General features: G+C 37.7%; 3 protein-coding genes across 3 annotated transcripts; 2 read left to right on the forward strand and 1 right to left on the reverse strand.

Moving 5' to 3' along the window:
- Positions 1–10,014: 10,014 nt before the first annotated feature.
- Positions 10,015–12,047, forward strand: LOC121239993 (AAA-ATPase At4g30250-like). Its single transcript, XM_041137417.1, has one exon. It carries the CDS (start codon positions 10,235–10,237, stop codon positions 11,777–11,779), a length of 1,545 nt encoding a protein of 514 aa, XP_040993351.1. The 5' UTR covers positions 10,015–10,234; the 3' UTR covers positions 11,780–12,047.
- Positions 12,048–17,056: 5,009 nt separating this feature from the next.
- On the forward strand, positions 17,057–51,967 carry LOC121240104 (callose synthase 2). Its single transcript, XM_041137582.1, has 43 exons — positions 17,057–17,304; positions 17,900–18,127; positions 18,736–18,836; positions 20,410–20,531; positions 20,620–20,713; positions 21,211–21,321; positions 21,416–21,532; positions 21,615–21,707; positions 21,799–21,890; positions 22,066–22,192; positions 22,673–22,810; positions 22,918–22,994; positions 23,073–23,166; positions 25,327–25,449; positions 25,534–25,651; positions 27,318–27,652; positions 27,860–27,912; positions 28,002–28,062; positions 29,344–29,425; positions 29,500–29,549; positions 40,181–40,267; positions 40,995–41,132; positions 41,244–41,338; positions 41,521–41,605; positions 42,044–42,204; positions 42,305–42,428; positions 42,528–42,625; positions 42,712–42,838; positions 43,229–43,380; positions 45,905–46,017; positions 46,099–46,215; positions 46,326–46,394; positions 46,483–46,672; positions 46,756–46,915; positions 47,511–47,630; positions 48,173–48,291; positions 48,406–48,489; positions 49,410–49,522; positions 49,612–49,841; positions 49,931–50,728; positions 50,830–50,880; positions 51,073–51,258; positions 51,477–51,967. The coding sequence occupies exons 2-43, from the start codon at positions 17,944–17,946 to the stop codon at positions 51,723–51,725; spliced, it is 5,838 nt and encodes a 1,945-aa protein (XP_040993516.1). The 5' UTR covers positions 17,057–17,304; positions 17,900–17,943; the 3' UTR covers positions 51,726–51,967.
- On the reverse strand, positions 44,550–45,214 carry LOC121240106. The gene is made up of 2 exons (XM_041137583.1): positions 44,795–45,214; positions 44,550–44,600 (listed from the first exon to the last, which is right to left on the reverse strand). Exons 1-2 carry the CDS (start codon positions 45,178–45,180, stop codon positions 44,597–44,599), a joined length of 390 nt encoding a protein of 129 aa, XP_040993517.1. The 5' UTR covers positions 45,181–45,214; the 3' UTR covers positions 44,550–44,596.
- Positions 51,968–66,673: the final 14,706 nt, after the last annotated feature.

Consider the following 66,673-nt stretch of genomic DNA (forward strand, 5'->3'; position numbering starts at 1 on the left):
TTATTTGACTAAATCTCTTCTCTCCCCTATTTCATTACATCCATAAACTAGATTTGGGTCTTCCTTACTCATCAATTTGATCATCACCTATAGCCTCACTAAGTTATCTCATTTCATTTCAAGGAGTCTCCCATCCCACAAATTTCTAGAAGATTGCATACACTACCCAGTCTATATATATATATATATATATATATATATATATATATATATAAGGAATGGGTTTGGATTTATTGCTTTTGCCAACATGTGAATGAAAGGTAAGGATTTCTATTGAAATTGGTTTTCTGATCATCATGTTGTTAAAACTCATTGGCTAGTGTATCTTGATGATAACAATATTTGTGGTAGTGTTTTCCTAATTTTGATAGTTTTTGGGCATAAAGGGGATTGTCCCCATAATTGGAGACGTTGGTGTAAAGGAGGCTAATGCTCTAAAAGTGATAATTGCATGGAGATGGTGGTTATACTTTTATCAAAGAGACTAATTGAATGATGAGGTGTTCATAAATCATTAATCAAACTGTATTTGTGTGTTCTCACTGTACTTAAGAAAAGAAGATCATGCCCTATATGAAGGGTTGGAGCACTTGTATTTCAATTGCTCAAGCATTTAGGGTGTCAGGTTCGCAGTACAGTTAAAGTTTTTTTTTTTTTTTTTGCATTTGTTTTGTTTGAGGTCCTGGACTCACCACTTGCTTTAGTATCAGTGAGGTCTTGACCTTGTTTGTGAATTACTGATCAACTTGCAGGGCCATGAAGCATTGCCCGTGCTTAATGGTTGTATGTTTGAAATTATATATGGTTGTTTGTGGGGGCAAATGTCATTTTTCCAACTCATTGGCCGGATGGTCTCATTTTGTTTTAGAATTCTATAATATCTAACCATTTATAAGTTAGTGAGATATTATAACTTAATGGTTATAACATCTAACTAATAAGTTAGATGAGATGTGTCAACAGGCCAGTTCACTCTAAAATGAATCCTTTGGCACCCAGAAGTTATAATTTATGCTATAGAAGATCTTTTTTAAAGCATGAGATAAAAGATATGCTTAATGATTGACTCCTTCGGAGGAAGCAATCCTAGTCTTTTTTTTATATATATACACCAGTAAATTGGGGCAAACTTAAAAAAACATAGCTAATTAATTAAAGGGATTGTAGGCTGACAAGGATGTGGCAACCATCAATGTACGTCCACATTTATTGCCTAATGAGCATTTTTGAATGAGAACTCTAAAAATTACTACCATTTGTGTGATTTGAGGATTACTGGAATTGAAATTTTTGGGTAAGAGTTTCTCATGGTGCAATGGGCATGCCGGTCATTCTCGCAGTTGGGCTCAATTGGATCGTTCCTTGGCATATTAGAATTTTTTTGATACTTTTCCAGACTCAGTTATGAGATATTTGCCTCATACATCATCCAACCATGCCCCTATGGTCATTTCTCTGGTGACGAATGTTCAAGGAAGTGGGTCGTCACCTTTCCAGTTTCAACAAATGTGGGTGGATCATGTTGATTTTAATAGATGCGTATGAGAGGCTTGGGAACAATCAAGTTGGATGTGGTCTCATGAAGCTTGCTACAAAATTAAAAAGGGTGAAAGTGGCTTTAAAAGGATGGAATAAGGAAGTGTTTGGATGGACTAGTGGGCACATTCAGGAGTTGGAAAAGAGTATTGAGCTGCTGGAAGAGAAGCTGCAGATGCAGTATGAAGAAGATGTGGAGCTCGACCTGATTGCTTCTAAAATGGAATTGGATACCTGGTTGCACCGTGAGGATGTTCGGTTAGCTCAGTGTGCTAAGGTTAGATGGTGGGGTCATGGTGCTAAAAATTCTCGGTATTTTCATGTTATTCTAAACAAACGGAAGCAAGAAAGGATTATGGAAATGAGTCTTTCGAATGGGACTATGTTAAAATCACCGCTGGAAATTCATGAAGGTGCCATGCAATATTTCATGGATTTCTTGGGGCAATCTTCACGTGTGTTGTTACCAGACTTGAGTGATTTAGCAACTAAGGTGATCTCAGAGGAAGATAATTTGAGACTTTGTTCGTTGCCCACAGAAGAGGAGGTGAAACAAGCTGTCTTCAGTATTCCCATTGAGAGTAGTCCGAGGCCTGATAGTTTCGGGTCAGGATTTTACCGTCCTTGTTAGGATGTTGTACGTTTGGAGGTGGTGGAGGCGGTAAGGGAGTTTTTTCGGGGGGTTCTTTTTCCCAGATTTTATGCGGCTTCTTTTGTAGTGCTTATTCCGAAAGTGGCTCAGCCGACGGGCTTTGACAAGTTCAGGCCTATTAGTTTATGTTCAGTGTTTTACAAAATTTGTTCAAAGATCTTGGTGGCGAGGCTTGCGCCGTTATTGCCCTCTTTGATGTCCTCCGAGCAGTGTGCATTTATTCTAGGTAGGAATGTTTTTTATAATATTAGTCTTACGCAGGAGATGGGCCATTCTCTCAATAAGAAGGCTATGGGTGGGAATATTATTTTAAAACTTGATATGGCTAAAGCATATGATAGGGTAGAGTAGGAGTTTCTTTTGCATGTGTTGGCAGCTTTTGGTTTTTCTTCTTCGTTCAATGCATTGATCAGGAATTGTATTGTTTCGCCTTGGTATTCAATAATGATGAATGGCACGTCTCAGGGTTTTTTTCAAGGAGGTCAGGGTTTGCGGCAGGGTGATCCGTTATCGCCATAGCTTTTTATCATTATGGAAGAAGTGTTTTCTCGCTTACTTAAGAAGATTTTTTATGTGGCAATATAAAAAAAAATTCTCATCCAAGAGGTGCGCCTCTTGTTTCTCACCTTCTTTATGCGGATGATATAGTTATCTTCTCTAATGGCGGGAAGAAGTCGATGAGAGAATTGATGAAAGTTATTAGGACTTATGAGTCTTGGTCTGGGCAGCAAGTGAGTAAGGAGAAAATGGCCATATATTTTGCGAAGCAGTTTTCTACAGGGCAGAAGAGGGAGCTTATCAATCTCATGGGTTTTATCGAAGGTACCTTTCCTTTCACTTATCTTGGTGCGCCTATTGTCAATGGGAGGCTTACTAATTTACATTTAGACCCTATTTTTAATTGGGTGAGAAAGAAACTTGGGGGGTGGAAGTCAAAGTGTCTCTCCGCTAGTGGCAAGTTGATTTTGTTGAAGCATGTGTTAGCTTGTATGCATATACATATTATGTCGAAGTGGAGAGTACGGGGTGGGAATTTTTCATTTTGGTGGGATCATTGGCTAAATGAAGGTCCTCTTGTTAATTTGGTTCCTGTGGTGGGGGAACCGAAGTTGAAGTTGGCTGACTTGAGAATTGAAAATGGTTGGGACATTGAAGTATTATAGAGGCTAGTGGGAAGACAAAAAAATGAGGAGATTTGTAGTTTTTTGGGTGCTAAAAAATCTGGTCAAGATTTGCTTGTTTGGCTGCATCTAAAGATGGCGGCTTTCTCTACCAAAAGTGCATAGCAATGTATTCGGGTTACTACACCAACTGTGCCTTGGGCTAAGTGGGTGTGGCCCGAACCTTTATCAAAAAAATTTTCAGTATTAATGTGGAAGGCTTTTCATAACAGTTTAAGTGTTGGTGATAAATTGCGGAGAGTTGGTATTCCAATTACTTCCAAGTGTAATTGTTGTGAGCTAGGAAGCTATGAGGATTTAAATCACGTTTTGGCTACAGGTGATTTGGCTTCCGGGATGTGGAAGCGGTTTTCTGTTATCTTGGGCATTCCTTATGACCCAAATAAAAGCTAGTTTGAGCTGGTGTTTCTCTGGTTTCGACGTGCGTCTACCAAATCCTAGGTGAGTTCTATTATGGGTCTTCTTCCTTCTATTATTATTTGAAAGCTGTGGCAATGCAGGTGTAAAGCAAGGGTGGAAGGCAAATGTATCTTGATGGAGGAGCTTTGGAGATCTATGTGTGCATGGCTACGGAAAGTGCAAACGAAGTTGCCTAAATTTACGAAGTCTGCCTTTGTTGATGAGGAGCGGTTGAGAGAGTTGAATATTCCTGCTATTTCAATTCAATCTATGCAGGTTAAAATGGTTTGTTGGGTTAAGCCTAGGCATGGAAAATTTAAAATGAATATTGATGGGTGTAGTCTCTGCAATCCAGGGAGGCTAGGCGCAAGGGGAGTAATTCGGGATTTTCATGGTGATATGGTGTTGTCTTTTTCATGTTATCTTGGGGTGGGTTCTAATAACCTTGCGGAGTTGAAGGCGCTGTTAATAGGTTTAAAATATTGTCGTGCTTTGGGTCTCCATCAGGTGAACATTGAGTTTGATTCTTTGGTTTGTGTATCTTGGATCCAGAAGAAGCATTGTGGAGTGTGGTATTTAGAAAATTTTTGGGAGGAGGCTATGAGATTGTTTGAAGGTCGGGAATTTGTTATTGCTCATGTCTATCGAGAAGGAAATGCACCGGCTGATTATTTAGCTAAAATAGGAGCTCAAGGCTCGACTCGTGTTTGGAGATCTCTTTTGCATGTGCCTAGACTTCTTAAAGGTTTGATTCGCACGGATAAATTATATTTACCTTATCGGAGAGGGCATTAAGATGTCCTTTGTCTTGTTTGAAGTGAGTTTTGGTGAGTTTTGGTGAGGATGCTCTTTTTTCGGCATGTTAAGTGTTGATTATTCTTTTTATGCTTGTTATGTATTGAAGGTATTCTTCCGCCGCAAGTGAGGATTTTTTATTAATAAATTTGGAAAGGGATCACTCATGGACATGTGATATCTATCTCTTTAAAAATAAAAAAATAAAAAGAGTCAATGCCAATTAACCTGTTGGTATGGTGATTAGGTGCGGTTTCAGATGGAGGTTTCTTTTTTGGTTTTTGTGGCCTTCTCTCTCTCTATCTATGGCTGGGTGAAGGGAGAGGGGTGGGCTGATTTTGTTTTACAGTTGGTTGTCCAATATATTATGTTATAAGCTATTTAGTGGCAGTTCAAATTGCATGAAAAATTGATGGTTGGACCGTGTTATTTTCAAACTATATGTTCGAGGAGAGATTTTTCTGAGATTTTTCAAGGAAAACTAATTCCACTATGAGTACAGGTTGTAGATTTACGGTTGATACCTACTTTAGTTTATCTAATTTGTTATCCAAAGTAGGTGTCAGCCGTAGAGAATGGCAAAATCTACAACTTGTATTTATGGTGGAATTAGTTTTCCTATGTGGATGGTCAATTGACAATCCTACCTTGTACTTTTGTTAGATATGGTGATTATTGTATATTGTCGGTATTTCTTGATTGATTTGGCATTGTTGTATTAGAAACCTAATTGATTATGATTTGGCCAATTTGAGCCAATAATTGATCTTTGATATTTTGGCTTAGCCTCTTTATGGTTTTATTCTCAATGGAAAATGCTAGGGAATTGCGAGAATGGTGTTCCTATATTGTATTTAAATATATTTTTAAATATCTTTAAATATTTTTAAAATAAAAAATATCAATTCACTAATATCCATTTCTTAACTATTAAGTAAAAAAAGAAAAAAAAAAGAATATAGGTCAAAATGAGGCACCATTTTCGATCGCCTATAATTTTCCATTCTCGATTCTCCCTAAATTGAGCTCGCAAACTTTAAGGGTAAAAAAAAAAACTAGTGAACCAGTAAACCGGATCGGATCGGACCGAACTGGTGGGTTTGGTCCGGTATCGGGTTCCATCCGGTCTGGTACCGATTCTATTTTTCTCAAAACTGGTAGAAGTCGGTCCGGTTCTATTTTTTCTTTTTTTAACACCAAATCAAACCGAACCAGACTGATTCATATATATATATATATATATATATATTTGTTTTTTATATTGTATAAAATATTTTTTATATCATATTTTATATCATATATAATTTTTATATATAATATATATAATTATATATAAAATAATTTTGTATTATATGATAAATTACTAATTAATATAATATTAACTTTTAAAATCCTATATAAATAAATATATATTATCACTATAGTCTTTTGTATTAGTAGTTATCCTAATACTAAATCACTATATACTATAATATATTAAAATATATCATTATATTATATATTATAATATACTACAATATATTATCACTATTTTATTATATATATTATATGTATTTATTATATAAAAAAAAAGGGACTGAAACTGATAAAATCGAAAGTACATACGGGTTTAAGAGTGTAACCAGTACGGTATCAATTTTTCAAATCTTAAAATTGGTATATATTAATTCGATTCTAAAATATATATAAAATCGAATCGAACCGAACTGATTACATCCCTATCAAAGCTAGTTGGTCTGCACCAATTTTTCACATGCACCACATCCTCAACTTTTCAAATCTAAAACCTTCTTTCTATTTTGCCTTTTACTTTTATTCTTCTTATAAGGCAAATTTAACCATTTTAAAATGCAAAGGAAAAAACGAATTGCGCCTGGCGATCCCACTAATTGTTACATCCCAATTTTTATAAACTAAGGGCATTGGCCGCCATTGTCAAATCTAAAATTTAATTAAAATATTAGATTTTGACTATAATATAGATTTATAGTTAGATTAGTTCAGATTAAACTAGTTATTTTAAAGTCTAAATAATAATAAAATATTATATATTTTAATAATATATAATTTTTTTAATATTTTACAAATACAGTTGATATATTAATTAATAACTTTATTAATAAATAAAATTATTATTTTTCAACTATTTTTTCTCTCAATCTAATTATTTAATAAATATATTTTGTCAACCATTCACCCAACAGTCACATATACAAACATACCAACATTTCTTCTACCCAACATTTACATTTAGAATTGTGGTTGAAGCTAACAAACATGCCAACAACTTATTATACCAACCAATAACCATCTACAATTTTTGAATGAACTAATTACTCCAAAACAGTCTATTAATTATCCCAAAACAGTCCACAAATTGTCAAAACAGTCCACAAATTATCCCAAAACAGTTTACAAATTGTCAAAACAGTCCATTAATTACTCCAAAATAGTCCAAAAATTTCCAAAACAGTCCACAAATTAACCCAAAATAGTTTACAAATAACCCCAAAACAGTCTATTAATTATCCCAAAACAGTTCATAAATGAGCCAAAACAGTCCACAAATTATCCCAAAACATATCACAAATACCCCATATCAGTCCACAAATTATTCCAAAACAGTTCAGAAATTCCCAAAGCAGTCCACTAATTATCCTAAAACAGTTCAGAAATTACTAAAACAGTCCATAAAATACACTCTTTAGTCACATCTAGCTAACTTCATATCTCAGTTTTTTAGTTTAAACAAAACTTCATGAAATTAAAAGAAGTGTGACAAGAGGATTGTAAAATTAGATGATGACCATTGTAAAACTATATTGTGATAAGCATCAAATAAACTCAGAAACATCAAATAAACTCAAAAACAGGATAATATAACACTCCTATTTCTTAAATAAAGACAAATATAACATTCTGACACCACCTATCTAGCAAAATGCAACAAAGGATTCAATCACATGCATAAAGGATAATGCGTGGTACTGAGTCTCCAACATACATAAAGGGGTTGCGGGACTTGCAAGAAAATATGCTCTAGATCTACTAATACAAGCTTGAAATATTTGAAATGTTCTAATACCAGATTCAAACCAAAAATACCTAAAAATACCCAACTTGATCTACTGATACAAGCTTTTTTCTACTAAACTTTAGTCTTTAAAGTTGTTTATGAGTGTTAAACATGTTTGCCTCGTACAAGATACATCTTAGGCAATCTCGTAGGCAAGGAGAATATATATGCCGTATTCTGCTAAATGCTCTAAAAAAGATTGAGAAAACAATTATAATAAAGAAATGGAATCCCATGGATGAAGTTGAACGTCTGGCCTCCGAGGCCAGATTCCAGCCCAAAAATCTCAAATCTCAAATCTCAAATCTCAAATCAGATTCCAGCAAAAAAAATACCCAAATTACAAACCAAAATACCGAAATCTCAAAGCAAAATACCGAAATCATTAAACACTATACATGATCACAGACCACAGACAAATACCCAAATCACAAACCAAAATACCAAAATCTCAAATTAGTTACACGGAAATACCCCAATCGTGATTTTCAAGTTCAGTTTGTAGAGAAAATGTGCAACCTTTTGGACGAGGATTCACGGGCACGGCAACCTTGCAACAGAGTTCAGGAAGCGCAAACCCTGAACACAGATTCAATCACTTGATGAAATGGGAGAAAATACAAAGAGAAGGGGGAGAAGAAATCTAAGCAGAGAAGAGGGAGGGAGGAGCGAGGAAGAGAAATTACCTTTTGGGTTGGAAGACGACGACAGGACGACGGAGAGAAGGAGTCTTGTGGTTGAAGAAGACGCATGCCTGTTTGCTGCGCGCGGGTGAAGAAGACAAAAGGCTACGGAGATGTGTGTTTCAGGATGAAGAAATGAAAACGAGGGAAATAGATGAAGAAAGAGAAAATAACGTGGGAATATAGATGAAATAATAAAATACTAGTTTAAACCATGAACAGTAACTCGCTATGTTTGGAGAGGAGTTTAATTTTACTGTAGCTGAAGTCTTTAACTTTGAACTTTTAGCTAATTCAATTTAGATTTTTTTTTTTTTTACATATAGCTAAATTATACACTTACATTGGCATTTGATTAGGTCATTGTCAATGCTCTAAGCGTACGTAAATGTCTTTCTTTAAAATTTAAAAAAAATAAAATAAAATAAAATAAAAATAAAAAAACATCAATTCTGTACTAAAAGATGATAAATTTGCAAGTGGAAAAAAGAAAAGTTATATTATCTGTTATCCGTCCTTTTATCCGCGGTCACCCTGAGATCATCCGAGCTCCCGGCCCTTGCCAATAACCCTCAATACAAAAGAAAAATTATTTTTGTTAGGATGCACCACATGAATTCATGTTGTCAATCAATTCTCAAAGGCCCAGATATTTTTCCTTAGGTACTTTTCCGACTAACCACCTTTCAGGCAAAAATAATTTTTTGAGGGATGATAAAGAATCTATCTCGTTTTTCTTCGAATATAGTTTCGTATCGCTCACGCCTTATGGAATCCTACTCTTTTTCTGAACAAGCGCGACATCAAAATGCAGTTGACCATCATAAAATCAATTTTAACAAATGAAGCATCTTACATAATTTGCTAGCCATGAGGAGACTATATGTTAATTAATGCTTGTGATTAGCTTACCGAACACCGAAATTAACCGTCGTTGGGCATACTTATGTATGGGCAGTAAGAAGTGTAATATCATCATCATCAGATCATATCTCGATATCATCACGAGTTAGATGATGGGCATGATTATTTCAAATAACATTTTGTGTCCTGATCAGATCAAAAGAAACCGAATTAAAAGAACAGAAAAGATAAAGGTAATTTATAAAGGAGACAAAAGCAGTTCGTCAAAGTTAAAGCAAAAGCAGCATGTCTCGTGTGCTTGCATGCATGCTCCTGCGCTGTTTGATCGATGCCCGTCATAGCACTGTAACCGGCCGGTTGTCACTAGTACTCTTTCTCGTAACTTTGCAACTAAAGTGCAAAGAACATATGCTCTAGATGTTAGAGTTTTATTAAAACCCAATATCTCACAGACTCACACACAAATATCCCTATGAATTTATACCAGTTCAAATATATATTTTTTAATTAATGAGTTATAATGGGACACAATTATCTGAAAACAATGATGACGAAAAAGAGTTGGATATAAACTAGCTAGATGTATTATAATTAATTAGCATGCATGCATGACCTTGCTTTAACATATGTTTACATGATGGTACTTCACAGTTCACACAGTATTGAAAGTGCGAGAGGTCATAGAATTACCAGGCTGGGAAGAAAAGCAAAAGAGCAGAGCTAGTCGGCTTCATCTTTAGCAAGCTTTATTCATCTTTATCTCTGTTGCTTTTTCAGCCCGCAAACAGCGTCTTTTGCCTCTCTCTCTTTTTAGTTTTACATAGCATGGCCGCGAGTCATGTGGGCACTACGGGAAAAGGTTACCTACCCAAAACACCCACCCCTAATCCTGATCGCCACCATCTATAATCTTCATTTGCATTATAAAAACCATAGGTAGAAACCTAGCTCATGATAGGCAGATCAGACAAAAAACAATCAACCGAGCCGATACGGCAGTACGATTTATACCAGACAAATTAAACAGAGTAATTCGGAAGAAGTTAAGATGGAGATATTGTCGCAGATGTGGTCGTTCTTGGGCCTCCTCACCGTCCTACAAAACGTCTTGCCATCCCAGCTCCTCTCCCTCCTTCACTCATTCTACGAGTCCCTCCAGGACATGTTCACTCCCTACTCCTACTTCGAGATCCCTGAGTTCAACGGCTACTGCGGCGTCGACGTCAACGACCTCTACCGCCACGTCAATCTCTACCTGAACTCCGTCAACCACTCCTCCACCTGTCGCCGTCTCACCCTCTCCCGCTCCAGATCCTCCAATCGCATTTCCTTCACCGTCGCACCCAACCACACCGTCCATGACACCTTCCGTGGCCACAGCGTCTCCTGGACCCACCACGTGGAGACTGTCCAAGACTCTTTGGAAGAGAAACGCAGCTTCACTCTCAAGCTCCCCAAGCGACACCGTCAGGTCCTTCTCTCACCCTACCTCGATCAAGTCACCTCACGTGCCGAGGAGTTCGAGCGTGTCTCCCGCGAACGCAGGCTATTCACCAACAACGGCCACGGCTCCTACGAGTCCGGCTGGGTTTCTGTCCCGTTCCGTCATCCTTCCACTTTCGAAACCCTGGCGCTGGAGCCCGAGCTGAAGAAGCAGATCACGGAGGACCTAACCGCATTCGCTAACGGGAAAGAGTTTTACCACAGAGTTGGTCGTGCATGGAAGCGCGGATACTTGCTCCACGGCCCTCCTGGATCAGGGAAGTCGAGCCTGATAGCAGCCATGGCCAACTATCTGTGCTACGACGTATACGACCTCGAACTTACCAAAGTGTCCGACAACTCCGAGCTCAGAGCTTTGCTCATACAGACCACGAATCGGTCGATCATCGTCATCGAAGATATCGACTGCACCGTTGATCTGACGGCAGATAGGATGCTGAAAACGACGTCGAAGAGGATGAGAAGGGGGAGGGAGACGTGCCGACGGCCTGAGGGAGATGAGGCCGAGAGGGGGAGGGTGACATTATCGGGGCTTTTGAACTTCACGGACGGGCTTTGGTCGTGCTGCGGGGAGGAGAGGATCATAGTGTTCACGACCAACCACAGGGAAAACGTCGACCCAGCGCTGGTGAGATGTGGGAGGATGGACGTGCACGTGAGCCTGGGAACGTGCGGCATGCACGCGTTCAAGGCCCTGGTGAAGAACTACCTCGGCCTGCAGTCCCACCCGGTGTTCGACGCTGTGGAGAGCTGTGCGGGGTCCGGCGGGGCGCTGACTCCAGCTCAGGTGGGGGAGATCCTGCTAAGAAATAGGGGGGACGCCGACATGGCCTTGAAGGAGGTGGTCTCCGCCATGCAAGCCAGGATGATAATGCGTGGGAGTGGAGGAGGTGGGGCTCACGGATTGTTTGATGACGTGGCAGAGAGCTCTCCGGAGAAAGCGTTAAAAGTGCAGAACTGGGACTCGTTGTCGCCAAGTGGAAAGGGTGTGGGCATGGGCAGTAATAAGATGAGGAAAGAGGGGAAGGTGAAGTTCTTAGTGAGGCTTAGATCTCTGACCAAGTCTGATTCCGGAAGAAGAGGTGTTTGAGTGCAAGTCCGTGGGGGGGGTTTTTGTGTGTTCATCGGAGATTCGGGAACAATGGTGTAGATGTGATTTTTTCTTCCACGTGCGAGTTTTTACTCTTTAATGTAATTGTCGTAGCTAAGAACAAATTTTCCGTTTGAGATGTGCATACGTCAAAACAGATGAAAATTCCCTGAAGCTATCATGATTCATATCTCCGATCGAGTTTGAAGACTTGAAGTCGATCCCACGGAAAAGAGATAATCAAATGAAACGAAATTCATAATATTTATATTTCTCTTCATATTTAGCTTCCGTTTGTTTAGTTAGAAAACATTTTTTTTTTTTTACGAAAAACTATTTCAACAAATTAATTAAAATAAATGCTTATTTAGCGTTTCGTTATCACATGAGAATATTTTCCTAAAAACGTTTTTTGTTGTTCAGTGAGGATAATCTTTTAGGTAAATATAAATTTTTTATACTATAATGCCCCCATTTGGATGTTGAGATTGTCTAGTCTCATCTCATCTTATCTTATCTCAACATTTAAACATCACTCAAATACAAACACTTTACAATTTCAAATATTAGCTTTTTCATTTAATCATTAATTAATCATTACAATTTTTTCGAAATTTTAAATAAAACATAAAAAATAATTCAACCTTTTCAAATCTCAAGCAAAACTAATATTAAAAAATTATATGCTAACAATAATTTGACTTTATAATATTTTTATTTAACTTTTTCTCTCTTCTTTCACAAATCATTTCACTATTATTCATAATTTTCTTATCTTATCTCATCTTAACATCCAAGTGAGGCCATAATATTTATGACTCAACATCTATTTCTATAATAAATTTTTTGTCTATAAATTTTCTAAATAGTGTATGTGGTTTGTCTTAAAGTTAAATGGACATACAACCCGCGCAATGCACAGTCTGTTATTTATGCTGGAGTTTAGGTCTTGTTTAGATAATGAGATGACATGAAATGAGATTTATGAATAGTAGTGAAATGACTTGCGAATAGTAGTAAAATGGTTTGAGTTAATATGTTTTATGAGATTTTGGGAAATGTGTGAAAAAAAGTTGAATAAAAATATTATAAAGTTATAATTATTAGAATATAATTTTTTGATATTATTTGGGATTTAAAAATTTTGAATTACTTTTTATATTTTTTTTAAATTTAGAAAAGTTGTAATGATTAGATAATGATATAATGAAAAATCTGAAAAGTTGAAATTGAAAAAATGTTTGTGTTTGTGGTGTTTGGATAATTAGATTAGATAGAATGAGATGAGATGAGATGTAATGACTTGGAAGAACTTTGCTACCCAAACCAGTAGGGGTGAAATTTGTTTGGTCTGGACTGAAAAAATCAACCGGACCAAACCGAATTCACCCGTACTCAGTCTCAGTCCATGATATCTCCAAAATAGAATTTTTGGTGTAGTCTCGGGATGTGGTTTTTTGGATTGAACCAGACCAAAACCGATCTAATCACTTACATATAAAGTTTTTGAATATTATATATATATATATATATATATTATTTTCTATAGTAGTTGTATAAGTTAATTATATATTATTTATCTATTCTATCACAATTGACTATATAAAATATAAAATAATATGTTATCAATTAACTATTATATCATACGATATAAATCATATTAGAGGAGATATTCCCATCCCTACCCTTGGGTTGGGCCTGGGCAGCACACTGAAGCCCATCTCGGCCCGAATTGCTTCCCTCTAAAGGTGGGCAAAAATTCTGACCTCCTACCAAGTTCCGACTAGGGTCCGACTCCAACGTTTGCGGAATGAAGAGCCAACTCTAATATTCAGAGTTCGAAGTCAGAGCTCGCATGGACTCCGAATGCCGACTTTTTTTCAAAAAAATATACATGATCAAAATGACGTCGTTCCACTTTAAGAGGAATGACGTCGTTTCACTTGGCTTGCGTCACTTTGTCTTGATGAGGTAGGTAAACGACGTTGTTCCGCTTGAAGTGGAACAATGCCTTTTCGTGAAGGAAGGGGATCCAAAATGCAGGATCTCCTTCTTCCCCCCTTCACTTTTAGTTTTGCACACAACACAACAGAGTCCTCACTTTCGCATGAGGAAGTTGAGCTCCGAATGTCGTCTGCCGTCGTCTGAGGCCGCCGTTTGTGACTGTTGTCACTGGAGTAATTGTAAAAATAATTTCTAACTTCCTCCTCCATAGATTTATTGTTCTTCCATGTAATTGTAAAATGTGAAATGTGATTTGTGACTCCCTTTGTGAAATATGTATGACTTGTTATTCATTTCAACTTCTTTGTTGTTTTCATTTCAATGATTTCGATTTTTAGTTTGCTAAATTTGAGAATTTAAGTTTTGTAAAAATCAGATTTTTTGTTTCAGGTGACGTTCACTTGAGTGACGCTCAAGTATGGCCAGAGTGAACATCACACAGATTGTTCACTTGAGTCTTCACTCTAGTGTGGCTCGAGCGACATTACATTGATTGTTCGATTGAACCTTCGCTCGAGTATGACTCTAGCGAATATCATACTAATTATTTGATCAAGCCTTCGCTCGAGTGTGGCTCGAGCGAACTTCACACAGATTGTTCACTCGAGTGTGGCTCGAGTCCTAACTGTGGGTTATGAGTCCTAACTGTTGTGCCGTTTTTGTCTCATCAAGTAAGGTGTATTGATCTCCAGCTGGTTGGAGAGTTAAGTTTGGCTTGACTAATGGGTTAGGATTAACAATGAAATAATTTATTTCAAGATTGATCTGAGTTAGTGCGGTAGGTGCTGTAGAGTTTAATACGGCTGGGAACTATATCAGAACAATGAGCTTGGGTCTCGAAGCGCCGAGAAGTTTGTCTGAATAGGGAGACTTGAGAGATTTCCAGCTGTCTTGCTTGGGAGAAATTCTTGATGATCATTTAGGTGCAATTCATATTATTCCCTCTGGTGAGTTCATTTGTATTAAGCACTGAGAAATTGATTGTCTGCTTCTCTTGTCTTTGGGCTACCATAATTTCATTCCTTTTTGAGTTTTGTGTTTGAGTCTCTGTTGGCTGGAATTGAGAGATTATACTAATAGCTTGGTTGTGATGGCTGCCTACTGTTTGAGAGAGTGTAGGATTTATATTAACCGCACATAACCAAGGTCCAAATGGGAGGTGAGTGGGGGGAGATTTGATGTAGGTGCAGAAAATTTGTGAATTCCAAAGTCTTCCACGTGCATAACAAAAATCAATTAGTCTCTCATATTTGAAAGAGATCCATGTGTCGATGTTAAAAGCTCTTGGGCATGTGAAACCTTGCTTCAGTGGGTTTGTGATATTAATTTATACTTTGATTCTAATAAACTTCCTACATGCTATGCCATATTGTGGATCTTCTCTTACCTTCATTAGGTTTCCCAAAGCTTTTCCTATGCTTGTTGCGTAATCGAAAGTACTGGTTTAGGAGAGTAGGCAGTGCGGTATCGATTCTTGAAAATGCAAAACCAGTATATACTAATTCGGTCTCAAAATTTGTCCAAAACCAAATCAAACCGGACCCGTTACACCCCTAGTGACTGTGGCTTCGATATTACCTCCAGTAAACTCTCAGGGGTCATTACAATCGGAACCGATAGTAGTTTTAAGCAGAAAGGTGTGATCTCTCAATAATAGGCCAGTTATAGAGCTGCTAGTGCAGTGGCAAGGGTAAGGAAAATACGACGCAACTTGGACGGGCTACTATAAGCTCAAAAATGCCTTCTCACACCTTATGGCCAAGGTGTTTTAAGAGGGGGCACTATTACACTCCCCATCATCGATGGAGGCTACTAGGGCGCCGTCAAAGAAGGAGGAACCTAGGGTTGGGAGGAAGGAGATTGAACTGATGACCTAACCAAAACTGAAGTGTTGGTCGGGAGTTAAGTGGTCATAGGCTCGTGGGCTTTCATATGGTTTATTTGGTCTTAATAGAATAAAGAGTTCTTTTATTTTGTAGTTATTGTAAAGGCCCAGACCCATATTAAGTAAGTTCGGCTAGTAGGCCTTTATGGATATCTGTCTTTTGTCCGGGTGCCTAGCACAATAATCTTTCCTTTACTTCATAGTGTTTGTTACAGCATTTAGTTCAGTGTAGTGGGAATCATTCCCTTATGCAAAACCAATACAAGTTACAACAGATTTCTCTTCACAATTTCTCACCCTTTTTCTTTTCTCTTGGAGGTGCTCAGCTCCCTCTCGAAGTGAGACTGTTAAACTTATTCCCATCAATCCACAGTCGTGTAACAAATTTTAATATTATTATTATTTTAAAATTTAAACAAATTAAATTTAAAAAAATCGATTGGATGAAATGAATTAAAATAAACTGAGATGAGTAAAAAATTACTCTTTTATCTATACCGGATCTAAGAACATTTTAGAACATCTGAGAGTAATTAGCTGAATGCTGAAAAGCTTCCCTCTTTTCACACCGAGTCTAAGCGTTCTGATCTATAGTTGGTTGTGGTGGCCTTGTTCCTTTTGCGAAATCGACTCTTTCTCGTGCAACCAGTAGTAATCTTCGACCCGTCCCAAAAAAAAGAATGTTGGAACAAAAAATGCTATTCGAAAATGCAAAAAGAAATCAAAAGACCGATTCCCAGAAAATGCAAAGCCCGATTGCTCATCAACAAAGTACAAAAATGATGGGTCTGTTGAGTCGGTTCTTCCCTCTCAGCCGAAGCACAAATGACGGGTCTGTCTGCGATTGGTTTGGCCGAGGAAGAACGGTTCTTTGCCGATAAGGGGTATGGAGGCTACTTCGATGGGTTCTAAGCTTTGTGAGAGAAGGTATTCAAGTTCACAATTTTATTCCACGTTATCTGGCGTGCGGGGCTTTAAAAGAATATTATTAAATTATTATTATTGTTTTAAAATTTAAAAAAATTGAATTATTTTTTATATTTTATATAAAAATTTAATTTTTTTTAATAATTAATTAAAATGAAATGAAAAAAGATTTTATATCCAAATCCCATGACTTGGCTCTCCTGATTGGGTTCAAAACCAGGAAACAGAGCAGTTGACTTCATACAAGTCTCGCTTCCGAGTCTTATTTGGCAACTGTTACCGTTGCTCTCGTACTTCCCTTGTAGACGCCACTCATAAAGCATTCACCAACTGCTCTTGCTCTGTGTTTCTGTATCTCTGTCAGTGTCAATGTATTTGTTTATACGTAAGTTTCAACCACCCCCCCCCCCCCCCCCCCCCCCCCCCTCTTTCCTTATTTATACCAGTATTTTATTATTGACGAGTGATTGCATGTTTGAAACTATTAACACGGAAGTATCAGCCTGGACAATCGTTAAACTTTTCTGGTCCTCTTTCTTGTTGACTACCCAGAAGCACAGTTCGTAAGAGCTTTTTTTTTTTTTCCCTTGTTTTTATGGTTGTTGATGGAAGGTGGAGGTGCTTTGTGTACTCGTGGGCACTGGGAAAACAAAATCCTCAACCCTTTTTGAGACGAGACTGACAGAAGAACATATATGGCTTTGTCGAGGTATGACAAATAAGGCGTCATAATTTCTTTGTTTCCTGTTGTTTTGCTTCCTGTGTCAGCTCAGCAACTACATGGGGGTCTGGTTTGGGGCAGAAAGATTTTTTTTTTTCTAATCTTCACTCAGTTTTAGGGTCTTCAGTTTCTAATTCTAACTTTTGTTCATGTACAAAAGTGTTTTTTTGTATATAAAAAAGTCAAGATTTTTATTTCACAAGATTTTTTTTATATCTAAGTTAATTATCAATTACATCTTAGAGACAGAGTGATGCATCTCTCCAAGATACTGGGTCCTAAACCATGTGTGTATGTCTCATAGACACATGTCTCTATAAGGTTATGCATGGCATTCATCAAGAATAATTTGCTTCTTCTGTCTGCTGATCAGCATCTACATGCGGTTCTTTTCTCTATTACACTATTTTTTTTCTCGTCCATTTTAAAATTTCTTTTTGTTGTTTTAACATCTTAAACTTTGGGAAAAAAAGTCAACTATTGAGTTATGCTTAGTTGGGTGAGGTTTTTGAAAATTTTCAGAAGCTAAATTTGGATTTATTTTCCATATTTTTTCTTGAGAATGTTTCGTTGGGTTTGACAGGTGGACAGGGTAGCTTGAGTTGATAATTCTTTTGTGGTTTAGAGATGGCGTATAGAAGGGGGTCCAATCAGCAACCGCCAAGGCGAATTTTACGGACTCAGACTGCCGGGAATTTAGGAGAGCCGACTTTGGATAGTGAGGTGGTGCCTTCTTCATTGGTTGAGATTGCTCCAATTCTCCGTGTGGCTAATGAAGTCGAGGCTAGCAACGCAAGAGTTGCTTATCTCTGTAAGTTGTAGTGTTTTTTTTTTTCAAATTAGTTTGCATCGATATGTGCATGTATGCTTGGAGTATTTATTTAACATATATTACAAAGTATCCTCTTCGATACGCTAGAATTTTAAAAGCCACTTGGATTTAATGTATCTTCGACTATGTTGATTTTAACTCGATTTGATTTGCTTGGCCAGCTGTATATAATGTTCCTGCAATGATTGAGTGGCACCAGCATAATATTTAAATTTCCCTAGAAAAATCCTTCAATGAATGCACCTTTTTGTTTCCTGAAAATGTTTCTAAAGATGGGATGCGATAGGTATTTCATATGCTGGAGGCTCTGGTTAATGTCTTCTAGTCAATATAATAATTGGTTAGTTCATAGTGTTACAATGTTAGTGAATTATAAGTAAAAAAATGGTTCTGTTTCTTAAACTATTCACATTATTTGGTTTTGTCTATTCTAATATGATATCTCTGTCTTACTTTAAAAAAAATGATATATATGTCCTGACAGAATTTATCATGGCACATATCTCTGAATGAATGCCATGCAATGTTTTCTGAACACTGATACGTTTTTGTACTCAAATGCATATTAATTTCAATGCTGGACTTAGGCCGGTTTTATGCCTTTGAAAAAGCTCACAAACTAGATCCCACATCCAGTGGACGAGGTGTTCGCCAATTTAAAACTGCACTTCTTCAACGGCTAGAAAGGGTAAGCTTATATATTGCTTGCTTATGTGATTTCTTCCTAGTATGCGATGTTTTTTAAGGATCCCTGTGAAAGGACCGGAGGTCTGATAAAGAAGATTCAAATACCAATTATTATTTGCTACTCTCATTTTTCTTTCTTGCTTCCCTGGATTAATTAGTTATTCCATTCTAGCAAATACAGAAATACAAGAACTGCCAGCATGAAAACTCCAACTCTAGTAGATGGTAACTAGTGGGGAAACCCTACAAAGGGTAAATCTGGAATCCTTTCCTTTCAAGGAGTTCATGGCCCAATAAGTCCTTATCCCAATCTTGTATCTGTCTTTTCACGAAACGGGCTAGTCCATATAGTCTGCCAAGCACACCTAGTGAAAGAGCACCCATAAATAAGTGAATTATGTGTTACCGCTGATTCCATGCAAAAAATGCAGAGTCTCCCTTATAACCCCAGTTAACTTGCTGATCCCTGGTTAATAGTCCATTCCTGTTCGCAATGCAGTTTATAAAGGGTTTTTTGGAATAGAGTTTATATACCCACCAACTTCCACAAAGAAACAAAACACCAAGTGTTCCAAGTGCTTTGCAGTTGCTCTATATCAATATTTAAGATCACCAGAGGGCAGACAACTAACTGAGCCTCCAGTACTCAAAACAACTTTATGTAGTCTGGACTGAATAGACTCCAAGTCCTTAGTCTAAGCTGGGTGCTAATAAGGGTTTCCATTCTGAAGTACAACAAAAACTGTTGCTGTCATGCTACTTCCAGAATTATACATAACTCTGTGGCCATTTCTCAAATGCAGTGAGAGTTTCAGAAACTAATCGTAGACTGGGGCAAGGAATGGAAGTTAAAAAATGCTTGAAAAACACATAAAATGTTTTAAGGAGATTACAGGAATTGTGATTTTCCTGGAAAGAACAGTTACTTTAAAGTCCATTAGTTTGATTTTTTTTATAAAAAGGCGGTAGCCTGTAATTTTATTAATAATCCCTCTCTTGTGACGGAGGAAAACTGTGATTACTTTCTATCACCTTGGGCGGTTACATCATAAGTCAATGAATAAATGTCCATGAGTGAATTCTTGCAGCTATCTTGTGAACAAGTGGTTGAGAATGGTTGAGAGTCTTGAAGATTCAACCTCCATAATTATCTCCTTGGAAGCTTCCCTTCTTTAAACTGTAAAGTAGACAACAATGGGACTTAATCATCTGATCTCCCTGTGAAATGGACCTAACCTTTACTAGCGTTTGCTGTCAGACCATACAACATTTATCATTGCTTAGTGGTCTCAGTGCATGATTTGCTATTATCAAATCATTTATTTCTTTTTTTATGATTTGGATTTAGATATTTTGAATTTCTGATGTCCTTTAATTGGTTTCTAATAATATTTTGTGTTATTTTCTATTCCTTCTTTTTGAAAGAAAATAGTTTGCGTGACCTTGAAAATATTTTTATGACTGTTTCAATCTGTCAATATTTTTCTTGGCTTTAATGCCCTAGCAAATTTTTATCAATGGCCTCCCATTTGGAATTTGGCAGAAATATTAGTTCATATTTTTTACTATTTCAGGAAAATGAAACGACATTTGCAGGAAAAGCAAAGAGTGATGCTAGTGTAATGCAGAACTTTTACCAACATTACTACAAAAAGTATATTCAAGCGTTGCAGAATGCTGCTGATAAACATGATCGGTTGGTTCTCTAAGAGAATTGATGTTAATTGAGCTTTCTCTTTTCCATTATATTTTATCTTATATTAAGCTTTATGTCCCTAACTCAGCGCCCAACTTACAAAAGCATATCAAACTGCTGCTGTCCTATTTGAGGTTTTGAGGGCTGTGAACCAGACAGAGGAAGTTGAAATGGCCGATGAGGTGAAACTGAAACCATTTGACATCTTTCTGAAGCATACGATCTCTTAACCAAATTGTTATTATGCTTGCTGATAATATATTTAAAACTCTCTGCTGCAGTAGCTGTCTTATATATGACGATGTAATAATTATTATGGAAAAATACACTTTGCACCATCAAACTACCAAGGGTTTTGCACTTTTCAACCCAAAATACCAAAATTTGACACACTCAAACTAACAAAAAAGTGATGCTTTCCATCCTTCATTAATATCTGATGATCAAAATTGTGTCATATCACCTATTTTTCTTTCATATCAACGGTCATAATTCAATTGGGGGTGCAGAGTATCAGTTTTTGGTACTTTGAGGGTGCAATGTGTCAATTATGATAGTTTGGGGTGCGAAGTATAGGACTCCTGATAGTTTGAGGGTGCAAAGTGTACTTTCCCCCTATTATTTCTTTCTTCTATTTTTTTGGTGATTGGATAATATTTCTTTCAAATTTTCATTGTAGATTTTGGAAGCTCACACCAAAGTTGAGGAGAAAAAACAGTTATATGTGCCTTATAATATTCTTCCTCTTGATCCAGATAGTCAAAATCAGGCTATTATGAGATATCCGGAGGTTTGTTGCAGTGTTCTTGTGTGGAATTCTTGATAGTCCTTAATTTTTGCATTTGATTGTTTGTGAATTCTCTTTTTCTTTTTTCTTTTTTCAGATTCAAGTTAGTGTTTCTGCACTTCGCAACACCAGGGGTTTGCCATGGCCAAAGGACCACCAGAAGAAAGTAAATGAAGACATGCTAGACTGGCTTCAGGCCATGTTTGGTTTTCAGGTGACTTACCAGATTGTTTGATGTCCATTACTAGGTTTTTCGAGCTTAATCAGCAGACTAGGTTCCAATTATTTACATACAGAAGGATAGTGTTGCAAATCAAAGGGAGCATTTGATTCTGTTGCTTGCAAATGTGCACGTTCGAGAATCCACAAAGACTGATCAGCAACCCAAGGTCTTATCTTCTTAGATATATCTGGCTTAAGTTTCATCTTTTTGAGTGTTGTTTTTTCTACTATAACATATGGTAATTGTTTCCCCTTTAGCTGGATGATCGTGCTCTGACAGAAGTAATGAAGAAACTTTTCAAGAATTACAAGAAGTGGTGCAAGTTTTTGGATCGCAAAAGTAGCCTTTGGTGAGTTAAGTGGTTCAGGTTTTGCCGTGTTCTTTTGCTGTAGTTGGTACTTGGGAGAAAGTGTTTTTTTTTTTTTTTTCAACTTGTGCATTTCATAGTTTCCTTGTTGCTAGTTGATGCTAACTGTCAGGCACTTTTAATTACTATCATACCCTGTGACTACTTTAATTGGCAGGTTACCAACAATTCAACAGGAAGTGCAGCAACGAAAATTACTATACATGTGTTTATATCTGCTTATATGGGGAGAAGCTGCGAACTTGAGATTCATGCCTGAATGCCTTTGCTACATTTATCATCATGTATGTGTAGTTCAAACCCACCATGAGATTACAACGTTAGTTGGAAAGAAATAAATTTTTCTTTTTCTATTTTGGGGGTGCTGATCATAAGGGAGAGGGAGGAAAAGGATTTTTAAGAAACATTTATATTCAAAGGGAATTATATTGATTTTTATAAATTCTTGCCACTATAAACTGAATAATACAAATAACATCTTTCTAAATTTACTTATTGATGTGATTTAGTGGATTATTGAAAATGTAAAACTTATGATGTCAGGCGCTGCTTGTTTTGTTCCTATTTTCCATTTAATGATGTTTATTGTAGGAGAGTTTGAAAAGAGGTTAGTCAGGGAGGATATTTCTTACTTACTATTATTCACTATTGTGTTTTGAATCCAATTCAAAATAGCTGAGTTTAAGCTATATAGACACTTACAGTTATTCACTTTGTGTAGTGCAATCCTTAGTTATTCACTTTCTGTGCTGCTATCCTTATAGATGGCATTTGAGTTGTATGGGATGCTGGCACGAAGTATTAGTCCAATGACTGGTGAACCTGTAAGGCCAGCCTATGGTGGTGATGATGAGGCCTTTCTAAATAAAGTAGTAACCCCAATATACCAGACAATAGCAAAGGTGTTTTTTTGTTTGTTTTTTTTTTTCCTGCATGTCTCGCTGGGTCCATAAAATTTCTTGTTATTGATAATTGTTGTTTGAATCCCCATTTCTTTTTTGTCTTCAAGGAAGCTAAAAGGGGCAAAGGAGGAAAATCTATGCATTCTCAGTGGAGAAATTATGATGATTTAAATGAATACTTCTGGTACTATGCATTGTTGTATATATGCATTTCCATACGTACTGAATGTAGGTAATAAAAATTCAGTTGGTTTGACTGCAGGTCAGCTGATTGTTTTCGATTAGGTTGGCCTATGCGTGCTGATGCTGATTTCTTTTGCCTGCATCGAGAACAACCTCGGGTTAACAAAAATGACGTATGCTTTAATTTTTAATTTTATGTTGCTTGGTTTGCTAGTCTTGTTTATGTTTCCAAGTGTGGAACATAAAATTTGACTCATGCTTCAAATTTTGTTTGCAATATTTGCCCCTGAACTATGGCTTACAGTGATCCATTACTTGAACATATCGATATACTGCCTAGTTCAAATAAGCTTTAGCATGCTCTGACCAGGGCAATAGTTAGATTCATAGTAAACACCTAGAAATTTCCTCACCTTCTCAGTTCTCTGCTCCTCTCTTTCTCAGCAAAGCTTATTGATGAGAGGCTCTTATCGAGATGTGCTGTAGCTTGGGTGCTGCAGCATGTAATTCTTAATATTAAGGGCTGTCTTCAAGGGAAGGTGGTAGGAGTTAGGTAAAGGAAGATCCGGTGAAGAAAAACATTAATGTTGGTGTAAATAGGAAGGGGGTGGTGAAACACCAAAAAATAAAGGCTAGGCCACTTGAATGAAAGGTATAAAGGAGATATTGAATCTGAGGTGAGAGAGAGAGAGAAGCCACTTGCATCCCTAGGTTTTTAAATAGGGCTTAAGAGTAATTGGGAAACCAAAGTGCTGAACCTTAAGAGTGAATGGAGTTCAGTAAAGCACGCGACATTATTTAATTAGTCTTATCAGTAGCACACCACCAAAGACTAATAATAAAACCCCAGCGAACAGACAATAATTAGATTAGCTTGGACGACGAAATAAAAAAGAAAGGGCTTTAAGAATTAAGAGCAATAAAAAAAAAAGAGAGAAAAGAGGGATTCACATGGCTTATTAGGCTCTTTTTAATACAAGTATGGTGTAAGTAACGGTCGAAGAATTTTCTGGACTCCCAAAATGAATTACAGGACAATAAGAAGAAAGAGGAAGGTAAGACAGAACTACCATAGAAGGAAGGAAGGAAGAAAGATAAGGATTAGAAGTTTAACAGAAGGAAAGAAGAGTATGAGATTGAGAGAAGGAAACCAAAGGAAGAGAATGAGATTGAGAAAAGTTATTTGGGCCTTTTGCAAAGCCTCTGTTAATCAAATCTACTTGACTCTCAATCCATTGCTAACTGCGTACTCTTTGCACCAGGATATGTTGAATTGGAACCTATGAGCCAAATTATCATGCCCATCAGTAGACACCCAAAGTAATCTAGACGTTATCTATTATAAATAATACTTGAAATTTAATTGCAACCATACTTTGTGATAAACATGTTTTGTTTTGACAGTCTAACAGTCACGTAAATTTATAACTGAAATTTCTGTGATACTCCTGACATTTCTCATATCCTTATACAATCTTTTGTTTGAGCCCCATCCATTTTATTTTGAATTTTCACCAGACATCTACAAGTGAAACAAAAATGGACAGAACAGGAAATAGAGCACCATTACCTTCCACATGATTTGAAAAAGGCAGAGTAGATTTACAAATTCTAGTTGTACCCTACAATAAACTTGCTCGTAAAGGAGAGGGAATTATTTTCGTTAGATAGCTATGGAGGATGTGAATGTAGCAAGTATCCTGTATGAATGTACCGATAGACTATTTCTGTAGAGAAGTATGAACATTATGTCCTTGATCCTTTTGACAAGAGCAGTCATGCTTTACAACTAGTGCTTTCTGGTAGTAGTGCTAGTATAGATATTATTAACAGCTATTACTTTTGTGGCTATAACCTTTGTTGTGACCGATAGATTTATATGTAGCTATTTATGTATTTGTATTTTTACATGATCTTTTCTGTTTTCCTAAATGCCTGGACTACTGTAATTGTTGTACTTGATCAATGATACAAATCTTTCAAACACAATTTTCTGGTCGTCCACTTCTTTCTTGATCTAACTGACTCCATTTTAGTGTCGACATGCATTTAAGACCATAAACTGCTGGGCTATGTAACTTCACTCAATGACTGACATCACATAGCTAATATGTAGCACTCCGGAATTGTCATTTTTTTTCATAACAACACTTTAACCATCTCTGTTGTAAAATCTGTTCCCTTTCTGTAGATGAACTAATACCCTATCCTTGAAGTTGGAAAAGCAGAGTTTTGTACAACTACATTTCGTTTGTAAAACAAACTTCTGATTTATTACAATATAAACTTAACACTCCTAATCTTGTCAAACTGTGGAAATTCTTAATATTCAGGATGATAAACCTTATACTGGGGATCGATGGATTGGGAAAACCAACTTTGTCGAAATACGCTCATTTTGGCATATCTTTAAAAGTTTTGATAGAATGTGGAGCTTTTATATTTTGTGTTTACAGGTAATCTCCCTACTTTTGCTATCATTGTGTTCCTCTATCTTAAGCCCATATATGAACAATCTTCTAATATTCTGTCCAATTTAGTCAATGATCATCATTGCTTCAAATGGGTCGGGAAAATTAAGTTCCATGTTTGAGGGTGATGTTTTCAAGAAGGTGTTGAGTGTCTTCATAACTGCTGCAATATTGAAGCTTGCACAAGGTAGATAAAACCTGCTGAACTGATTATGTTGGTTCACTCTTTCTAGTCTATTGGCTGTTGAGAAAGTTGCTGTTTTTTTTTTTTTTTTTTTTTTTTTTTTTTTTTTTTTTTTTTTTCTTCTTCTTTCTCATTCGTACTTATAATCATTCTCTGTTTTTCAACTTTATAGATGATGGCTAAATGATTTTATTTGAAAAATTCCAACTTTATTTCACATTTTTGCTGGAAATTAGGTGCTTTTGGATAACAAGCCCCAACTGCTCTACTTAATTTTAACTTAACATGTTCACTGGAATTGCATTAGGATCATGACAGGCTAGGGTTGTGAACCAATTTGATTTACAATGCTTGAATGATGATCTGTGATTTTTGGATTCTTTGGTCTGAAAATTGGTATGCCAGACACTCAAGGACACAACACCCATGTCCAACAATACTATCAAAGCTATAAAGAAATGTCACCTGCATTTTATGCTGAAAAATATGATTTTTTTTTTTAATTTAATGATGAGGAATCCCAGATCCTTCAAACACAACATGACAGGTTAAACCCTGGACTCGTGTAACGTGCCCGCATCTCATCGGTGGAACCCGCATCTCATCGGCTTTCCACCGATGAGATGTGGCCCTTAGAAATTGTTTGCACCCAAGGATTTGAGATAACCCTGAGGAGCATACCCTAAAGACCAAGGTCCTTATCACTTGAGCGAACCCTTTAGGGTTGAGAAGTATGAGGGTGTTAAACATTGTCATTTTATAACTTGTTTCACAATCTGTAGCTTTTTAGCATGAAAACAAACGCTTAAATTAATACCTTACATACTCATGCACATATAGAGCCATCTCCACATGGTCAGGCTTTTGGGATTTTCTACTTATCAAAAAAGAATTTTGGGAATGACAAAGTCCGACACCCCTTCCTAATTTTGAATGAGATGATCCTTGCCTGTGTCCAAGCCAATAAGCTAATCCAATTCATCTCGAAAGAACAGAAGATGTATAGTAATTATTAGATTTTCATATGTATACTGTAGAAAAATATTTTGGAGTTACTTATATATGAAAAAAACTACTTGGTTGTTTTAATGAAGCATGTACAAAAAAATAATTTGTTTTAGTATCAGTATCTCTCCACCTATTCCATGACTGAGGTATAATGATGTAAAAAATATTCTGCTGAAATGCAGCATTGGTGGATCTACCAAAGGATGTAACATGTGGCAAAAGCTAGTAATGGAACCAATGATGAAGAAGTCAAAATTGTATAAAAAGATATAAAAATATATAAGCTTATTAGGACCAAAAGGGAGTAGTGAATTGATAAACCTAAATCTTGAGGTAGTAACATTCATTAGGGGAATGAGCTGAAGCCTGAAGAAAAATTAAATGTAGTCGATTGTTGCACAGCATTGGCTTTATTTTATTTAAAATCTTCCAGATCATTTTCCAGATACATGTCTTGGTTTTTCTGTTCTCATTGGCCTAGTTTGTTTCAGTTTTGCAAAAGCTCATTTAGGCATTTCATTATGATTTAGTGATGTGGAGAGCCTTACAGTATCGTCCACATACAGCTTCAATTATTACTATCACAGTTTTCATTAAAACTTATTTTCGCACTTAATTCTTACTATTATTTTGTTTCAATTTTTTTTCGAGAATATCGCAGCTGTCCTTGATATAATCCTGAGCTGGCAAGCAAGGCAGAGCATGTCGATATATGTCCGGTTAAGATATATTTTGAAGGCTGTTTCTGCTGCAACATGGGTCGTAGTTTTACCTGTAACTTATGCCTATAGTTGGAAGAACCCTCCTGGGTTTGCACAGACCATCAAGAGTTGGTTTGGAAATAGCCCAAGTTCACCTTCTTTGTTCATTTTGGCCATCCTCATTTACTTATCTCCAAACATGCTTGCAATAGTGTTGTTTCTGTTCCCTTTCATTCGCCGGTTTCTTGAAAGATCAAACCATAAGATTGTGATGCTTTTGATGTGGTGGTCGCAGGTATGCAGATGCATGTTTTTGGACTTTTCCATTGATACTTGTGATTGTTTCTGACAATGTGTTACTTTTTTACATGCCCAAGGATATCGTACTTGAAACTGATTTTTAGCTAATTACTTGATTATTATTATTATTCTGTAAAGTATCTCTCAAAAATTATATTTTTCTTTCTTTCTCTTTTCTTTAAAGTCTTTTGCTATATTGTAGCCTCGGCTCTATGTTGGAAGGGCAATGCAAGAGAGCTCAATTTCTCTTATCAAGTAAGACAACAAACTTGGATTATCAGGTCAGCATGGATTCGATGAGATTAACCAATGCCTCTATTATCTTCTAATTGCTCTAATCTTAGGTACACTATATTTTGGGTTCTCCTGATTATATCAAAATTGGCATTCAGTTACTACATAGAGGTATTTCACTTATCCTTGGTATTACTGTACCGTTATCCAATGATATGAGGAATGGGAGAAAAGCTACTACCATGACTTTATATTCATCTAGATACTTGCATAACACTATTTGAAACTTTAAGAAGTACAGGGGAATTCTTAGTAACATGAAACAATAACTTTTACGTTGGATAAGCTAAATAGCTGACAATTGGAGTGTGATGGAGAACTATTGAGCGCTCTTATCAGATGATATACTTGTGGAGTGGGAGAAGAGTTATACCATTGACAAGTATTGTGTGTAACATACCACTTATTGTGTGGTTCATTAAATTCATTAGAAATGTTAAATACCAATACTTTTTTATGTAAACTGATGTGGTGGGCTTTCACACCAACGGTATGTTTAGTGTATTCATGGGAGAAATAGAGTTACTGAGTTATCCTATTTACAAGCCTGGTGTGTATAACATCACTTATTGTGGTACCCATTATATTCATAAAATTTTTCAAAATACCAATAATTTTTTATGTAAGCTTATGCATTAGGCTTCTACATCAGTGGTGTGTTTAGTATGCACATAAATAGATTTGCAAATAGATTTATTCATGAAGAAATAATGTTGCCATATATAATGACATGTCAAAGTATTTCAGTAACATATGTTTTCAAAACTATGTAACAGCCTAGAGTGAACAAAAGGTAGTCAAACTATTTCAGCAACATCTGTTTCAAAACTATATAACGTCTTTAGAGTGAACAAAAGCTATTGAGTATTTTAAGATAACAAGTTGCTAATGAACATGCTTGTCATACAAATGGATTTTTCCAGTGTCCATAGGTGATTGAACACGTATAATACCGAACTCTGAACATTTGACAGTATTGATATGATTTACTGCAAGACTTCCAGTGGTCAAATAATTCAAATATAGTGATTCAATGTTGGATCTATGATGCAGAATATGTTTTGATTAATATTGCTTTTACTCCCTCTGTGAAGTCAGAAAATAACCAACTCTAACAAGATAAGTCATACAATAATCTAACTTCTACCTAAGAGATAAAAGTTTAGTTTATCTAGTAAAATAACATTACTATCTAACAGATATAAAATTAGTGCATTCACATACCTCTGATCTCAAGAACACTTTTTACTCAATTCAATGACTTATGTAATGAAAATTGTCAATATATTCATTCTGTACATTGTGGTCTAGTTATGGAACGTTGAAAATCCGTATCTAAGACTTCTGGTGTCAAGTAATGGGTAAATCCAGCCAAAATATTCATCTTTGCAGATTAAGCCTCTTGTTGATCCAACCAAACTTATCATGCAAGTTTCTGTAAGAAAATTTCAGTGGCATGAATTCTTCCCTCAAGGTACTAATAGCTGGATGCATGTTTAATATTACATTGTGGAAATAGATTGTGATGTCATCAGTTGTTGTTTGCAGCCAAGAACAACATCGGCGTTGTGATGGCACTTTGGGCTCCTATAATTATTGTATGTTTTTGTTTTTTCCAGTGTCATATCCGTCCCATTAATTGTTTCACTCTGTTCATTGTATGCTAAATTTCTATTTTTTTTTTTTATAGATAATCAATAAATTTTATTCATAGAAGTAGGCAAAAGTCAAAACCCAACTACACATGGAATATACATGAGAATAACCTAATTAGAGTTTACAATCGAAAGTAGAACATCATGGACATTTAGCCCATTATAGACAATAGACCCCGCCCATAACAATCCAATTCTAGTGGGAAAATCATCCCATGTGGTCTTGGCCACCCCGCAGTGTAAGAACAAATGATTTTCCATTTCACCATTCTTCTTACACATACAACACCGGTCCAAAACCATTGCCCGACGTTTTCTTAAATTATCTATGGTGATGATCTTTTCCAGAGATGTTGTCCATACGAAAAAAGCTGTTTTTGAAGGAGCTTTCATATACCATATACTCTTCCATGGGAATGTGGTCATTCCAGGACTCTTTAGAACTTGGTAAAACGATCTGACCGTGAATTTTCCTTTCTTGGAGGGGCTCCAACTCATCTTATCTATGTTACCCTTTGTTATGCTTATAAAATACAATGCCTCATAGAACTTTGTGATAGTCTCCATCTACCAATCTTGGGCGTTGCCCTAAGGAATTCTACATTTCATTGAGGGGAGCCACTAGAAAGGACCAAGAGATCGGATACCGCTGCATCATTTTCTCATGTGATCTCAAAAATGGCAGGGAAGGTGTCTTGGAGCCTATGTTCACCCCACCATTTGTCATACCAAAATCTGACACGAGAACCGTCATCCACCACAATATATTCTTGTATTCAGAAGATCTCCCAATGTCTCCTAAAATATTTTCACAAACACACCCCATATGTGCCAGTGCTACATACCTCATTCGAGCACCATCCTCTCCAAGCCTTCCCAAATTGTGAATCTATAACGAACTTCCTTAGAGCCCCCCCTTTCGTTTTGGTACCTCCACAACAATTTACCCAACAGGGCTTGGGTGAATTTCATCAAGTATCTCCAAACCACCCTCAGAAATTGGGGTACATACAAGTGAAATTTGAACTCTTCCCTCCACAAATAGTCCCGTTGTAGCTTCTCTATATGGTTGGCAACCTTTGTGGGGAGTGGGAGCAAGGATAGAAAATAGGTGAGTAAGTTAGAAAGAGTGCTTTTAATCAGAGCGAGCCTACCACATCTAGACAAATACAACCTCTTCCAAGAAGCCAATCTGCACTCCACCTTTTCAACCACGCCATTTCAAAGCCTCTCTAATTTAAAAGGAGCACTCAATGGTAAGCCAAGATACTTCAAAAGTAAAGAGGATACCTTACATCCCAATAGAGAGGCTAAATTCTCCTCGTCGGGGATAGCTCCCACCGGCACCAATTCAGACTTTGAGAGATTAAGGGGAGGTTTTGACAGTGAATTGAGATGAGATGAGATGAGATGAGATGAAATGTTAAAGTTGAATAAAATATTATTAGAATATTATTTTTTAATATATATATATTTTTTTGGATTTGAAAAAGTTAAATTATTTATTGTATTTTGTGTGAGAATTTGAGAAAATTGTAATGATTAGATGAGATGAGTTTAGATGTTCTCTCAATCCAAATAAGGCCCAACTCTCAAGCCTAAGACAACTTCAAAGCTAAGAAGTAGAGCCCTCAAAGATTGGATATGCCTGACATTTGCTCCACAGAAGATAAAAGAATTGTCAGCAAAAAGTAGGTGAGAAATATCCATGGAACCATAAACTCCATTCCCTATCGGAAAACCATAGAGAAAGCCGCATTCCACAAGACTCAAAATCATCTTACTAAGAGTTTCCATGACGAATAAAAAAGTAAAGGAGAGAGAGGATCTCCTTGTCTCAAACCACGGGAGGAGTCAAAGAAACCCATCGGAGAGTCATTCACCAAAGTAGAGAATCGAACTGTAGAGATGCAAAACTCTACCCATTTCTGTCATTTCTCCCCAAAGCCACATCTTGCAAGTAAATAAAGTAGGAACTTTTAATGACGTGATCATAGGTTTTCTCCATGTCTAATTTGCAAAGTAACCCGGGTTCTCTAGGTTTGAGTCATCCATCCAAAACTTCATTTGCAATTAAGACTGAATCTAGGATTTGTCTCCCTTTGACATAGGCGCTTTGTGGCTTCGAAATTACCTTTTTCCATCACCGTACTCAATCTATTAGCTAACACTTTAGAAAGGATCTTGTAAACCCTATTAACAAGGCTAATGGGGTGATAGTCTCTAATGTCCATAGACCCGATCTTTTTAGGAAAGTAGCATTAAGGCTTTTTTCAAAGCTGGCATTAGGATGAAAACCTTGAAAGACCCGCATAAGTAGAGCTGAACAAATGAGTCGTGCAGCCGACCCGACCCGATTTATCTACCCAACCCGATTCTATTTAACTGTTCCGAAATGCAAAAAGGATGAAGAATTCCGCTTCCGCTTTTTCCATATGAAAAGGGTACGGTATCGATCATTACTCGTTATCTGAACTTTCAACCATCCAAAAACGCTTTGAAGGCCATTTGCCTTCTCTCTTAATCTCTGACATACAAGTTTAAAACCTCTGAGGTGCATGTGGGCCCCGCATGTCCAAAAAGCATGTGTCATTATAATTTAATACCCTTTATCCCGACTGGCCCAAAAACAAGAGTTTATAATTTATTGTAAAATTAAATACGTGCTCCCTTATGTTACCTTATACCTGTCTAGGGGTATGTATCTCCCCAAGGTTTCAATTGTTCTCACAAATAAAATAAGATGAGATGAATTTAGTTGAGATTAAAATTAAAAGTTAAATAAAATATTGTTACAATATATTTTTTTAATATTATTTTTGTTTTAAAATTTGAAAAAATTGAATTATTTATTTTATTATATGTGAATTTGAGAAAATTGTAATGATTAGATGAGATGAGAATAGATGAGTTGAAAGGAATTGAGAAAATAAACGAGAACTTAGTATGTCTTCAGCCACTCTTCTTATTTTTCTTATTATTATTACTTTTTTTTTAATCTGATATCTAACTTTTAAGTGATTTCTTAATCTTTATATTGATTTTGTTTCTTGTATTCAAATTTTTTGTATAGAATGCTGATCAAATTTTTTTAGATTATAACCACACCACATACACACACAAAAAAAAAAAAAAAAAAATGGGGTCAGAGTACCTGTTTTCCGGCAACGTTTTCGGGTCAGCTTACCGGTTAATCGGTCAAGTGACCAAACGGAATTCTACAATGTCTGGTCGGGTCGGAAATGTGTGTTTTTGGGGCAGGTCATGTGAACAATCCTACGCATAAGGTCGCCTTTGATCACTTCCCAACAAGCTTGGAAGAAACTCATGGTAAAACCGTTAGGGCCTGGAGCCTTGGCACTAGCCATGCCACAGACTACTTTATCCACTTCATCCTCCTCAAAAGGCCTCTCTAGCCACCCTGTGTGCTGATGATCTAATGCTGAAAAAGTCAAACCATCCACTTTCGATCGCCAAGTGTGTTGTTCAGATAGGAGATGTTGATAATACTGCGCGATGTGATTCTTGATGACTAATTGATCCAAGGGCACTGCACCGTCTACCATCAACATATCAATAGTTTTATTTCTCCTATGAGAATTAGCCCCCCTATGGAAGAACTCCATGCACTTATCTCCCTCCTTGAGCCATAGCGCTCTTGATTTTTGTCGTCAAGAGATCTCCTCCAGCAATGTTACCTTTGCAAGTTCAGTGGCTACCTAGCTCTTGCGGGTTCTCTCATATTCAGAAAGAGTTCTTGCCTCCTCTCCCTCCAGCCCCTGTAGCTTCTCCAGAAGAGTGCCTCTGTTGCATCACGTTGCCAAAATCTTGTTCATTCTATTGCTTCAGATCCTGTTTTAGCACTTTCAGCTTTCTTGCCATTATGGAGCTCGGAGAGCCTTGGAAATTGTAAGAAGACCACTATTGTCTAACCCTGTCTACAAAATTGTCAGATTTAAGTCACATATTCTCAAATTTAAAATACATTTTATTCCCTTGAATGCCTCAACTATCTAGGATGATGGGGAAGTGATCAGAGCATAACCTGGATAATCTCTTTTGAGTTATGTCTGTATAATGTAACTTCTAATTAGAAGTTAACAAAAACCTACCAATCCTTGACCAAGATGAGAATTCTCGATTGTTGGACCAAGTAAACGTACCTCTAGTTAATGGAATATCCATAAGCTCTTGGTTTGAAATGAAATCAAAAAACACCCTCATGGCGGGAGTGATGTGGGACGCACCCGACTTTCACTTGGGCAACGAGTTACATTGAAGTCACCCCCTATGCAGCTTGGTAACTCCCACCAACTAAGAAGTCCCACTATTTCTTCCCACAATGACCCTCTCTCCAAATCAACATTAGGGCCATGAATTCCAGTGAATGTCCACTGGAAACCGTCTTCTACATTCATAAAAGAGCAAGCCATAGTGAACTCACCCACACATTCCTCCACCCGTTCCACCACCCTTTTATCAAACATAATTAGAACACCATCGGATGTGCCTTTTGATGGCAAGTTTGACCACCATATATGTTAACCTCTTCATAAACTCCGAACTAATTCCCTTCAGATGAATTCCAATTTGGTCTCCTGTAAACAAAATATATCACCCTTCCATTGATGAAGTAAGTTTATGACTTGGAGCGTTTATTATACTCATTCAGCCCCCTTATATTCCATGATATTATTTTTGGCTTCATAAAGCAACTATCTTGACCCTCCCCTTGAGACGCCCTTGGTTAGAGCTCTTCTCCCCACCTTCCTTTCATGGACCACGTTCGCTTGAGTTATCTTTCTCTTTTTTTAGCCGAGTTAAGGGATCATATTTGGATTGTGCATATCCAACCTCAATAGCTGTGAGTAATGCCATAAATTCATCTTCAAAACCCTCACATAACATGTAATCCCTGCATAATGCTTAATCTACATAGCTTTTTAAATGACCCAATCTGATACACTGGGGTGAAATGAGTTTAAAGGAATAGGTTCTTCCCTTCCTTTATTAGGCTAAAATAAAACCAGAGTTCCATCTGTTTCATCCTCCCCCACTAAATCCGCCCTCCCAGATTCGTTAGACAGCTCTTTTTCTGCTACTGTGACTTTTTCCGACGTCGGAACAGTGACCTGCATGACGTGGTCGTCGGTTGTCGACACTGAAGTCACCGGTGCAACTTTCTGTGGCATCCCACAGTGTTCAAGACCTCCCAGCAACAGATCCATCCCCTCATCTACAGGCATCTCAGAATGGAGTAGGGTTTCCGACGTCGGGATGTCACTATCGTTGTAGTGATGGCGGGGGACGACCAAGAAACCTCCGGCTCACAAGTCTATGCCACCCTAGAGCACGGTGGCCCTCCCGATGGTTCGTAGTGTCGCGTCGACAGCCCTATTGGTGTAAACTCCTTAGTCACAGTTGTTGCCAGCACAGGTTCTCCATCGTAGATGTTGCTGGAAACTTGCCTACACGTTGCTGGAGCAACAAACCGTGGTCTGTAACTCCCTGGTCCTGGATGGGTCAGAGAGTTCATTCTTGTCACTTAAAATCATATCTCACCATATAAATATAAGCCCCAAATTCTCAATTACACATAGATCTCAATGTTTTAAACCAACTATTCCAAAATAATTAACTAAAAACACTATAAAGTCTTAATATAAATGTCAACCTCTCAACGTACCACGTCATTAGAACATGAAAAATTTACTGAATAACATTCTCCAATAACCATGGCCTCCTTTTGTGCTTAATCCACTATACTTAAATAATCTCGCCCATACTCCATAATTTTGATCATCAACTGTAATATTCAAATCATCTGAAAAATATTATGGAGATAAGGGGTGAGTTATCAACAACTCAGTAAGCAGTGAACATATACTAGTACATAAACATGAGCATTTACAGAGTTCAGAATGCAGAAAAAAATATTTTTACTTTCAGAATGCAGAAATCAAAACATATTATAAAAAATATCAGAGTGAGAGTTCAGAAATATTCTTATTCAAAAGTATCATTTGGCATAACATAACTGAGTATCATCATTATCATCATATCAGAGTATCATATCAGAACAGAGATCATGTTTAACCCCCATGGTAGGGTTTTGCATCTGCGGATAGTCAAACAGATCATAAATCACTTTGTCACCAAATGATGTGCATTCAAACAGAAGCCACTACTATAACTCGTGGCAAGGCCGTATACCACTATTATCACCCATGACGGGGTTGTATACCACTATTATCACCAGTGGCAGGACTGTATACCACTACTATTACCAGTGGCAGGGCCTTATACCACTACTATTACTTGTGGCAGTACCTTATACCACTACTATTACTCGTGGTTGGGTCATATACCACTATTATCACCTGTGGCGGGGCCTTAATGGAACAGAACAAAAACAGAACCATATACAGAATTAGAAAGTCATGTCAAAAGTTTTTTAGATGCCACATCATATCAAAACAGAGTATTCGATAGATTCATATCATTTTCACATAATCAAAAACAAATTCAGAGCATCTTCATTTAATCTTGCAAAAGTTTTCAGATTTATTATTCACTCATTTTGCACAGTTTAGAAAAAAAATGCCAAAATAAGCTCATAATTTTCCCACAACAGTCAATTTGTTTTATGCAAAGTCTAGCACCCCGCTTATCTAAACTTTTTTAACTTCTCTTAATTTTCTCACAACAGTATCATGGAGTATCAAACATCACCTATAAAATAGTCACGCAACTTCTGTAAATTTCCAATTGAACATGTACTTCGTAATTAAAATCTGAGATATTAAAAATATATATTTTCCTAATGTCTAAAATCCTTGAAACCCTTAAATATCGTCACTCTATAAATAATTGATTCCCATGTAATTTCTCCAAACAATTACCGATTAAATCCTAATATCATATTAACCCCATAATTTGACCTTCTAATATTTTCCATTCAAACCCGTGTCCTTTGACCCCAGAAAAATATCCATATTAAATTCATATATTCACCCGTGGCCTATAAACATGCGAAGCTTCATAGAAACCAAAAGGCGCAGTTATGGTGCAACCAATGGATGAATGTCCGACTCCTACCCTCTGTGTGTGTCCAGCACATGATCTTCTAATATTGTGTCAGCACTAAAATCAAAATAGAGAGAGGACAACATGAGAGGAAGGTGAGGTGTTGTGAGAGAGAGAGAGAGAGAGAGAGAGAGAGAGGGCCATACCGACATGGGTAACCGAGGGGGTGGAGATTGTTCGCGGTGGTGCAACCTTGGGTAGAGGAGCTGAGCATGGCATTGGTGGTGGTCGAGTGGTCGCAGGTGGTTTCCTCCCGATTTGGCTTTCTAGCCTGCAACGTGGGGCGGCATTCAGAGAGGTTGAGCGTGGGAGGGAGGATCACAGTGGCTGAGTGGGGCGTTGATCTTCACCTGTGGTACACAACAGCTTCAACGTCTATCAATTTAGGGTGCAGCCGTGCATGGTGGAGGGCTAAGCAAGAAAACTTTGCTCTGTTTTTCTTTCTTAAAAACAGAGGCTTCCGTGTTGTGGGTGTAGGAATGCTATGGGTGTGGAAGACATGTGGCGGTGAAGGTTTTCTTTCAGTGGTTTTCTGCTTGGCTTGGTCGTGGTCCTCACTCTGTGCACCGGTGGTCTGGTGCAGTGGACTAGCTACGGTGCTCGTTGGTTTCCAATCGTGTGGTTTTGGGCGGCACGTGGTTGTAGTGTAGAGATGTCTCTGTGAAGCAACCATGCGTGGCTGTGCAAGGAGGTGTTGGGAGGCTGTGAAACTCACAAAAAATAGAGACGTCTGCGTTGGGGGAAAAGAGAAATAAAAACGTGGGAGAGAGCGACAAGGAGGAGCAACTGTCAGGTGGGTGTGGGGTGATGGGCAGTTGAACAAAATATGTTGTGCAAGGAAAATCAAGGGAGGAAGAACGTGAGAAGGTGAGTTGCGGCTTGCTGTGTGATCACTATATTAGGTAGGGAAAATCTTCTGTGGGGTTATGCGTGAAAACGTGCCTTTACGTGTATATTTATAGGTAGTTGAAAACCCTGATGAAAGAGGAAATTCTGTGTGCATGCTTTTTACGTGGAATTGAAAATCACAATTGGGCTTAAGCCTTGGGCCACTTGCATGGGTTTTTGGTCCTTTGGGCTTCCTATAAATTTAGCCCATTAATACCATCTCAACGATAATTTACTAAACCTTAATGGGTCTTAAAATAATTTTTTTTAATCTCGGGCCGAATTAAAATCCCAGCTAACTCAAAAATTATAGCTCGCGGGCTTATACAAATTCGTCCAATAAATCTCAAATAAGGTTTCTGAAATATTAGCCAATTAAACGTAATTTATGCTCAAAAATTCCATTTACCACCAAAATAAATTTTGGGCTTGTGATTTGGTGCTAGGCCTAGGTGTTACATTGTCGGTGTTGTACCAGCATTGTTGCTGGGCTGGGATTGGACATAGAGCCCTTTTAAAAAATAGGCTCAGTTTTAGCCTCCATTTCATTATGGTTGGGCTAGTTAAATGCGTCCGGCCCAGACCCACCTTCTTTTTACCGTTAAGGCCCTCGTTTGGTTGCACAAATAAGCTGAAATGAGAAATATATGAATAGTAGTGAAATGGTTTGAGTTAAGATTTTTATGGAGCTTTGAGAAATGGAAGAAAAAAAAATTGAATAAAAAATTATAAAGTTAAAAGATGGTTAAAATATAATTTTTGTTCTGGGGTTTGAAAAAGTTGAATTGTTTTGGGTCATGCTAGCAAGCCGCCTAGCGTTTACCGCTGGGCGTACCGCTAGTTTTAAATTTTTTATTCTTTTTGTTTTGATTTTATTTTAAGTATTTTTTTTAACATTCTTAATTATTAAAAATAAAATAAAAAAGAACACAATTTCATTAATACTCACTTCTTTAATCATTAAGTAAAAAATAAAAATTAAAAAATTAAAATGCATGAGCGGTAAGATTGAGCGGTAAGTTTGAGAGGCTCCACTAGCATTTTTCAATTGTTTTTTGTGTTTTGTTTGAAAGTTTGAGAAAATTGTAATGATTAGGTAATGACTAGATGAAAAAGTTCAAAATTTGAAAATTTGAAATTGAAAAATGTTTGTGTTTGAATAGTGTTCGGATGTTGAGATGAGATCGTTTGAAAGTAGTGTGAAACCAAACTGGATCTAATTCTTTTTCCTTTATAGGGTCTAAAGGATTTAGGCCCATTCCAGACCAACCCATTGCTGACCACCTTTAGAGATACCCGAATGTTGTAGGCCTTGGCCAAGACCCAAGCTCATATCCAATTTACTTATGAGTTCTTCTACTACATTTTTCAGTAGAAGAATAAAGTTTGTGAATAGTAGTAAGATAGTTTGTAAATAGTAGTGAGATAGTTTGAATTGAGTATTTTTTGGGTTTTGGGAAGGAGAGAAAAAGTTGAATAAAAAATATTATAAAGTTAAAATATTGTAATAATATAGTTTTATAATATTATTTTTGTTTGGGGATTTGAAAAAGTTGGAATTGTTTTTTATTTTTTATTTGAAAGTTTGAAAAAAGTTGTAATGATTAGTTTGAAAATTTTGTATTTGACTTATGTTTGGGAATAAAATGAGATGAAATGAAATGAGATCATATGAGAATTTTGCGTCTCATCTAAGGCCCCCAAACCTGCCAGCTAATTCATCTTTCAAACAAAAAAGGGACCTCAACTCTACACTTTCTGCTGCGCCACCATAGTACAGATCTCCACCTCCTGTTTCTGGTATAGTGCCTCAACCAACCTTTTCTGCAGCAGTGGTGCTCTCTGCATGTCCCTTTTTGTCCTTTTCTTTTAGCTATAGCACCGAGAGATGACCCATACCACCCACCCGTTTCCCTGTGCCACCCATTGCAGCCTCTGCATAAGACTGAACCTGCTTCCCCATCTCCTTCCCCTTATCTGTCGTTCTGTCCAGTTTTGGAGCCAACACTAGTGTCTTGTTTGCCGGGATAGGCATGGACAGAACGTGTTTCATCTCCATGGAAAGGCTCTTCCACCCTGTTCCTTCCATGCCTGCCAGGATCGCTAGAAGACCACGCCGCCCACTACCACCATAGTCTGTAGCTTCTAAAAATCGTCCAAAATCGTTAGAACGCCTGTGAGCAAAGAGTGCCTTGGCACCATCGCGATACGTCTTGCAAAACTCTTTTTTTCCCTCCGAGAATGAGCATTCTTCCACTGTATTTGCAAGCCAATCAGTGCTGGCAAAGCTGAGGACCAACTCCATAATAAACTTTCTATTTTTCTCAGCGAGACGAAGATAATGTCCCCCCTCCAATGAAAGAACAAAAACTTTTGTCTCTATTAGTAAATGTTTAATCAAGCCCATTGTCACTGCTGAATAACTCAAAAAATAGCTACAGAAAATTATTTCCAGCAATGGTCACTGGAACAGATCACCCATGGTGACAGTGAAGGAGAAAAAGTATACGGAGAGAAAACATGAAAAGGAAGGAAAAAGTGTAACTTCAACAAATATATTCAGATTTGGTAAATTTCTAATTGAAGCAGCTTTTTCTCAGGTCTACTTTATGGATACTCAGATTTGGTATGCTATCTTCTCCACAATTTTTGGCGGTATCAATGGTGCATTTCTTCGTCTTGGAGAGGTTGGTGGGGCTCCTTTCTTTAGTTCCCATTTATCTTGGTAGACTACACCCTCAAATGGCTTGATGAGAATATGGTTTCAAGGATAATATGAGCATTACACAGTTCACACAGCAGCTATCACCACTGATGGGATTTAATCTGTATATTTTGTTCAGCAGTTAAAACTGAATTTATGTTGGCAGCGACATAAATTGATAGAAAGATATGTACCAACAAGCTATCATATGGAGAACAGCTTAGATGTAGCTGTATCACTAATAGTTGGTGCTTAAAGTGAGGGTGCATCACAGAGGGTGTAAAATTAAACTTATTGTGGTGTCTTGTGAGGGTATGCAATCCTAATATGATCCAAGGCATGTAGAAAACTACATTTTTCTATGTATATTTGTCAAACCTTCTACTCTTGTATTTCTCATGATCTTCTGCCTTTAGAGTAGATTGGAATGGTCTATTGCTTGAATAATGTCACTGTTCCATTGTTGGCATGAATGCATGGGTAAGATACTCCTTTTTCTGCGAGGCAATACAATTCCATGATAAGCACATATATTGTTGCATGAATTCCGTACATATGCATATAAGTTGCTGGTTGATTCCAATCTTCTGTAGGACCCTGACAAGACCAGATAAGCTCTTATACATGACTACTCCTTTCCCATATGATAATAGCACATAGAAACTCTTTATCCTTAGCATTGAATACCAAACCTAATGTTTTACTTTCAGATTCGAACGTTAGAATTGCTGAGGTCTCGATTCCAATCACTGCCGGGTGCTTTCAATGCCCGCTTAGTTCCAGTGGAAAGGAATGGGGAAACCAAGAAGAAGGGACTGAAGGACACTTCCTCTCACAAATTCGATGAGGTTTTTCTGTTTTACACTATTGACAGCAACAATCGATAAGACTGATTAAATTAATTCAGCAACAGTCTCTTTTGATTCCTAGAAGGATAGTTCTTGTGTTTGTTATTTCAGATCCCAACTAATAACGAGAAGGAGGAAGCCAAGTTTGCTCAGTTGTGGAACAAAATAATCAGTAGTTTTAGAGAGGAGGATCTGATTACTAACTGGTAAAATGAAACTCCGCATTAGGATATGTTCTTGATTCTGGGATGAACCTTACGTATTGCCTTTTCTTTTTAATTTCTTTTCTGACTTGGGAGTTACAATTTAACGTTTATAAATTTTGAATGTTCTTTCCTTTTTTCTTAAACCATCTGTCTTATGATGCTTAAATTTGTAAAATTTGCAGGGAAATGGACCTGTTGCTTGTTCCTTATTGGGCAGACCGTGATCTGGATCTTATCCAATGGCCTCCATTTTTACTTGCTAGCAAGGTTTATCTACTCCTGAGTTAAATTACATCCATTATTGATCAGGTGTAAGTGGGGAGTAAGTGGGAGAATTATAAAATCCAAATGCACAACAGGATAAGGACATGGATAAAAGGGAGCATTGCTCAACCACTCTGATAAAAATTCAAAGTTAGATACAAAATGACTTGACTGGAAGAACTACATCTCCACATCCCATATAAATACTAGGAATATCAATAGGCATGTACATTCGACAAAAACAAACACATTTAGGAAAGACTCACTCAAAATAATTACAAACCTAATTTAAGATGAGATGCATCGATAAAGAACAAATTTAGACTTCCAAGGTTCAAGTGAATGATCTTCTTAAAAATCACCTCCCCAAGTAAATATGGCACTGCATTAATTAGCGTTAATAAAACCTGTAAATGAATTAAACCGGTGCTTCTGCTGTAGATTCCAGTAGCTTTGCATATGGCTGAAGACAGCAATGGAAAAGACCGTGAGTTGAAAAAGAGGTTGAAAGATGATAATTACATGCACTGTGCTGTTCGTGAGTGCTATGCGTCCTTTAAAATTATGATCAACTTTTTGGTTCTAGGAGAACAGGAAAAAATGTGAGTTTCTGCAATCTGATATATATCTAATTAAAAAAGCAAAAAGACTAATTATCTATCCTGATGCATTTATTTATTGCTTTTTGGTTTGTTGCGTCAGGGTTATAAATGAAATTTTCTCCAAAGTTGACTCTTATATACAAAAGGACACTGCGATAACAGAACTGAATATGAGCGCTCTACCTAGCCTTTATGAACAATTTGTTAAGCTTATCGAGTATTTGGTAATTGCTTTTTCAGATCAGCTTCAATTTTTTATTTTATTTTTTTCTGTTGAATCAAGGTTGGTAACAAATCGTAACAGAATTTAGAATCCTTAACAGTTATTGAATAAAGAGGAGGACAAGGATGAGGTCGTAATTGTCTTGCTCAACATGCTTGAGATTGTGACCAGAGATATAATGGAGGATGAGGTTCCTAGGTATATTACTTGGGTGCAACTGTCTCCTTAAGTATTATACTATTGTGCTAATACCATTAATATTCATTTGTTATTGTCTCATGTAGTTTGGTAGAGTCAATTCATGGTGGCCTCTATGGAAAAGAAGGGGGAATGAAACCCTTTACTGAACGATATAAGTTTTTTGGTAAACTTAAATTTCCTGTACCAGAAACGGAAGCTTGGAAGGAAAAAGTAAGTTTCAGTTTTAGTGGTACATGCGCAACGCAGCATGTAAAAGTTACTATGAATAGTCTACCAAGAATATCAATTACATTTGTAAAAGAAAGGACCCAGTCCCTTACATTATACCACTGGTCGGACTATTGGATTGGTAAGAGAGGGAGGGTGGGGAGGCTATACTTAAATATTCTTTTCTCACAATAACTAGGTAGAAAGTTTTATATGTTTAATTATATATAATAAACAGCGCAAAAAGTAATCCTACTCTGTTTCTCTTGTTTGAGAATTCAGTGCTTATGAAACTAAATAATTTTATACATTAGGAATTTCCTTCTATCAGCCTTGGCACCCCTTATGAGTTCCTGGTTCTGTTTCTGCATAACTGCATTATTTTCTATACAGATTAAAAGGCTTCATCTACTGCTTACCGTTAAGGAGTCTGCTATGGATGTGCCATCCAACTTGGAAGCTAGAAGGCGTATTTCTTTCTTCTCCAATTCATTGTTTATGGACATGCCTACTGCACCCAAAGTCCGAAATATGCTTTCCTTCTCGTAAGCTCTCCAAGCATTTGCCATATCTTCACTGAAGATTTTCATTTTTCCTTGCATGTATGAGTTGCTGCATATGTTGAAGCCCTACAACATTATCTAGATTCTATACCCTCTTGTGTTGGTGGATACGGATTGGTATTTTACTTTATGTCAAGACCAGAGTTCTGGTTTCACATTTTCTCAGTGTGTAAAATACATGATGCCAAAGTTGTCTATCTTTGTAGGTAGATAATCCTTTTAAAATAAATCTTTTTTTTTATAAGTAAAAATATTATATATATCAATAGGAGTAATCAAGTACACTGGACGTATACAAGAAAACATCAAGCCCATACTAGAGAGCTCCTAAAGACCCAAAAAGCCTGTGAAAAACTACCCAAAATACACCAAGCCCGAATTGGAATTAAACACACCTCCCCAACCCCAACCCCTTGTTTCCCATAAGACTAATACTTCACCCGAAACTCCCTCTACGAGTACGTCTTCATGATGCCCTCCCTATAGTCTTCCCTCGACTTGAGCTACCACCGTTAGCGTCATAGTTGATTACCCAAGAAAGACGCTTTAACTCCTTGCTTTTCTGAAAACTTGATTTGGTTTCAAGCGAGTGGCTCGCCTCAATCGCAACAAATAGTGCTTTAAATTGGTCTTCACATCCTCCATGTGAGAGCCCTACGATATGGTGAATCTCGTTAACCTTATGCAGAACCCAATCCGAGGGTGAACCCGCTATATTGTTTATCGGAGGGAGAGAAACCAAGGGAACAACATTATCTCCAGAAACCCATAATTTCCTCCCTACCATATCCTGCATTCAAATCCCGAACCTCCTCAATAGCTATATGGTTGCTGTCTATTGTTATTGTCACCGTTAAAAGTTCCTCCTCTCCATCGATGAGGACATTGCTTGTATGTACTCCACCCCTTGACGATCTTTTCTATGCCACTTTGTTAGACCCTACTAGTACCTCAGGAAGCATAGAACAGGTAGGGGAAGCACTACCTTCTGTTACCCCATTTTCATCTTCTATAAAAGGCTCGTCAGTTTCTTCCAAAGTACTCAACACCCTGGAAAGACCCTCATCTTCAACTGAAAGTGAACCCTGAAAAAAAATGCCAACCCCATTAGCAACTGGGGACTAAGGGCAATCAGACGACAAGCTACCAATGTCCTGAATGACATCGGCGTGAACAGTGATGCCAGGGTCTAACGACCCTATCTGTGACGGCAATGAAATGCCTTTGCCGACACACTTGAGGCCTTCAAACCCGTAGGATCTACCCCTCGCCCCCTCCCCTGTCCGTTTTCAACCCACCACCCAAACTCACGACTAGGTCCTGCCCCTTATACACTTTAATCATGAGATCACTCACATATTCCATAACTCCTGTCAATTGAGCTTTAACAGCCCACAAGACCCCCTCCACTTCTCCCAATGTCACCTGATTGCCTTTGTCTCTTACAAGTGTCTTACCCTTTCCTTCCGCCGCGGAGCTATTCTCGGCTAGACCACCCTCCAATGACCTCAACACCGAAGTGTACAAGGCACCTTTGACCGAGGAAGGCCTTCCCACTGTCTTTCCGTCAACAAACTTCCCTCTGTTTGCATGCTTCAGAATAGTGGCTTTGGACCCAGTAACGCTTCGAATGGACTGCAGAAAACCTTTCCATCCAATGCCATTTGCGCCTTCCGGAATCACCAACAAACCTTTCCTCCTTCCATTCTGGAATTCTAAGAGTTGCAGAAATCTACCCCTTGCGTTAGTATGATGTTGAATGATCAGAACTCCATTACCCATCCTTAGCTCCCTGAAGAATCCTTCATGACAATTGAGTTCTAAACATAGCCACCCACGAAGCTGCCGTCCCACCTAAACACATGAACTTAGCCATCTTTTACTACATTCGGAGATGCGAAAGCTATTTCCTCCCTCTTTCGTAAAAACGAAAGTTTTTTATTCCACTTCTCACCTTCCATCTGAGACGAATCCACGTCGCGCGTTGTCATCGTCTGATCCCAAGTCACAAGATCATCTCCCGGGATAATCTTGCTTCGTCATCTCAAGGATTATACGAAAAATATAAAGCATATCAGAAACACCAAATCTGCACCGACGAAAATGCAGATCAAAATCCCGATCTCCAAAGGGGGACCAACGTTGAAGGGCCCTCAAAGGAGTCGCCGAAGCACGTCGGTCTTGTCTATGGCGGTGGCACTGGTGGAGGCACAGGTTGTCGCCTTTGAGAAAGACACAGAGAATCTTGCAAAAATCCAGGTTGCCGAAGCCAGAACCTACGCCGGACGGCCCTCGGCGAAGTCGTCGGGGCCCGTCGGCCTTGTCTGTGCCGGTGGTGAGGTGTCACTTGCCGGTTTAGGATGGGTGAAGGGTGGCCGCAGGTCTTCTCTCTTCGTAGGGTTTTCTCTCTTCTCTCTCCACCTAAAATAGATCTTAATTGCAGCATATCTTATCTGACATATTTGCTGCTGTTTTCTTTTTCTTTTTTTTTTCTGGTGGGGGATAGCGTCCTCACTCCCTACAATACAGAGGATGTCCTTTTCTCCATAGATGACCTAGAGAAGCTCAATGAAGAAGATGGAGTTTCCATACTTTTTTATTTGCAAAAGATCTTTCCAGGTTCCTCTTCTTCCTCTCTTCCTTTTGAATAACTTATTGATTGTCTGACATGCTCTTTCATAACATGGCGACTTACTACAGATGAATGGAAAAACTTTCAAGAACGAGTGAAGTGTATTGATGAAGAAGAACTGAGAGAAAAACATGAAGAACTCCGTTTGTGGGCATCATATAGAGGCCAGACATTGACCAGGACTGGTATTATCTCTCTTTCTTTCTCTCGGGATTGAATAAGCACTATTTTCCCTTTATCTAATGATAAGTTATGAGTATTCTTTGCATATAATTGCGCTACTCTCGAAAATAAGTACGAGGCATGATGTATTACCGTAAAGCTTTGGAACTTCAGGCTTTTCTGGATATGGCTAAGGATGAAGGTGATTAGCTTGGGTGTAAAATTCTCATTTGATCATCTGTTGCTTAGTGTAACACTTATTTTTGTAATTGCTGGTTGCTTTTGTTCAGATCTAATGAAAGGCTACAGGGCGGCTGAATTAGATAGTGAGGAACACTCAAAGAGTGAAAGGTCATTATGGGCACAATGTCAAGCGATAGCTGATATGAAGTTCACATATGTGGTATCATGCCAACAGTATGGCATTGACAAACGGTCTGGTCATTCTCATGCTAAAGACATTCTGAAGCTTATGACGAAGTATGTTTCCCACATTCTATTCATGTCACGTTATTGCTTCTCTAAGTACCTATTAGTTATGTTTCCTAGTTTGCTTGTCTCAGGTATCCTTCTCTTCGGGTAGCTTACATTGATGAAGTAGAAGAAACTGGCAAAGATAACTCCAAAAAAACAGTTCAAAAGGTCTATTATTCAGCTCTCGTAAAGGCTGCTTTACCAACCAAGTCAATTGATTCTTCTGAGCCTATTCAAAATTTGGACCAGGTATGAGTCTTAGATTATTCTTGAAAGCGGATTACACAGCGATGTGAGAAAGTAAATATAGCTTTCCTATCATGAGAAGTAATACATAAAGATGGCCTTTATGATCTGGTGCCAAGAGAAAATAATAATGGGGGCTGATTACCCCCAAAGGGTTGGCCCAAGTGGTGAAGGCCTTGATCTTGGAGTATCACTCCCTTCAAGGTCCAAGGTTTAACACCTCATGGGTGCAAACAATCCTTTAGGGCCACACCCCCTGATGAAAAGTTAGTGATTTAACCAGTTCTGTGTAGGGAAACTTCCGAGGGTGCGGTGTACGGGACCGGGGTTTACTCTGCAAGAGTGGGTCCTAAGGGCCCTGCCTTGGAGAGGTTCCCCGACATAATAATAATAATAATAATAGTAATAATGGGGGCTGATTGAAATGACAGATACTCTTTTCCATCTTCAACTTTGCACTTCTGACTTCCGAGAGTCAAAATGATTTTAGGATTGTTTATTGGAATCCAATCATAAGAATTGTATGCCCAGTGATATCATGCAGATTTTTTAACTCGGACTAGAGCTTTACAAGTGATTGTTTGGATGTCTATCACAGATTATATATCGGATAAAGCTTCCTGGGCCAGCAATATTGGGTGAGGGGAAGCCAGAAAATCAAAATCATGCCATTATTTTCACACGAGGGGAAGGCTTGCAAACTATAGATATGAATCAGGTATCATGGCAAACATATGGTGTTTGTATGTGTGTGCACACGCATACAAACCTACAAATTATTGAAACTTGGTCTCTTATACAACATTTAATATAGGTCATGCTTGGGAACCAAACATTTCTCAAAAGTTTCTCCAGATTTTCCTACTTTCAACCCAAACATCTTCACACCAAAACAATCTCAATAATCGAAACATCTTACCCTGATTTTTGTAACATGCAAAATTTTCACAAAACTAAAAATATCGATTTCTTCTCTTCATAAATGAAGAGAGAGAACTTTCAAGAGAAAGAAGAAAAGAAGTACGAGCCCAGGGGTGTCAATCTTACTCCTAAGAGTAGTATTCTTAACGGGCCCCACCACCTTTTCCAATCCCTATAAAAACATCTCTGAAAATTTTTCTCAAACCAAGCATGTTTTTAATGGGTCCCTCCACTTTTATCAAACACCATAAAACCCATCTTTAAATGTTTTCTAAAAAAATTCAGAAATTTTCAAGACAATCTTACATTCAAACATCCCCTAAGTAAAGTGTTCAACAGGAGAACTATTTGGAAGAAGCCTTCAAGATGAGGAACTTGCTGGAAGAATTTCTTAAAAAACATGGTGGCGTGAGATTTCCAACAATCCTTGGACTTCGAGAGCATATATTCACTGGCAGGTACTTTTGTTGCCTTGCTAATCTTTAAACTGGATTTTGGTTGTAGTGCTCTTTGTAACTAAGACTGCATGTGTGTTGACTGGCTCCTCATAATTTTTTTGTCAATTTGTGCAGTGTTTCATCGCTGGCATGGTTTATGTCTAATCAGGAGAATGGCTTTGTAACTCTTGGGCAGCGGCTATTAGCTGACCCTCTGAAGTAAGGTTTCTCTCTCTAGATGTGTGTGCACACATGCATGCATGTATGCCTCTGCTTTGTTTGACAATATTTTTACTATAGTTCCAAGAAAATTAAGTTTATTTCAACTGGCTTAGCTAGTAAAGTCTCTTGTCATTGTACTGAATGCCTAGCTCACAATCTGCCTATTAAGTTCCATTTTTTTTGCAGTGGAATAAGGTTCCAGAAATCCTGGTTTTATATGTGGGTTGAGCTGATTTTTCTCATCCATTATCTTTACTGTCAAGTTATTATTGGTAGGTCTGAACTGCAAACTGGGTCACCAAGTGCAGTCAAGAAATTTTCTAATAACATATTTTGTGATGGAATCAAACAATGAGAATGCTACAATATTTTCATCAAATAAATATTCAGTTCACCACAAAAATCGAATCTTCTGAATTTGGCATTTCCTTTTTTCCTTTTATTTAGATTGTGGAAATTATGCAAGAGTCAGGACAACCAAAATTTTCTTGTTTATTTATTATCTGGTCAAATTTCAAAAGTTTGAGTTCATCAGTCTCTGTTCAGATGTCCCAATAAAGTATTGATACTACCAGATTTTCGGAGTTTAAACTGTTTTCCGATAATCATAGTTAAAACTCTCAGTAGTGTTGGTTTTGCATGTTTCTGACCAAGTTTTACCCTCATTTATATATTCTTTTGATCAATAAACAAATGTTTATTGATCAAAAGAGTAGGCAAGAGCCCAAGTATACGGAACGTATACAAGAGCAACACCTAAGCGTGCTAGTTTAGTGATACAAGGAATTCATAAGTGTACATGTTTTTTATTCACAATCTTTTTCCAACTTCACATGTCTTGTGATTATTTATATATCTTGTGATTATTAATGCTCATGTTTGATGCGTGAATCCATAATTTTCTTCTGCTCATTCAGAGTTCGGTTCCACTATGGTCACCCAGATGTGTTTGATAGACTGTTCCACCTTACTAGAGGGGGTGTCAGCAAAGCTTCCAAAGTCATCAATTTAAGCGAGGACATATTTGCAGGCATTTTCTATCTGGAAAACTGTTTCATTCTAAATGAGTATGTGATTCTGGCTCAACTATTTATCTTTCCATCTATCCATGTTCTGTAGGTTTTAATTCTACACTACGCGAAGGAAATGTTACTCATCATGAATATATACAAGTTGGCAAAGGTAGGGATGTTGGCCTTCAACAGATCTCAACGTTCGAGGCAAAGATAGCTAATGGGAATGGTGAGCAGACATTAAGTCGTGACATATATAGGCTTGGGCACCGATTTGATTTCTTCCGAATGTTGTCATGCTATTTCACCACTATTGGTTTCTATTTCAGCACGTTGGTATGTATAAGAAATAAGATGTTTGCCTACATTTGTGCTAGATGATACCATAGAATTATGTAAAACTCACTCTGTTTCTGGTTTGACAGCTGACAGTGTTCACAGTCTATGTCTTTCTCTACGGCCGCCTTTATCTTGCTCTCAGTGGACTCGAAGAGGAGCTGAGCACTGCAACAGCTGTTCAAGACATTAAGCCTCTTCAAGTAGCTCTTGCTTCTCAGTCTTTTGTGCAAATTGGATTTCTGTTGGCCTTGCCTATGATGATTGAAATCGGTTTGGAGAGGGGCTTCCGGCGTGCATTAACTGATTTCATAATAATGCAATTACAGTTAGCTTCTGTATTCTTCACATTTTCTCTGGGAACAAAAACCCACTATTATGGAAGGACATTGCTTCACGGGGGTGCACAATACAGAGGTACAGGTCGTGGTTTTGTTGTGGTCCATGCTAAGTTTGCCGAGAACTATAGGCTCTACTCTCGCAGCCATTTTGTCAAGGGGATTGAACTGATGATTCTACTTCTTGTGTACCAAATGTTTGGTCTTTCATATAGAGGTTCAGTTGCATATGTCTTGATCATTATATCGATATGGTTCATGGTGGGAACATGGCTTTTTGCCCCTTTCCTCTTCAATCCATCAGGATTTGAGTGGCAAAAGATTGTTGATGACTGGGCAGATTGGAATAAATGGATAAGCAACCATGGAGGGATAGGTGTACCTCAAGATAAAAGTTGGGAATCTTGGTGGGAAATGGAACAAGAGCATCTCCGTTATTCTGGGAAGCGGGGTATCATTGCTGAGATATTGTTATCCTTGCGCTTTTTCATCTATCAATATGGGCTCGTATATCATTTGAAAATCATTAAGAATACCAGAAGTTTCCTGGTATATGCTGCATTTTTCATTAACATGAAATGCATGTGAATCTTATAATTTTAACAACAGGGTAGCTACAGTAATTTTAATTACTTCTAGCTGGTTTACAGGTTTATGGAGTTTCATGGGTTGTGATCATTGTACTATTGTTGCTGATGAAGGTAAGTAGTGAGAGCCTCCGGGCTCCTACCTGTCTTAAAATAGCAGTAGACTCGTCTTTTTCTTTTTGTTTCAGGACAATCTGATAGGAAATTCTTTCCCTTGATACTATTTCACATAAATAATGAGTTTCTAAGTAAATTCATGCTTCACGTTGAATTTTTTTTTTTTTTTTTTTTTTTGAACTTTTGCAGGTTGTGTCCCTTGGAAGAAGACGATTGAGTGCAAAATTCCAGCTTCTATTTCGATTTATCAAGGCTCTAGTTTTTCTAACATTCTGTTCTCTTTTCATCACTTTAATAGCACTCCCTCATATGACGCTCAAGGACATCGTAGTCTGCATTCTTGCATTCATGCCAACTGGATGGGGATTGCTTCTTGTAAGTAAAACAGATTAAACATATACTTTTTTAGTCCTTCCATTTGTCCTATTCACTTTCTGCCTTCAACGTCTTCTTTTACCAAGGCCTTTCCGAGCTTCAACTATTGTTATTTATATATAACAAAGCAAATATTAGCTCCATTTCTCCCTGATTCGACTTAAGTATTCTTGTTTTTCATCCTTTGTTTGCATTACTTGATGTTTTGGTTGAAATAGATTGCGCAAGCTTGTAAGCCGCTGATTGAACGAGCTGGATTCTGGGAATCAGTCAAGGCACTTGCTCGTGCCTATGAAATGATCATTGGCTGGCTTCTATTTATCCCAGTTGCTTTCTTGGCTTGGTTCCCGTTTGTTTCAGAATTCCAAACACGAATGCTCTTCAACCAAGCATTCAGCAGAGGTTTACAGATTTCCCGTATTCTGGGTGGACAGAGGAAGGATCGTTCCTCCAGCAATAAAGAGTAAATTCAGGCCCAACAACTGTTTCTCATAATGCAAATACCACATCGTTTACCTTACAATCTAGAAAATTATATCATTGTAATTTGTTGTGCTTCTATGTCGTTTTGACAACGTAAAAAATGTTGCATATTTCCCACAGGATTGTTAATTTGGTAGATGTAAATGTCTATTCTATGGGATTTTTGAAGGAGATGGGAAGGATGCAAGTTTTCGCAATCAATGAAGACCTTTCAGGCTTTCTGCTATAAATGGGGGAAACGGGTAGAAAAGTTGGATGATATAAAAGGGGTGTAGTATCATTTCTGTGTTTAGACTAATTTTCTTCCTAGATTGTCTGACAGATTTTGTTCCTAGAATGAGTAATCAAAACCTAAAAAGTGACATTAATTAAATTTTGTCTAAAACTCTATCTAAATCAATGTTAATGTTCTAATAAGGGTACATAAGTAAATTAGTCAAAATAGTAGCTTCTTTAACTAAAATTAAATCAAATTAATTGTAATACTAATACTCGAATAATGATTTGAAATATTTGATTGAAATAATGCCACATATCATATTATTATTTTAATTTTATTAGTGGCCAATAAGATAAAGAGTAGAATTTAGCACGAATTTGAAGAATTGTTTTTCGCACCACGGGCACGGGTTATAAAACAAGAAACTTTTTATTATAAAACAATATGACAACATGTCGATTTAGGTCTTGATTAGATGATGAGATTAGGACTATTCGTCCAGGTTGAATTTTTTTCGGCTTGGTCTGGAATCCAGATTCCGGTTTCGAGTTCTGGTCCATAACAAATTCGAGCCAGAACTCAGGTTTACAACCCGGACACCCCCCCCTTTTTTAAATTTGTCTTTATTCTAAACCAGTATATGAACTGCCATTGACAATTGCATGCGTGGTTGGTGGGTGCCTGCATGTGTGTGTGCGTAATTTGAACGAACTACCTTAAACTCTGGATTTAGTCTTGGGTTGGACCAAATGATTCTCTTCACCACTTGGTTGAGTGATGCTAGAGATGTTATCCCTTTTCCCAGAAGCTATGCCCGAGCCAACAACTAATCGAGATCGGGTGGAAACTTCACTTCAGAAGTGAAGATGCTCTACGTCAAACTGCCCTAGCATTTAATTCAGTGAAAAAAACATCTAAACTATAGTTAATCTTTGTGCCAGTGAGTTCTCATATCATCTCATCAAATTAATGCATAAATGTGTACAAGATTTATAATAAAAAGGGAATAATTTACTTTCAGTCTTGCATGGCTCGGCACGTTTGGTCTCAAAACATTAGTTTCAATCTTGCAGATTTGGACATGATATATGATCTAGGCGTTTATGAAATAAAGACATCAAAATATTCAAACTAAAGAGTGAAAAAAGAAAAAGAAAAAAAGGTACTGAATTGTAAACCTGGAACCTACAACTCGGATTCATCCTGGTTCCGACTCGAGTCTGACCCGAGCTAACCTGGCCTAGGTTTAAATCTGGGTTCCGGTCTAGGTATACCAGATTCCTGGGCTGAAATTCAGATGAACAATCCTAGATAAGATGAGATAATTTTAAATAAAAATTAAATAAAATATTATTAAAATATTATTTTTTAAACATCATTCCAATATATAGCAACGGAAGTGATTACAGTCCCCGAAGTCAGAGTCAAGAGATGGGATTGAAGGTTCCTCCTCGACCGCATTCACATAGGATTGTGAGTACGAGGCAGCAGCTCAGGAGTCAAGGATTATCTTCACCTAGCGAGGAAAGAATTCGTAGTAGTACTGGGTTGATGGGAGAGCGAATGCAGGCAAAAGATCTTGATGGCTCCACCCGGTGCCGAGCATTCATTTGGATCTTGAAAGTTTCCAAATAGGGGTTCCCCCGAGAACCATGACCGGGGGTCTTGAAAGTTTCCAAATATTCATTGAGGGAAACATGAACATGTGGGTCTTAAAAGTTTCCAAATGTCCTGTCAATAACTGGTATCGAGTGTCTAACCCCCTCCCGTCGTCGACCTTCTCCCTTTTATGGTCACTCCCATGTGGGGTTTCTTGGTGGTTGGTTACCTCATCCTTGGCTATCGTGACATTGCATTTAATGCGATTGTTCTTATCGGCTGCAAGGGCTTGACATCGGGGCCGACCACTTCTAGTCGCATTTAATGTGGTCGATCTTACAAGGGAAAAGATCTCGACCTGTCTACCTCCCCATTAATGCTTGACAACTAGCAGACTTGTTGGTTCCTTCCCTCTTCTTAGGATCTCTAAGCTCGTCTGGGCCTTTCCCCGCTGGGGATGGTGGGCCCTAGACGTAACGGGCTTGGGCCTGGCCTAACTAAGTGCAAAGCCCCTTTCCAGCATATGATTTATTTTTAACAAAAATTAATCTATACACTCTAGTTTTGGACCTTTTTACTCCTTGTGCTCCAATCTTGATCAAAAAACTAAAAAATAATAATCGGAACCCCTCCATTACTAGATTTGCATGGGGAGGGGTGAGCCGTTCACCCTCCCGATTTTTATTTTTATTTTTTTTAATTTAATCTAATTTGTTTTCAATTTTATGTTACTTTGTTTTAGTCTTTAAGGCTTTTTTTAGATTATTTGGTTTCATATATCTTTACTTTTCATGATGCATAGCATGTCATGCTAACAGTTAATTAGAGCATATTCGTTGGATTAACAATTTGAAAAGTCATATTTTGTCTAATATCACAAATTTTATCTATTATATTCAAAACCTATTTTCATATAGAGGAATTCTACATATAATAATAAAGTGCATAAAAATTATATAATTGTTTTGCAAAAGAGTAAAAACTATTATTAAAAATTAATTTTTTTATATAAATTTTATATTTTATTATTTTTTTAAATAATTACGAGCAGTTGCATAATTCAAAATTAAAAATATATTTTCTGTCCCATATATTACAATAGTGCAGGGCTCCCGCATGTCAAGACAATCGCGCATGAGGAGTCCTAGCAAAAATTCTACTTACAACCGGTTTGGGGAACCGGTTGCGGAACCGTGTCCTACTGGCGGTAACGGCGTCGTTTGCAACTTGAGGATGGGAATTCGTTTTCCTGCCTAATTAGAATTTTCACATTTCACATTCCCATCCTTCCGCTCGATTTCTTCCCTCCTCCCCATTCCCATCCTCCCCAATCCCATCGCATCGTCTTCCTCCGCACTGGTTCGGTCAGCGTCGAAACCAGTAAGCCGGCTCCCTCTTCTCCCCATTCCCAACCACCAGTTCCACGAACCGACTTCGTCTTCTCCACCAAAGCCACGAAGCCGGTTCGTCTTCTCCACCATATCGGCAATCCGAAGCCCTACAGAGCAGGTAGGCACTTCTACTCCTCTTCTCCTCAAACCCAAGACCCACAAACCCTGCTATCTCAGGCTCTTACCACATATTTGAACCCACGAAGCCCTGTCGTCTTCGAACACCAGATCTGAAATGTGAAGCTCACAGAGCATCGAATCCCTAACCCCTAACCCTAACCCATAACCCTAGACCGTAACACTAACCCTAACCCGCAACCCTAACCCTAACCCTAACCCCAAATAATTTGGCATAATCATCAATCAGGCCGATTTTCAAAATCAGGTTAGTTCTCTAATTGTTATATTTTCTTTTCTATTTTTGAGGTTCGATTAAGAACTTCACTTTGAATCCCTGTGAAGAATCATAAGAAAAATTAGAAGTAGTGGATTGACTTTATTGGACTTTTTATTTGTATATCAGTTTTTGCGTTACTTTAGTGTTCACTCTGTTGCAAGTATTAATCTCATAGTGCTCGAGAGCCAAGTAATCTTATTCAAAAAGAGGTAGTACTCATATATATACTTTTTTAAAAAAAAAATATTTGCAAGTCTGTTTATTCACAAACGTTTTAGTAACTTTATATAATGGGTGATCACATCATCCATGATAATTGATGTTTTATCTACCAACTCATAAATAGTACTAGAATATGGGCATTTCACTCAAACTCTTCATCAGCATCTACCAATATTATTCTCTTTCTTTTCCTTTTTTTTTTTTTTTTTTAATTCCATTAGGCTTAAACCCTCTTCAACTTTTTAATATCTTTACCTAGCTGTCATGTGACTTACTTCAACCTTAAATGATTAACCTGATCCCACCCTAAGTTAAGCAAAGTTTCAACTAAAGTTTGAGTACTCCTAGTACTATGCATGCACTTGGTTTCAGCCTCAGCATATATAAAGTATGAAAATAACTTGGAAAATGAAAAAAAATTGCATTATTTGACGTCCTTGCAGCCTGCCCCATTTTAGACAGAGTACTTGTGTGCAAGTGTCGAACACTTTCTTTAAAAAAAATAGGTAAATGTAGGATTCACATGGAAAAAATGTATTTTTTTAGCAATGAATCACATTCTTTTTCATAAAACTTTGAGATTTGAGTTTTGAATTTTAGCATAAATATAAACATATGAACTTCATAATATTTAAAAAAATGTGTTTAATATTTATAATTCTTAAGAGGTAGAGATGTGTTATATAACATTTTACAATAATTGGTAAGGGGGAGGGGGGTTTTCTAAATTTTTGGAGGTGGATATTTTCTCTACCAATTGTGGAATTGGGTTCAAGATCCTTAGATATTGTAGACAACACCCTAGCCCTAAAATATTTATGGGTTGGATTAGGGTTGACTAATAGGTTTGGATTGGGTTGAACTAATAGTATCATGTATTAAATATTTTTGGTTTGGATCGGTTTGAACTAATATGACATCTTCATTCTCTCTTTATGTGCATATCCCTTATTAAATATTTCTGGCGCATTCTTGAATTTATAGCTGTCCTCAGTTTTTTATGAAAATCAAGTGCCTTATCTTCATTGCCCCAAACTTCTATGGGAGAACAACATTCAAAACACGCATCTTTATTTTTAATAAAATTCAGAATACAGATCTTGATGTGCACTTGAGTGACTCAATCAATATGGTGATCCTAAATATTGTGAAGTCATTATAATTTCTATCAATAAACCCCACTAAGACTTCTAAAAATGGGTATAGACTTTGTTGGACTTTTTTGTCTGTGTTTGTTGTGTGTGTGTGTGTGGGTGGGAGGGGGGGGGGGGGGGGGGGATCTCATAATGGTGATTTAGTTTTTAAGTTCCTAAGTAAGTTCATTTTAGTTTCGTTTCTTTAATGATGGCCTGACTTCACTCAGTTTCAATGATAAATGGCTTTGTTTGTTTGTGTAGTTCATAATAATTTGTGAAGAAGTATGTTTTCCTTATTTTGGCTGTATTTATCTTCATTTGTTTTTTATCCTGATATGCTAGTGTACTGCAGAACAAATATATGTTTTGTTTAGAGAAAATGAAAGAAAAAATGCCCTAACGTATTATTTTAGGGCTAGGTTATTGGCTTTGCTTATCAATTTTAAATATGCATTGACTAATACAAGGGATCCATGGTTTGGTTTTTCAGAATCACGCATGGCATCATCCCAATAATGATGATGTCATAGTTAACTTGGGAGTTTGTACTGTGTGCAGGGAGATGCAATGTGTGAATTCTTTGTATGGGCGAATATATTTCAATTGCTAGAGGAAAATATTTTATCAAGAGAGAATAAGGTTTCGAAGACGTGGGATGATGTATTAAAGCGCGAGTATGCCGTTCGTAAAAGGGAAGATAAAGTGAGAGAGATGGCGAAGAATCTAAGAAAGGAAAAGCAAAAGTTATTATGTTTGTATTGAGTTGTCACCTTTGTAATAATGTTCGCTTGGTTTGGATAAATTTCATGTAAAAAGTCCTTTTGTTGGATTAGATCATTAATCCATGTAGAGGTTCATTTTGGCTGGTTTATATAACTAGGTATTTGGGTTTGTTTTTTGTTTTGCTCATCTTGTGAACTCGTTTTGTAAATAATTTGTGAAACCTGTGTAAAAATGGGACGTTATTGTTAGTTTGTAAATTATTTGTGAAACCTGTTTTCTTTTACTGTTATTTTTCGTTTATTGTTAGTTTTGAAAAATCAAAGCCATGTACAAGCTGAATATATGGAGTACTGTGACAGACTATCTCTTTGTGTTTACTGTCTACGTAGCAATGAAATCTCTGGAGTAATTTCCCATGTAACGTACAGGTGCATAGACGTAAAACCAACTGTAATTTCCCATGTAATTTCCATGTAATGTCCCATTACAAATCAAAGCCAAAAGTAAAACCAACTGCATTCATACATAGACGTCCTGGAGAAGTTTCTTCACACTATATGAACCTACAGTTCTAAGATTGCATAAGTCAGTATACATTTTAAGATAGATCAAATACATAGCCATAATTCTTGAAGGTAAAAAGACTGCTTGGTAGGCATCAGAATACAAGCCATGACTCCCAGCTGTATGCTACTTTGGCTCATCAAGGACTCAAAACTCCTTGGGTTCAGGTGACTGCTTCCAATCTTCATGCTTACTTATCTGTCAACACAATCAATAAAAACTTATCTGTCAACACAATCAATAAAAGCTACCTCAAATACCGAACAAACCACTAAATAATCAAACAATATATGCCATCAATAAAATCAATATAGGCAACTTTATTGGTGGTAATATTATTGCTGCTTTCAAACATTGAGATTGTTTAATTCCCATTTATCCAGAATATTATCCAACCAACAACAATATTTATATAGATATATATATATATATATATATATATATCTACGTTATGGGTAGCTGCCATTTACCAAGAATATTATCCAACCAACAACAATATATATATATATATATATATATATATTTTGATCGGTACAAAACGTGGGGTGCAACACGAGGACTTTCCAGGAGGGCATCCATCCTAGTACTACTCTCGTCCAAGCACGCTTAACTGCGGAGTTCTGATGGGAATATATATATATATATATATATATATATATATATATCTACGTTATGGGTAGCTGCCATTTATATATCTTTTTACATGTAGTAGTTGGTGCATGCAGAAGTACCATGCAGAATATAAACAACTACTACACATTAAACCAAAACAAACTTGACACTGAAATTTAAAAGATTATCCGACTTGGCCTAATAGAGTGAAGCGAGAGACCAAATATGCAACTTCCAATGCTTGTGAATTAGACCTAAATCAGGATGGCAACGATTCAATCTACATATAAGTCTTCTCAGCAAACAAGAATTAGTCATTAAATCAAAAAATATACATACCCACGATGATCATATCATTGTCGTGGTTGTGATTCATCAAATCCAAATTGTATCTGTAAAAAATATTAACTCATAATAATGTGCTGTCAACTAATATGATCATTAAAATACCGTTATAGTTTCGATCCACTTACGCTTTCTTGACTTTGAGACACTGACTCTGTTCATTTATTTATCCACCCATTAGTTCGGCAAAAATAAACTATCCAATTAATTACTACAAACCGATAAATGCACGACTTGAATTAAAGGCCAAATGCACTTACCTGTGACTTCACCTTTTGTATAAGTTCTCATTTTTTTCTTCTCCAACTGCCTGCCATAGCTACTGAGTTTCATAATCTTTTCCTTCAAATCTCTTATTTCTGAATCTTTCTTTCTGCAGGCAACTACTTTATCTCGTACCAAGCACCTTGGAAAGGAAGGGAAAGAAAAATGTTTAGCTAAAATAAGGAGTTTTATTGTTAAAAAAAACCAACCTTAAACTAAGTAAGAAATGGAAAACTTTTTGACTCCAACTAAAGAGTTCCTACCTAGAGGAGGATGCTAAATTTAGAGGTATAGCTAGCTGGTCCTAATGGCCGACTGATACCATGATAAAGATATAAAAACAGAGTTCTTGGTTCAGAGAACTGGAGCTAGTGGTGCATTGCAATCACATGTTTTTATAAGCATTGCAACCACTTTTTGCAACTATATTTGATTTATCAGCAATATTAGAATCAAGTGTTGAGTTTAACATCTTTTTACTTTCCAAATAATGAAAATACAAGTCAACTAATTTTTTGAAGTAAGACGAGAGTATTCTGCTCCAGCGTTAGTTGCTAATATTTCTTTCACGCATCTTATCAAACAGGTAAAATGCAAGAGCTCGGATACAAGCTCCAGCATCACAACAAGCAAGTATATAAGGCGGGTCAAAATCAGGTTGGATAGGCAACATAAACTTCGCTTCGCATTGCACACATTGAGGTTGGAACGGAGCCTGAAGTGGTTTGTTTTGGAAAATACTCACGGCTTCACGTGATTTTATGAACTCTCTAGGTTTAAGTGCGTATCCAAATCATTCTGCAGGACCATTTGTAACCCTTGTCCCTTGTGTCAAATACTGGCATTTATTTTTTGGGTTATCGAGATTGCATTAAACTTATAAAACAGATACAAAAGGAGTGTGTCAAGCTTCAACAAACATTATCTTCAACGAACACGAAGAAGTAAAAACAAACAATGCAGTGCAAAAAAGAAAATCCAAGTCGGAGAAATAAACACTCTTCCTGAGCATTTGAACTAAATCCTGATAAAGTGATGCATACACTTCTGAAAGCTTTTCCACCTGGGAATTATATAGGAACAATTTCCTTACCTTTTCTGTTTGGCATTGATTTTAAGCGGAGGAGAGAGTAATCCATAAAGTTTCATGAACTTAACTTTGCTCACCTCCTCACTCAGTGACCAGTGTGCTTTCGGAGCCGTAAAGAAGGCGACGGGGGCTAGACCGGTCTGGTCCATGGCGGCGACCACAGACTCTTGGTTAAGAGAAAACAAATAGGAGTTTCACTTTTTGTTTTTGCTTTCCCTCCATTTCTCCCTCATATTTCACTCACTCGTTTTGAGGTTTTTTTTTTTTTTTTTTTTTAATAAATTAGCAGCTGACGACTGCCACGTTAGCCGGTTCAGCACCGGTTCCGCACCGGCGGTTGCATACAGAAGAACTGGGAGTCCTAGTCAATGTTGACTTGGGCTGGCAGATGCTGCCTGCCTGTCCAGCTATATTTCCATTTTTTCTAATTAAAGATCTTCGAGATGAGAAAATAAGTCGTTCCAGGAAGAGAAACACTGCTCCCACAAAAATTTTCTACCGAATTTTTTACCAAGTTGTGTTTTTATTTTTTTTCTTTTTAATTAATGATTAAGTAAATGTTTTATAATAATTTTATAAATTTTATTATTTTTTAAAAAAAGTTTAAAATGATTAAAAAATGTGTGAAAATAAAATAAAAGAAAAATAAAAAAAATGATTTACACTTACCTATTCGGTACCAAATTTTCGGTGAGCGTGGCAGCGCTCTTCCAGGAAACGATTTTAGAGCAGTGAACTACAGTGCAACACAACCGGCCACCGTATCCAATGGTGGCACCACAGTCCATTCGGCGGGTTGTGAAAAACTTTCATTTAAAACGACTTTACCTTTAGATCTTTAAAATTTGTTGGGATCGGCGGAGACCAATTTATTGATATTAAAACGCTGTTTTAGTTGCAATGCGATGTTTGGTCAGGAAAGTCCACCTCTCTTATAGATGATCATTGTCTTTCAATAAAATCATCGCTTAAAAAAAAAAAAAAAAAAAAACTTTGGACTTGGGAGTGTTTGACATATCCTTACAGTAACGAGCTTCCGAGAATGCTAATAGCCCTTGGGCGAAGGCCAAATGATACCACCCTTGATCCTTAAATCTAAAGATCATGACATCTTTTTGTTAAGAGGTGGCTTGAATTCAGATTGAACAGTGCATGTGTCGTAGGTTCGCTCGAGCGGAGGTTCACTCGGCTCGAGCGAAGTCAGACAGAGAGCTTCGCTCGACATTCGCTCGACACTCAGCTCGAGCGAATTCAGACAGAGAGCTTTGCTCAAGCATCGCTCGACATTCAGCTCGAGCGATATGAAGACAGAGAGCTTCGCTCGACATTCGCTCGACACTCAGCTCGAGCGAATTCAGACAGAGAGCTTCGCTCAAGAATCGCTCGACATTCAGCTCGAGCGATATGAAGACAGAGAGCTTCGCTCGACATTCGCTCGACACTCAGTTCGAGCGAATTCAGACAGAGAGCTTCGCTCAAGCATTGCTCGTATGTTGGCTTGAGCAAAGTGTGCAAAACCTACGCTCGCTCGACACTCGCTCGACGTTCGCTCGAGCCAATGTTCACAAAAGTGAATTCTCACTTTTTCTATAAATATCAAACGGCGCCTCCTCTTTGAGAAAGACTTTAGAAATCATTTTTGTCTTTTTTTAAGTGTTTTCTTGAGAGAGAAGTCTAGAGTGAGTTTGAGAGATAACTTCCTTGTGAAGTTTTGTTGTATTCATCTGTACTCCATCTCTGTTGATAGTGAAATCTTCGATACCGACCCCACCAGTGGACGTAGGCTCATTTTGAGTCGAACCACTTAATTCTTGGTGTTCTTTCTGTGTGATTGTCATCAATTTCTTTCGTTTAGTTCCGCTACTATACTTCGAGTTAGTCTTAGATCTACAGTTATTCCCAACAAACTGGTATCAGAGCTTGGCTTAGGGTGATCTGGAGGGATGGCTATGGCTAAGTTCGAAGTGGATAAATTTGACGATCAGAACAGTTTCAATTTATGGCGCATCAAGATGAAGGTTTTACTGCGACAATAGGGCTTGTCAAAAGTATTAGAAGTGTCGGTATCTGACGATTCTCCGGCTCCTTCGAAAGAAGAAGAAGAAAAGGTACACAGTACTATTCTTTTGTCACTATCTGATGGAGTTTTAAGAGAGGTGGCTGACGAGGAGACTGCAACTGGTCTCTGGTCGGCACTTGAGAATTTGTACATGAAGAGATCTCTCACCAACCGGTTGTATTTGAAACAACGGTTATACACTCTCAAAATGAAGGAATGTACTCTTATTTCTGAACACCTAGATGAATTTAATAAAATCATTATGGATCTGAGGAACATAGATATTAAGCTTGAAGAAGAAGATCAAGCGTTAATTATTTTATGTTCATTACCCACATCTTTTGAGAACTTTGTGAATTCCATGTTGTATGGTAGAAATACAATTTCCTTGGTAGATGTAAAGTCTGCTTTGAATTCTAAGGAGTTGAGGAATAAATTGAGTGTGAAGAACACTAATGAACAAGCTAGTGGCTTGTTTGTTAAGGGGTCCTCAAGCAGGGGTAGATCGAATGACAGGGGTTCAGAGAAGAATAAGGAGAAATCTAGGGGCAGTTCACAAACAACGGTTAGTAAGAAAAAGGTCAAATGTCATTACTGCCATAAGTTTGGTCACTACAAGAACGAGTGTCCAAAACTGAAAAATAGAGAGGACGACACTAGTTCATCTAATGCTGTTAGTGTTGCTAATGATAGGTCTAACGACCTAGATCTTGTTCTAGCAATTAGCGAATCCAATAGTCGCTTTAGTGACAAGTGGGTCATGGACTCAGCTTGCACTTTCCATATGTGTCCCAAGAGGGACTGGTTCACTAACTATGAATCGGTCAACGAAGGCTCCGTTTTGTTGGGGAATGATATGGGTTGTAGAATTGCTGGAATTGGTTCAGTCAGAATTAAGATGTTTGATGGAATTGTCCAGACATTGTCTAATGTTCGACACATTCCAGAGTTGAAAAAGAATCTTATTTCTTTGGATACTCTTGATTCTCTGGACTACAAGTACACTGGTGAAGGTGGAGCTATCAGAGTCAGTAAGGGCTCTATGGTTGTGATGAAAGGAGATAAGACAAATGGTCTTTATTTCCTTCAGGGCTCTACAGTGACAGGTGCAGCTGCAGTGTCAGTTTCAGATGATCCAGATTTAGATGTCACTCGTTTGTGGCATATGCATTTGGGTCATATGAGTAAAAAGGGGACGTCAATTTTGAGTAAGTAGGGTTTGCTATGTAATCAAAAGATAGGAAAACTGGATTTTTGTGAACACTGTGTGTTTGGAAAACAGTGCAGGGTTCAGTTCTCTACAGGGGTTCACAGAACCAAAAGTTCTGTGGACTATATTCATTCTGATCTTTGGGGCCCATCTTCGGTCCCGTCAAAAGGTGGAGCTCAGTATTTGCTTACGTTTATTGATGATTTCTCACGAAAGGTTTGGGTTTACTTTCTGAAGCAGAAAAGTGATGTATTTGTTAACTTCAAATAGTGGAAAGCTTTGATTGAAAATCAGACGGGTAAGAAAATCAAGCGACTTCGCACTGACAATGGTATGGAGTTTTGCGGAGGTGAGTTTGATGAATTCTGCAGAAATGAGGGTATTGCCAGACATCGTACAGTTAGACATACTCCACAGCAAAATGGGGTAGCTGAACGGATGAACAGGACTCTCTTGGAGAGAGCTCGCAACATGCTTTCTAATGCAGGCTTGGCTAAGGATTTCTGGGCTGAAGCAATCAACACAGCCTGTTACTTGGTCAATTGTTCTCCAGCGACAGCGATTGGTTTGAAGACTCCGAATGAGGTATGGTCTGATACTCCTGCTGATTATTCAAATTTGAAAGTTTTTGGTTGTCCTGCATATTTCCATGTTAATGATGGAAAACTTGAGCCAAGGGCAAAGAAGGGCATATTCATTGGGTATGCCAGTGGGGTGAAGGGATTCAGGTTGTGGTGTACTGATCCTAAATCACCCAAGTTTGTGATCAGTAGAGATGTCACTTTTGATGAAAAATCCATGCTTAGTCCGAGAAAGGAGATTACTGAGTCTACAGGACAAGAACAGGATGTTAGAAAGCAGGTGGAGTTTCAGGTGGAAGCACCACAAGGGCTACCCAGTGGCGCCCAAGATCATGCTATTGTAGATGAGCATGATTCTGATTCGAGTAGCAGCGCACAAGGTGAGCAAGACTACAGTATAGCGACTGGTAGACAGAGGAGGCAGATTAGACCACCTCAGAGATATGCTCATGCAGATATGGTGATGTATGCTCTTACTACGGCAGAGAATATTGTTGGTCAGGAGCCTTCCAGTTATTCAGAAGCTGTCAAGAGCGCAGAATCTGCACAGTGGTGCGCAACTATGACTGAAGAGATTAAGTCTCTTCACAAAAACCAAACATGGGATTTGGTTCTGTTGCCAAAGAAGGTGAAGACTGTTGGCTGCAAATGGGTCTTCAAAAGAAAAGAGGGAATCCAGAGTGATACAGATGCAAGATACAAGGCACGCTTAGTTGCTAAGGGCTTCAGTCAGAGAGAAGGCATCGACTTCAATGAAGTCTTCTCTCCAGTGGTGAAACACAGTTCGATCAGATTACTACTTGCTTTAGTACCATTGTATGACTTAGAGCTGCAGCAACTTGATGTTAAAACAACATTCCTACATGGTGAACTTGAAGAGACCATTTATATGCATCAGCCAGAGGGATTCATTGTTGAAAACAAGGAAGATCATGTGTGCAGATTGAAGAAGTCTTTATATGGTTTGAAATAGTCGCCAAGGCAATGGTATAAGCGGTTTGATTCCGTTATGATTGATCATGGTTATTTGAGAAGTAACTATGATAGTTGTGTTTATCATAAGGAATTATTTGATAAGTCTTTCATTTATTTGCTATTATATGTTGATGATATGCTTATTGCTGCTAGAAGCATATCTGACATAGGTTTGTTAAAGACCCAACTCAGAAATGAGTTTGAAATGAAAGACTTAGGTGCTGCGAAGAAGATTTTGGGAATGAAAATCTTCAGAGATAGGAAAGCTGGAAAGTTGTACTTGTCCCAGGGAAAGTACATTGATAAAGTGCTTCAGAGATTTGGGATGTTTGATTCCAAACCAGTAAGTAGACCACTTGCTACGCACTTTAAGCTTTCAGCTAGCCTATCTCCTCAGACAGATGAAGAGGAACAGTTTATGGCTAGTGTTCCTTATTCAAGTGCAGTTGGCAGCATCATGTATGCAATTGTTTGCACCCGCCCAGACATTTCACAGGCCGTGAGCGTAGTTCGCAGGTATATGGCTAATCCGGGTAAGACTCATTGGCAGGCTGTGAAATGGATACTCAGGTATCTAAGGGGAACCCTGAACTTTGGGTTAATATTTGATAGAGATGTCGATCTCAATTCCAAAGTTACTGGTTTTGTTGATTCTGATTATGCTGGAGACTTAGATAAGAGAAGATCATTGACAGGTTATGTTTTCACTCTGTGTGGGTCAGCTATTAGTTGGAAAGCAACACTGCAATCCACTGTTGCTTTATCAACTACCGAGGCAGAGTACATGGCAGCAGCAGAGGCTGTTAAGGAGGCCATTTGGTTGAAAGGCTTGGTCAATGATTTGGGGTTACACAAGATAGGATCTCAGTATTCTGTGACAGTCAGAGTGCAATACATTTGACCAAAAATCAAATGTATCATGAGAGAATGAAGCACATTGATGTCAGGTACCATTTTCTCAGAGAGATTGTTATAGAGGGTGCTATACAGATTCTGAAGATTGCTACTATAGAGAATCCAGCAGATATGATGACTAAGCCAGTTGCAGTATACAAGTTTAAACTTTGTTTGGACTTGATTGGTGTTCGCATTTTGTTATTCCCGTAAGGGATTTGGTGGTGGGGATTGGTTTTGTGGTCGGAGGTTTTTTGTGTTGAAATTGGCAGAGTTCAAGCCAAGGTGGAGATTTGTTAAGAGGTGGCTTGAATTCAGATTGAACAGTGCATGTGTAGTAGGTTCGCTCGAGCGGAGGTTCACTCGACTCGAGCGAAGTCAGACAGAGAGCTTCGCTCAACAGTCGCTCGACACTCAGCTCGAGCGAATTCAGACAGAGAGCTTCGCTCAAGAATCGCTCGACATTCAGCTCGAGCGATATGAAGACAGAGAGCTTCGCTCGACATTCGCTCGACACTCAACTCGAGCGAATTCAGACAGAGAGCTTCGCTCAAGAATCGCTCGACATTCAGCTCGAGCGATATGAAGACAGAGAGCTTAGCTCGACATTCGCTTGACACTCATCTCGAGCGAATTCAGACAGAGAGCTT

Source organism: Juglans microcarpa x Juglans regia, chromosome 7D (assembly GCF_004785595.1).
Source record: "Juglans microcarpa x Juglans regia isolate MS1-56 chromosome 7D, Jm3101_v1.0, whole genome shotgun sequence".
Classification (NCBI taxonomy): Eukaryota; Viridiplantae; Streptophyta; class Magnoliopsida; order Fagales; family Juglandaceae; genus Juglans; species Juglans microcarpa x Juglans regia.

What these genes read in the sequence shown, in the direction of transcription:
- LOC121239993 (XM_041137417.1), top strand. Translation starts at nt 10,235, where the DNA reads ATGGAGATATTGTCGCAGATGTGGTCGTTCTTGGGCCTCCTCACCGTC.
- LOC121240104 (XM_041137582.1), top strand. Translation starts at nt 17,944, where the DNA reads ATGGCGTATAGAAGGGGGTCCAATCAGCAACCGCCAAGGCGAATTTTA. An exon ending in AGACTGATCAGCAACCCAAG is followed by an intron (nt 21,708 to 21,798) that starts GTCTTATCTTCT and finishes TTTCCCCTTTAG; the next exon opens with CTGGATGATCGTGCTCTGAC. An exon ending in GGATATGGCTAAGGATGAAG is followed by an intron (nt 46,395 to 46,482) that starts GTGATTAGCTTG and finishes GCTTTTGTTCAG; the next exon opens with ATCTAATGAAAGGCTACAGG.
- LOC121240106 (XM_041137583.1), bottom strand. Translation starts at nt 45,180, where the DNA reads ATGGGTAATGGAGTTCTGATCATTCAACATCATACTAACGCAAGGGGT.